Below are 72,089 nucleotides of genomic sequence, written 5' to 3'. Positions count from 1 at the left end.
ACTCTCCTAAATAATTTCATATATTCTTCTCTTAACCTCTAAAATCTCCTTCCCCATCTTCACTATCAGCTGATGACTTTGGTTCCTACGTCACTAAGAGGAAAAACAATTAGAGAGGAACTTTCATGTGTCCCATCACCATATTGCCAACTTCTTGCATCTTTTCTTCTACCTTCCTGTTCTACATGTCAACACTCTGCCTTTCTATCTAGACTTAGGCTTACCCATCTCCATTAGAGCTCATGCCTCTCTTCTACCCAAGAATATCTCCCTAGCAGTTGCCTCTCTTCCGTATAATCCATCAATTATTCCTTCTCTACTGGGTCGTTCATAACAGATACTGTCATAATATCTATCTGAAGTGAAAAATGATCTCTTGATCCAGCCTACCTTTCCAGATATAGCTTCATTTCTATGCTGCCAAATTACTTCAGAACTCATTAAAGGTTCCGTCAATTTGTGTGTCAGCAGTTCTCAATACATGTCTGTTTAATGAGGGGGGGGGAACCTCCTTAAGAGTTGTCTGTACTTACTGTCTCCTAGTCCTTGAAATAATTCTTGAAATAACTCCACCAAAATTATTAGCAGAGGTCACCAATGCCCTCAACATAATTAAATTCAATGGTTAATTCTGTGTCTTTGTATTATTTGGCACTGTTGCACTTTATTTTTAAAGTCTCCTTGTACTCCATTGTTCTCACTTCTCTTCTTCTCTTGCTTATTTTCAGCTTCCTTTTCTGACTTCTTCTCTCCTTCTCAACTTCTTATCACTGATGTATACTTTCCTTGTAACCTTGTCCATTTACACTTACCCCCTAGGTGATCTTACCTAGCCTCATACCATTATGTACCATGTTCTAAATTTAGATCTCCAATCTGGATCTCCCACTGAACACTGGATTCATATGTCCAATTGAACTTAGTTGTATAACAGACATTTCAAAGATAGCATATGCAAATTACACTTCCAGCATCCCCCACCCACAAAATCTGATCCATGGTTATCCTTCATCCTAGTGAAAGGTAGCTCTCTATCTCACCTGGTCCTCAAGCTGAAGCCCTTGTAGTCGCCCTAAACTCCTTTCTCTCTCTAACAATCCACTCCATCAGTGAAATCCTGGTTTTTTTTTTTTTTCTATTCTTCAAACTATTTCCAGAATCCTACCACTTCTCACCACATCCAACAGAAATTACCTTTCCCAACCTACCACAAAGATTTTACCTGGATTATTTCCATACTCTCCTTAAGTGTTCTCTGTTATTCCCCTTGTGCTACTGGAGTGTATGTTCCATCCTCCAGGCAGAATGATTCTGTTAACATTTGAGTTAAAATTTTTCACTTCTCTGGTCAGATCTTTCAATGGCTTCTGATTTCACTCAGAGTAAAAGTTAAATCCTTATAATGACTATTATTTGGGCGACCATATAATTTATCATTCAAACTAAGACACTCTTCATAGAAAAAAAGGGGATGCTGTTGATGAGCACGCCAAGAAAACATGAATAGGCACAGTCTCAGACTGTTTGGCAATATCTTTGCAATATATTTGACCTCATCTCTGCAATATAGTTTATCTCATCCCCTTCATCCATACCTCTTGCTTGCATGCTGCCTTCCCTGTACTTCCCAGAAACGACAAAGGATTCCCCTGCATCAGGAGATCTGCTCCTGCAGATCTCTTTGATTGTACTATACTTCCTGCAGATATCTCCAGAGTTCACTCTCTAATTTCCTTTTGTTTCTACCCATTAGAATGTAAGTTAGACAAGTGCAAGGACTTTTTCTATTTTGCTCTCTATCCTGTTACCAGCCTAGAACAGTTCCTGCCACAGAGAAGTTGCTCAGTTATACTGTCAAATAAAGGAATAGAGAAAAAGTCTGCTTCATACTATATTGATTGTGATATCCTAGCTTGTCTGGCACTGACAAACCATAGAAATCAGTTCATAACTCTCAAATTCATGTACTTCTCATTCATGTAAAGAAAGCCAATTTAATTTCATTATATGGAAGATTTTCTTTTTTCCCTTTGTTGAATGATATGTATGGATATAGAATGGGAATATGGTCATATATATGTGTGTGTATGTGTGTGTGCATGTTTGTATTCTCCAAAATGTTTTTTTTTTTTGTATTATAGCTAGTTTACAAAGGACTATATTGTACATAGCATTAATTTACATTTTTGTACTGATTTCAAATATCACACAATATCAAATGTTCACTTCCCATTTCTCACTCTATTATTTGTCAATTCTGTGTCCAAAATTTTTCTTTGATTAACTGATTGAACATACTCATATTACACACTTGCTTCCCAGTAAGGAAAATCAATTTTAGTTCAGAAAGATTGTTTCATGAATGTGGAATTACAGTAAGTGAACTGAATAGTTTCCATGGGTTAAGGGAGAGAAACAGTCTAATTTCAAACTTAGATAAAACCTATTTCATTTCATTTCCCACCACATGGCTTCAAAGGAATACTTTTGTCAGCCCATTAAGGAAATCTACTTTCATGATCATCCTATATTCTAGTTGACTCTTTATCTTGATATAATCTGGAAACCATCTTTGTAACTTCCATTGTTTCATCATCATTCCTGACTACACATTAAATTGAAACTCACTTCATATTTCTTTCTAAAGTATTTCATTGGTTCTGCCTTTACCTTACATAATTGATTTCCCATTCATGATATATTGTTCAATTTTGTCCAGTTCAGTCCAGTTTTGATTAGTTCTTTGTGAAACAATCTGTTACTATAAATCCATTAATATTTAGCATTATCAAAAGCATATTTTAATGAATATATATCTTAATCCCATATCTCATAAACATTAATAAGCATGTTATTAGGAAACTTCCGAACTTTAATTTAAATTTGGAGCATTAGAATAGTTTTTTAAAATACTATAATTTCCAGTTAGTTCACCTTCTTTAATCTGGCCCAAGATAAACTATTCCATCTTAATATGGGAATAAATTGTTGCTCATTGTAAAATTTGTTTTATCTGAGGAGCAATTAGTTTGCCAGGCATTGCACACCCTACAGCATAGTATTAAACCAAGTAGATAAATTAGGCAAGAGAATTAGCAAGAATATTTAGGTACAAATATTATCAATACTAATATAGCAATATGTTGAATTTCCACTAAATTATTTTTGTTTAAGTTTTTTTTAATTGATGAAAATGATGTTTGCACACAATATCAAACAATCTGTTTATTTAATAAAATGGAAAAAATCTCAAAGGACAGATAAAATCACATTAAGACGTAAGATTTTGTCCAATTTTAATTTTCTATTTGTAACCTTTAAATTGTCTGAATTATTTTGCAACGAGAATGTCATTTTATAATTAGCCTTTTTTTAATCTCCTTCAGCGTCAAAACAATAAAAAAACAAACAAATGGCTCAGTCATCCTGGTGATAAATTCTACTTCTGAAATATCTGTTGATGTTGTAGTTTAGTCATTACGATTTCTTTTCTGTATTACAACATCCTAACATGTCTCTCCATCTTCAGTCATGACTATCTCCAATCTAACCTCCCCACTATAGAAAGATGTCTTTCTATAACACAAAACAAATTGTTACTACTTGACTTAAAATCCTTCTTACAATCGGCCTCCAGGTGACTTCAAGACAGAAGTTAAATTCCTTAGCAAATTGTCTATGCATCATGAATCCCTGGTCTCTGTCTCCCCTACAGGTAGTAAAAGTTCGAGGCATACTGAAACACCTAAAGTTCAATAAATGTACCCTTCTCTTCCGGCTCTTCATACGTTGCCCAGGAATACCTTTCTCCTACTTACTTGCCCATCCAACATTGTTGTTCTTTAGATATCAGCTCAGTTTTCTCTATCTTTTTACTCTATTATCTCTTTTAACCTTTCTGAGTTGTGACCTACTCCAGACCTATCATATGCTCATAACATATCTCTAACAATGTGTGATTACCCTTGGTTTTCTATTCTAGCTACACACATTATGCGCAGAGCTGTTTGAAGTCTGGTGCAGCGTCATCAATCTCTGTATCAACCGTTTATTTAATGGTTGGACACAAAGAAAATGCTCAATAAATAATGAGGAATAAATGTTGTATGAATTAGTGTCCATTGTTATACTGTTGGGATAAATTTGCAAACATAAATTATTGTACAGGAAATAATCCAGAAAAAACACAGGCTCCAGAAAATAGATATCAAATATGTACCTAATAGGTACAGAGTGTATTAAAGATATGTGAACTCATGTTAGGAAAATATAAAATCGCTCCTCATAATTTATTCAGATGGACAAAATAGTGTGGTGTTATTATATTTAAGAGTGTAACAATTATATGCTTTTCCTTTACAGTCTCAGAGCACTTTGCAAAATTTGAATTTTACTCTGTAACAGTACTGTCAAACTCAATATTTTAATTTATATGATCACTTCTCTCCATTGCTATTATCCTATCCTTAAGTGTAAGCATATCCATATTGTATGAATATCTGGAATATCTGGAAAACAAGCATTATCAAATTAATGTATTATATGGCTAGCAAATTATTTCTCTGTTGGGGTATGAATAAAGTGCATCATACAAACAACTTTGAAATCTTTATTAATTATATGAAAACATTTCTTATCTCGGGAAATAAATCAGCTATTTTAAAATCCACATTGAGTTAGAATAAATGTATTTTTGTTCTTAATTTAATTTTGTTGTTGGCTTTGGTTTGGCAATTTTCCATGATTTCCATATTATTCCATGTATATGGCTTTCTTTTAGAAAGACTGATTATCAATTTTCACTTCCTAAAGGGTGTGGCCCAAAAGCATGGAGTAGCTGCCATAAATCACTGGCCACACCCCTGATAGGGGCAATTTTTTTTAATCCTAAAGTGAAATAAGCTTCAATTTGGTCTAGGTTTTTCCTTTTATTTATTTATTTTCTGAGACAGAGTTTCTGGTTACATCTGACTCACTGATGGCCCAACACTTTAAAAGAAACCGTTGTATTTACGGATATCAAAGGTGTCTGCACTGGCCCCATATACTGCTGGGATCACCTGGAAAGCTCTATCTCCAAAGCAATGAGACAAGATATATTTAGAGAAGATGAGCGACAGGCATGCAGTGAATGCAGGCAAGGCTGTAGAGCTTATATGCATAGCAGATATTATAGGAAACAATTTATGCAGTCTCAGTCATATTGTTGACAGATTACTTCTGTTCAACTTGAGACACCATGAACTATATAGTACACACTGACATAGCTCTGAAAAGAAAATTGCATACTGTTTCTGAAAGGTTTGTGATACCAAGCTAGTAAACAGAAGTCCTTATTACCACAATGTCTAATATTTCCTTTTAGAAGTAGTGAAATCCCAGGGGACAGGTAGTTTGAGGAATATGAACCCCACAAAGCATGCTATAAGCCATAAAGCTCTTATCTGTCAATATCATGCATGGTAAAAGTGTTAAAAAAGAGCATAATGGTGTGCTATTGTTATTGCTGAGACATCAGTCTTCTTTATGTTTGCATTAGGGACTTGTTAAGGTGCAGAATGTTTTGCCCACTAAATGTCTATATGAGACAAGACTGTCAACTCAGCTGTAAACAGAGGGCACTCTTCCTAGAAAAATCTCTGAAATTGGCTTTATAAATGTAAACGGCAGAAAGGTTTCTCAATTCATATTTTTGTTGATAATTGTTGAAGGTTTGAAAGCAAATGCAAATTTAAATGTGGTTTGAAAGCCCTTGGAAGGCTTACCTTAACATTTCATTGTTTTCTTCCAATTTTTTACTAAAGACCGAATCTAAGCAAAGAAATGACCGTAAAACAATAAGTAATCTCCTTTGCTGAGTGCATTCACCATACATAAGGCATACTTTGAGATGACTCTAAAATATTGAATGTTTGGTGGAGTTTTTCTGGGATTAAGAAGGAGTCTCTTATTCCAATTTAGAATGGAAAAGTTGTTTTCTACAGTTCCTGTGTAACTTTTCCATCTATAGAACTCAAATAAGACTATGGAATTTCTTTCCTAGTTTTGAGGGGAAACATATAGGATAAGTAATTGAGTAGCCAGCTGCCCATGGGGAGATGGTAAATAAGGAAAGAAAAAGAATCCCAATGACATCAGATATCTGTGTGTCAACTCAAACACTCCCTCCCCAGTCCCCAACACATCCTTGCCATCTTGGGTACTGAAAGACTTGGCCATAGAAAACACTGACTATGCTCCTTATTTTTTATTGCCAGTTAACTCTTTGAAATAAGCATAGCTAAACAGACTTAGTGACTAGCCATAAGTGACAATTGATAATTTATCCTTAAATATGGCTCAAAAAAAAAAGAGAAAATGTTGACTTTAAGACATTTCCACAACCAGAGCCCCAGCAATTGGATATTATTTAAGATAAAATAAAAGTAGTAGAACTATTCACAAGCAGTATTATTCTTTGTGTGACTATGAGCTCTAAATTGTACATTAAGTGTAGAAATGTTGATATTCTTGGACAGATTAAAATGAAAACTTTTATAACTCTTTCTCTTGAAAGTGACTTTGAAAACAATACTCTTCATAACTTATCACACTGAACAAATCTTTAGAAAAATAGGAATTTAGATTTAAATATCACATCAGTTAAATATTACTAGTCCAATTTGACAAGATTAATTTTTTCCCTTAGAAATAATGTAGACCCCTCATGTAAGTCACCATGCCATTTATCTGATATTGTTTGCCAAATAAGTGTCCTTTAATAATAAACCTGTGATTAATCTTCAAAGAAAAGAACCATAAGAAATTCCTTTTTTCAGACATTTTTTTTGCTGGTAAATATGTACACGCCCAATCAGAAATCTAATCTTTCTCTTTTTGCTCAATTGGCCCAGAGTCTCAGTGCTGAATGATCTTGTTACAGGACCAAAAAATGTTATAGATTTCCCTTATTCCTTTTTTGTGCATGAGAACAGTTTTCCTAATTCATGCATGTTATGATTTAATACTTTTTTGTGATTTGACTTATTCAAAATATTTTTGTTTTTATTCTAAAGAGGTCTAGCACCTTTAAGATGCCATATTGTCAAAGAGTCAACCAGCAGAAGGTGGAACTAGACCGAGACAGAGCAAAGGCCACTACCAGGGTCATCTAAAGATTTCTACCACCCTCATTTCCTCTGTAAGCTCTCAACATTATATGATGTGATCTTTGAGAAGAAATGTGGAGGAGAGTTATCTCAATCCTAGACCAAAGGTACCTTCTTGTCTCCCACCGTTAAGTGGAACTGTAGGAGGAGGGCATCAAAGATCAAACCCAAATTCTTCCTTGACTTTGGATCACTTGATCTTCAGGTTAAGGCTTGGCTACCTAGTGAAGGGGATGGAATTAAACTCAAGTTGAGACTAAGTCTTTAAACTAGACTGATTATGATAATTATGAGTAACAGGGAAGTTATAGAATCTGCCCAAGAGCTCCTGTTAAAAATGAATCCCAAGAACCATCAACCAGTTACATTTACATTTCTTTATCAAAATGAAAATTTCATATAAAATGGGAAATTCCTCTGGTAGTCCAAGTGCCTATTGATGAAACAGAGCTATAATCTACTAGAGCTGAAAAGAAGCTCAACATCATCAAACCCAGCGCTTAATTTTGGAGTTGAAAAAATTGAGAAAGGTTGAACAATTTACCAAAGTAGAAAAAAAATTAACTTAGAGCTGATTCTAGAAGCCAGATAATCCAACTCAAAGTTCAAGCCTGTTTTTCCATAACAGGTTTTTTAGTTAGTCAAAGCTGCCAGAATGTGATATACCAGAAACAGAGTGCTTTTAAAAAAGGGGAATTTACTAAGTTGCAAGTTTACAGTTCTAAGGCCATGAAAATGTCCAAATTAAGCCATCTGGGGAATGATACCTTGACTCAAGAAGGTTGATGATAGTTGGGGTTTCTCTCTCAGCTGGAAAGGCACATGGCAGTGTCTGCTAGCTTTCTCTCCTGGCTTCTTCAACAGTTTCCTCAGGGGTGTTTTCTTTCTGCATCTCCAAAGGTCTCTGGCTGTGTGGGCTCTGTTGGTTCCTGTGGCTCTAAAGCTTTTACCAAAAGGATTCCTTCTTAAAGGGCTCCAGTAAGCAACCCCACCTTGAATGGGTAGAGACACATTTCCATGGAAACCATCTAATCAAAAGTCACTGCCCACAATTGGGTGGGTCATACCTCCATGAAAACGATCCAAAAGATTCAACCCAGAAATATTGAATGAGCATTAAAGGACATGGCTTTTCTGGGGGTACATAATAGCTTCAAACCGGCACACTGATCTTGGAAAAGATTCTTTTGAATCTAGAAAGAGGGAAGTGAAACATCAGTAAATATACACTTGATCTCCTTCAAAATTTGACCTAATGAATCAGACTCTTCTAAAACCTATCCTTCCAAGCTCACAGGGACTCTCAAATGATGAAAGGTAATTTTACACTAAGGATTAATCTGTGATTAATTCCTGATAATACATTTCAGGGTAAAAAGAGGAGATGAACTTTGTTATCAATTATATGAATGGAGTCCAGAGTATCTAAATCTCTAGCCACCAAACAGGAAGAATAGCTGACTGATAGTATAGTATCCACTGTGCTGGTAATTGCAACAAACTGTACTATTTTTTATGCACTTCTCTGCCACGTGCTACTAAATTTGTTAAATGAATAGTTGTAAACTACTTATGAGGCAAGTAGCAATGATTCCCCCAATTTAAAGATGACAGAACTGAGCCTTAGGATATATAATTTGCTTAACATCACCAAAATATGTAAATAGGACTCACAGCTAAGCCATCTGATTCCAGATGCCTCCAGCATAACCATACCCAACCCATCACTGCCACGCATTGAAGAATTCCTTGAGTTTTCTTAGTAATCTACTTATTAAAAGGATTTAAAAAAAAAAAAAGAATTTTCAGCTATGAAATATAGCCTTTTAGAAGTATCTTCCCCATTGTTTCTTTTCTTGGTCTTTCTGTTTATTAAGAGAAAATGAACTTCCTATACAACCCCCTTGAAACTAGGAGGTCTTGAGGAAATCAATGCAATTCCTGCATTAGGAACTTGAGTTAAACAGAAGAAAGAATTACATATAATGAAAATAGTAAGGAATGTTATAGAAATAAGGGAGCATTGGCAAAAGAAATTTTGCATGTAAGAATAATTAGGAGTTGTCTTTGCGGTGGGTAATGCAGACAGCCATCTTCACAGGCCCTTCTAGACCACGGTTTCTGTCTCTCACACAGCTTGTTCTTTAACAGTGTTGTTGCAGGATATTTATTATGAGGAACACAAGCAGCATTTGACTTAGAGCCATAATGGAAACCGAAATTTGGCACAGTATATTCAGACGTCACTTTAAACTTCAAAAATTACGACTTTAATTAAAGATTCAGCATAAAGCCAGCCAGATAATAAATCTGAAATTGATTCTTTGGTTTGGGTTACATTCCTCTCAACTCAACTGGTCACATCCTCTCTCTCTGCTGCTGTTCCTACCCTCGTGGACTTCCGAAGATCCTCCACCCTAACCCTTCACCTCCAGTAGTTTTCCCCTTTTCCCTCCCCTGGTCTCATGTTGTTAAATAGCTCAAAATCTTAGAATCAATGACACATGAAATCTAAGCTATAAAAAAGGTTGATTTCTATGATGGTATTAGGAAATATATATATATATATATATATACTTTCTCAGATTAAAGTGAAAGAAAAAGACTGAATCACAACTGAAAGTAGATTTACTTTTATTATTATAATATCCCTTAAAAATATTCTGTGTAAACTAGAAATTTTGTCTTTTGGCTCGATAACCTCATTTGAAGCCGAAATAAAGCTCAAATAGAAACAAGGAAGGAGGGCATTTTAATTATGTACTTTAAACAATGTTTACAACTCAGGTTTTGAATTTCCATATTTATATGTAGCTTTCTTATATATTGTAGTAACCAGTGACTCCCTCTCCCACTAATAGCTACCAAAACACCTATGTATTTATTTTCCCATTTCATAACTTTCTAGCTCTTTTCCCTATTACAGCAATATGCTTTCTGTAAGGGAAAAAAGAAATAAGACTTAAAGATGTGGTGAATGAACTTGTAGAGATTTGGGGGAATAGAAATCAGGTAGATGGAAATGATGCGTTGGTTTTTCTGTGTTAACTTATATATCAATATTTGAGGAAGTTAATAAAAAGGGAGCTGAGCTAAACAGTAAAACTTAAAAATGAAAGTTTAGTGAGTTTGTCTTTAAAGCTGAGGCTGTCATTCTTTAAAATATTGCAACTTGGTCCAACTGAGATCTCTGAACAGTGGGTGCTGCTTCATTTACAATCCATGCTTCAGTACACCGGTGTGACAGAATGACTGCAGGGCAGAGAGGCTGCCATATTCATTTCTGTTCAAAAAGAAAACCTCCCAAATGTCAATCTTAACTCTTATTCTGAGAAAATTCTCTGTGCTTCCCATACCATTTTAAACACAAAGCCAACCAATTTAAACTGATATCCCAAAATCAAAATAGCATGTCTTATATGTGCACTTCAAAAAAAAAAAGTGGCTCTATTTAGCTGAAATCTTGGGCTTGAGATCTCATATCAATATAAGTGGTTTTGTGCATTTTTCCTGCAGTAATATTGAGCATGGGAAGTAAAGTCTGAATCACATCCCTGTGTGCAATACTGGGTACATTTATAAAATGGCCTTGAGAGACCAAAGGTAATTAAAATTGGAGTAGAAGAATTATTTGATACTCACCTATAAAAGAAAATCATTGTGATAGTCTCTACTTTGAAATGAAGTGTCAATGAATGTGTGTCACTTTCTAGAAAACACTCAGATGGGTATCTAAGTACCCATCTGAGTACTTAGAAGTTCATTCACCACATCTTTAAGTCTTATTTCTTTTTTCCCTTACAGAAAGCATATTGCTGTAATAGGGAGTCACTGGTTACTACAATATATAAGAAATCCACATATAAAAATGGAATTAGTAAAATTTAACATTTTACTAATGTTAAAGCACCTTAAAACACAGTAATTGAAAGCTATTTCATCACTAAAATTGTTTCTCAAGTTGAAATATTGCCACTTAATCCAACATTTTGTTTCATTGACTTATATCAAGTGTAAACTCAAAACACATTTTCTTTTCCCTGAAGTCACCGTGTCCTGTGCAGCTCATCATTTCCATCATTTGTTATATAGGAAATGTGTCACAAGTTTACATTATGGGGAAAATAATGCATATAACTTCATTATAATTTATTTTTGACTCCTACACTTAGTGTTGAAATTTGCCTATGGCAATTTCAGAATACATTTAAAGGTTAAACCTTATTGGTAGGAAGCATTTTGTGTATCTTCACATCCCCTTGAGAATATTAGATTGATGACTCCAGGGCCTTGGGTCTGCCATCACCACAATCAGTTTATGCTTTAAACCCGAAGAGCTCAAGTCTTCCATTATGGAAAGTGACTATACAACAGCATTTAATCAAATGTTTCTTAAAAAAAGGAACTTAAATTCATTATTTTATCTTAGATAGTGATTGTAAGTTGTTTCAGCCCCAATGACAAATTCTATACAAAGCTGGAATTCTCCCATCATGCTTACTTGAATGTATTCAATACACTTATATTACATTGAAGATACTAAAAGAATACATAGACAAAAGATGCATTGTGCCCACTAATGCTGTCATTTTAAATGAATTTTGAATATTAGCAAATGATATATCATTTAATAACCAGTCTAAATCATATGGTTTTTATTGTCCTGCACATTTTAATGGGAAAGAAAGAAACAAGGTACTAGTGCAGTTAATGAACAATATTTTTATATTCATTTTTAGATACTCTAATAAATTCCTTCTTCATGAAAAATAGACAGGAAGTGTGTCTCTTCAAGAGCTAAAATGTTAGTAGTTTTAAAGAACTTATTTGAATTTCTTTAAGGAATTGTCGAAGTAGAATTGACACAAGAATATATGGACTTAATTACTTAAAAGATATCCATTTGTCCTTTTGTGATCCAGTCGAATAAAACATTACTAATAACTTCACTTTTTTAATTGACTGTGATAGCAGCATGTTTAAAAGTTAAACACATTGAGCAAAAGCACCAAACAGTAGAGAGATACATTTCTTCACCAAATCACTGAACTGTTCACTGGCCTCAGATTGAAAACATAGCAAACGAAATTTGCCACACCCATGCCCAGAGATGATAAATTTTATCATATTAGAACTCTGCCCACCCAGAAGTTTGGGGTACAATCATGACTCCCACTAACAAGGGGGATTCTTCTTTAGACCTCTTTTGAGAACACGGGGTTCTTTGCCTTGTCACTCACTTCCTGTGTCCTCCTGCTGCTGTCCTAGGCTTCAAGCAACTCTTTTGTCATTTGTGCCAATTAGGAATGATTTAGCTGCAAGTAATGGGGAGCAAAAAAGAAGTACACACAACTAAGTGGCTTAAACACTTAGGGCTTAATTTTCCTACAGAATTTTGCTGAAGGTAATTAATAGCATTTCATCTTCTTAGAATATCATATGTCTCCAGGCTCTTTCTAATAGCCATCGTTAGTTGTTGGCTCTTCATTCCCATGTGTGGTACCTTGTTATTATATGATAGCTGCATCTCCAGGCATCATTACCACATTTGAGAGCAGAAAGTGATGGTTGGAGGACAGTGGCAGTTAGCAAAAGGGAGGCTAGACAGCTTTTCTCAAAGGTACTCTCTTCTTTGAATAATGAAGAAAAATCTTCTAGAAATCCTCCATTTTGCTTTCTCTTAAGTCTCACTGAAGAGAACTGGGTCACGTGGTTACCTAAATTGTGAGGAAGGCTAGCAAAGGTATCTCCTTTTTCCTATATCTGGAATAGGAGGGAGGCAGTCGTGAGATAAAAATGCTGGGATTGGCTTATGAACTTGCCAACCAAGAGTATCTACCACTGCAGTCCAAATTAACCTCCTCATTGTTGCCTAAACTTTTATTTCACCCTTCATTGTTCCATGTTGTCTTTTCTTCATGAGACATGCTGGATGGACCATTGCTATGCTTTATGGACTGCATTATTAGATTATCCATGGACTGGATGCCAGTAGATGAGTAAGCAGATAGTGTTAGATTTTGAGATCTACCTATAAGTTACAGAAAATTCACTGACATGAAGATGTTCCTAAAGCAGAATCCAACTCTAAGCTTAGAAACTGGGGCAAGTGTGGATTTAGATGGTATATCTGTAATGATGGAGGGAAACCAGTCACTACATTGTGGAGTCTCTCTTCTGTTGTGAAAAAAAGATCCTCAGATTGACAGTTTCCTTTTGCTTCTGTCCTACTGGTGGATAAGTCCTCTAGCCATCTCCTGAGAGTTCCATGTCTGTCTTGAATCCTCTAAAATCTTCATGAGATTGGAGAGAAAATCTCACTTTTTTTACATAATGCCTCTGAAAATTCCATTCATTGCATAGTCAAACTTGTTTCATAAAGTTTCCACTTTTTGAAACTTTGGCTTTTTATAGCATTTTGTATATTCAATACCCTATTGTCTGCTGACCTTCAAAACATGCTTCCATCTTGCTCAGGAACATGTGTCATTGCTTTCTGCTGCTTATGAATTAAAACAGAGGACTCACATGAAATCAAGAGTCTTCCATGGTCTTTAACATCAAATCCTGCCATCTCCACTGTTCTCCAGTCACCCACTGGAGAATTCCAATGTTCTACCCGTTGACCTCATTCCATTCACACCTGCACCACCTTCAAGGCCTCAAATTTAGAACCCCATGTGACAGGCAAAACTCTGTATATTCTTCTTCCACAATATATTTAGTCCTCCTGAATATAAATACTTATTTCCTTTGTCTTTCTTCATTATCCGCCAAACTAACTTTCATCCTTGATTCATTGGCACCCTCTATTCGCTCTTCTTGATTCTCACCTCACATTGTTAGAACATACTAGTGCTAGAGAAGGAAAGTGGATTTGTGTATGTTGCAGGTTTGCTTTGAAGGGCACACTGCTGGGAACTTTACATGCATTATTTTATTTAATATTTAGAATTTGGGGTATTCCTTAAAATCTTCTTCTCAGTGTCCTTCTCTAGTTAAATGTTCTTTTCAGAACTCAGGTACCTCCAGGGATTCAGCTTTCCCCTTTACATGACTTGGTTCTACAGTTCTTGCTCATCTTCTCATCTCTCTCTCTGTCAAGATGAAGTTTTGGAATTCCAAATGTCAGCTTCACAATTTAATATGAAAATTGAAACTTTTTGCTTCTTTCTACAAATGAGATTTACTTGTTTACTTCCATATTTTAAATTATGATACCATACTACATAGCTATCAAGACTGAAAATATCTTACCCTTATTATCCTTATTCTCCTTCACAATTCAATCAGCTAACCAGTAAATTGATTTTATCTCAGCAGTTCTCCTACATCCATTCCTTCCTTTCAATTCTGACAGTGAACATCCTTGTCTAGAATATTGCAATAGCCACTTCTTGGAATATTCTCCTACAGCTTTTTTTCCCTCTTGTCTTTCAAAATATATCTCCCAGTTATTCCAAATCCCACTTACCTAGCATACTCATTTTAATCTCTCTCTGCTGGCAATTATGGTTTTCTTCAAGTAAACCCCATCTCTGTTTCCAGCCTCATCTTTCTCACTCATACATGTATATTCTACACTTCTGGCTATCTAAACCATTCCTTCTCCATTGCATTCTCCTACTTACAGTTCCTTTGTGTTTGCCCTTCCTCTGTTGAAAATGACAATGCCATCACTATACACCTGCTTCAATCTGTTATTTATTTAAGACATGGATTGGATTCAACTTGTTTACTTCCTTTTACCCTTACTTAATGCACTGAATACCTCTGCTTTGTCCTCTCTATAATTTATGCCACATATATGGCGCCTAACAAATATTCCTTGGAAGCATGTCTTTGGAAATATTTGTTTGTGTATACGTAGTTGTATTCTGTTTAAATCCAGTTGAGGGTAATAAAATTGTGGGGTACACTTTTCAAAGTTGCATGTGGTTTCTGATCAATACATACTTGTTGAACAAATGTTTAGCATTAAAAAAGTTGTAGGTTGAAAAACCATCTTCACTTAGTTAAGTTAATCATATGTGAGTTCAAAGTTAACCTTGGTACCTTTAAGGAAAGTTACAAAGTTACCCAAATTAAAATATCAACAGCAAGATGAGATTAAAACCACAAGAACTGTAGTAATCAACAATTTAACATATAATAATGTTCAGTAGAAAATCTTGTCTCTCAGTCATTAGAAATTTCCTCTCAAATCCTTTACCAGTTGCCAACTGAGTTTTAGAAGTTACCCTCAAAAGAAAATCTACTGCCTTTCCTGGTGAGTGACTCAAATACTTAATAGCATTAAAATTGCTATGAAATTGCAAAAGAGAATAGGGTTGAATGGAGGCCAGCTGTAAAGCATGTTCATTAACACAACAATAAACCTCAAGAAATGGCATTTGTTTTCAGATATACAATTTTTTATTTGTATCAGTGATTTTTGAAGTTCTTGGCAATCATCATCAAAAGTATTGAAGAGTTAGAAATAATCCCATTCACCCTCACCATCTACTAAGAAGTTAAAACAGCCCCACCCACCGCAGAAACTACTGAGGGGAGACCTAGAATCCTGTGCTTTGATTAAAGCTTTAAAACTATCGACTTACATAACTGCTGCAGTGTCCTCTGCTTGTTTATAAATTTACCTTAAAATTATAGATCATAATATATAGTCAGGACATATTTAAGAAAAAAAAAAAATCCATTCATCTTTCCAGAGGAAGTAACTAAGTTTTCACTAAAGAAATGTGTTGGTAATGGCTGATTTGAATGAAAATATTGAAATTGAAATAATGTGTTTATCCAATTGATAAAGGTGTATTCATTCAATACCTCTTCTGCCAGGTTCCATTTATTTGCTAGATGCCCTGTTCATACCTGTAGCCTCCTTAGTGCACTGCTGGAGGCCAGAGATTATGACAGCTCTGCTACCCACTGGGCATAGTAAATATGTAGGTGCTTGATATTAGTATAATGCATAGTTTCTAGGCATTACATGTGAATAAAACAAATGCGTTTCCTTCCCCATGAAGCTCACATTCAAGTCAGAAAGATAAGAGTATAAAAAAGTAAGCATCAACACTTGTTACTGTGAAAAGGACACACTGGAACCCCAAAAGAGAATGAAAGAACAGGAAGCTGCTTAGTAGATGGATGGTCAGAGAAGGCATCTGTGAGGAGGTGACATTTAAGCTGAGACCTAAAAAGTGAGGAACAATCCGTGGGGAGAAGATCTGAAGGAAGACTTTCCCTGGAAGAGGGAAGGGAAGAAGCAAAGGCATTGAATGGGGGCCAAGTTGGCTTTGGTATGGGTACTGCCTGTGTGTCTGTGCTTCATTAGTGTGTGCAGGTGGCAGACACGAGTGATGTTGGCTAGTTAGTGCAGGATCAGGAGATACAACCCTTTCTAGGCCAAGACACAAAGTCATCTGAAAAAAAAAAAGGTCCCTGTTTTAATGCCAAGTGTCTCTACAAAGCAAGTTGTGACTATTCTTAAAAGAGCAGTTAAGAGCAAAAGGGCAAAATCTGACTAATGGATGCTGAATTTCTGTCACTGAAGGAAGCAGCTTTGAGCCAGGTTTCATATTATCATCCTTCGTGTCTCAACATTGGTCAATATATGCCTGGTTGAAAGCTCATCAACCCAGTCTCCCAGCTTTCCTCGTAACCATCCAGAGAAGTTTAACGTTGTGGGCACGAGAGTTCAGAATGGCAACTTTTACAGTCTGGCCCTCAAGATTGAGTAGTGGAAAGAGGTGCCTGAAAAGTGACTAGAAGACTGTGAGTGAAAACAGAAGGCGTTATTCCTCCCACCTCCCAAATCTTGGAAAGGCCATTGGATCCCTTTAGAAGAAGTTCTGGTTCATGATAATTAAATACCTGTAGAATCTAAACATAGAACACCTTTGCCAATGATTCCTTTAGCTCTTAACATATTCCTGCACATGATGCTAGATTATTAAATAGTTTCTTGAACTTTAAAAGAAGACATGGGGACAAGATTTTCCAGAAGACTTGTATAGTAACTTTATAATGTTAGTGTTATTTTAAATGTCCTAGTTGCTTTTCTTTTAAGCATTGAATAAAATTATTCTCTTGGAACATCTCACACAAATAAAACCATCATAATGGTGGTCTATAAATAATTTTTTATTCCTTCAGTTTTCTGCTTAAAATCTTTTTGTAAGTTTGTGATTTCATCCCTGTCAACACCATCAATCACAAGCAGTAAGATGCCTCATTTCACTGTGTCAAAGCATTCCCAGAGCTCCTACAATCAGGGAAGGGATCGTCTCATTCTATTTGTTATATAATTAAACGATAAAAGTTTAAGTCTGCACATTTACATACAGCTCCTTAGTACTAGCTTCTTTTATAAAAATGTTATATTCCTATGTTTTTTAAATGCTCCTTTTTAGAAAGCATAAGTCTTTTTAATTATGCTCTTATCTGCTTTTAAAAAACTATTTTTCTGTTTTCAATAATACTGTCAGGATTGCCCCCCCCTTTGTTTTCCTTAAAAGAATTATTTTTTTTTGCATGGGCAGGCACCGGGAATTGAAACCAGGTCTTCGGCATGGCAGGCGAGAACTCTGCCTGCTGAGCCACTGTGGCCTGCCCTTGAATGTATTAATTTTATACTTTGCAGGCCGCATTTTGAGGGGTTAGATAGTTTTTGAAAATGAAGATAATTCAAGTTTATGCATTTTGAGATCTTATTTTTTTAGTTTATTTTTTCCAGTGAGATGAGATAGTGATCTAAAAATGTGTATTTTTTATGATTTTGTTCTTTAGCATTTTCATACCTGAATCTTTCTTAGAGGTTTTCAGAAGTTAGGCAGTCACATATTTACCAGTGAGGAAAGACAAGAGACAGTGACTATTTCAGGACTTTGAGTTGTTTTTGATGGGCTTTTTAAGGAAATTAAAATAGTTAGCTTTGTCGGTAATGTTTACCATGAATCGATCCATAAAAGCTAAATGGTGCACAATTAAAGTAATAACCCTGATAAAAGAAGCATTGCTTAAAAAAATACTCTGTATTGTTTGAATGAGATAAACAATAATACACCCTAGTTTTGCCACACATATTCACTTCCTTTGGAAATGAAATTTCAAATACATAAAAATTCGACATGATATTCATTATAAAGATATCATACACTATACCTCAGACCTCAAATATGTAATTTGATTTTACCCATTAAATATCCATATTTTAACCATCAGTGTAAAACAAAATGTAAATCAGCAACATGAAAAGCCAGAGGTAAAAATTTATTATTGCCCGCTGCTGCTTAGTTATATAAATATTTTTTACTATAACGCACCTTTAAATAATTTTTTTAATGTGTGAGAAGGCATATAAATTCTAAAGAAATGGATTTTCCTAAATATCAGGCTAATTAGTCATTTTAATATAAGTTGAATTGTGCAAATATGATATCTATTGAATGGATGGTCATTACCTCTGGTAATGGAGATAAAATAATGGCCTGATATGCATTCACATATTGTATAAAAGTGTTTTCTGATATAACACTATATTAAAATCGATTCCAAATGACTAATGATGAGCTCTGCACATAGTTGGTTTGCTTTACTCATCTAATTCTTTTCTGTTCAGTAATTTCATTTTCAGTTACAGGGTAAATATTTAACAACGACAGAGAAAATTAACATTTCAAGTTTTAAACACTAGGAAAATGGATTTGCTCCAAATTACACAGAGTATTCACTCTTCTATTTATTTTCACCCCATACTCATTTTTTAAAAATCCCCTCATCTGCTTGCGCTTTATATACTCACCTAACCAAACTAAAAAATGAGACAGGGGAAATCAGTGGAAAAACTCTAAGTAGGATGAAAGCCGGCTAATCCAAAAATTAATGTTTGAACCAGAGAGGATTATTTCCTAAAGATAACAACAACTAAAATTTTCCTTTAAACAAAAGATAACTTTTCTCTGATTGGAATGCTTTATATTAGCATGGCTTTCTAGTAAATTATTGCTATTTTAAAACCACATTTCAGTTATATGCATAGCATTGTATTCTAATGACAAGATATTTCATTACTATCTTACTGTTTTATTGCTTTCTTTACATTAATCAGGCAAGCAACTTTCAGGTCTGTGAATTCCCAGTGACAGGTGTGGTAATTTTGCTCCGCCAAACATTAAGTGTTTTCTGTTTTATGTCTATAAATGCTGGATTTTTTACATGATGGGTCCTGACTTTGGAAGTAAGATGCAGAAATTGACTCCCTTTCTGCAGTATAATGAGACCAATGCAGTAAGAGTCCATCATGGGCCATTTAGCCAGGTCAAATGCCCCTTATCACCTCGACACATCCTGCATTCACCACACCCACCATTCTGTGGTCTGCCCCATTAGTTAACTATTCCCTGAACAACATACTCTCATAAATTAAAGGCTTATTTCATTCAGCAATCCCTTTTCCCTGTTTCCTGTCTGTCAATCTCCAACTTATCCAGGTTCAGAAGTCTCTGTATTATATAGATACTTCGGTAGAATCAGCCCAGATTATTTCTCTACCATCAGGGATCACAAAATCTCTCATCTTCTCAGAAAAGGTTTTCTTGTTCTGAGAAACCCCAGACATGCACATTCACTAAACCCACTACAAATTTATTCATACATCCTCCTTTGACTTTCCTCAATTCACCAGCTTGACAAGGAAGCTTGCCTATATTTCCTGGTCTGGATTTTCTGGAAAAGAGCTAGATTAAAGAGTAGACTTTCTATAACTTAAATCACATTTTACTTGGTACTTTATATGATCAGCATTAACCAGGGTGCTGTTTTCAGAAAAACATCATTATTTGTCAGGACTTTAATGAAATGGTTTATATTTTCCTTTTGCTTCAACCTCCTGACATAATAAGCAAAAAGCTTTCTCTCTCCCCTACAGAAATTATCTTATTTCCCCTTTTATCCTTTTTTCTGATTTTATTTCTCTTTTTAATATTAATGTTTCAGATGACATTTTTGACAGCCAACTGTGCCCTGAGAACCGTGTTGGGTGATTTGTATGTGTTACCAATTTAATTCTCGCAGAATCCCTAGAAGTAAGAATTGTTATTTTCACTTTGTAAGTGCACAAACAGAAGCTCAGAGAAACTGAACAATCTGCCAAAGTTACTGTAGCTTATAAGCGGTGAAGTAAAGAGATATATTAAGCTGAATCTCAGCAAAAGCCCATGTTGTTTCTACACAACATTGTGTACCTTCAGTTAATTTAAAAATGATCACATAGTTTATTATATTCAAATATTAAAAAACATACTTTCTGAGTTTTAGAAAGGTTCTAGAACTACTTTTATGAACATGTGTCAACTTCTCAAACTTGCATTTATGAACAAATACTTAGATAGGCAAGTTTTTTCTTTTTTTTCACATTTTTGTTTCTATCCCACCCCCAACATATTACCTATGTCAAAATGCCCTGATTTTGAAAACTCTCTTCTTCTTTACAAATCATCATATTTTCTTTAGCTGAAATATCAGTGCTAATTTCTCGGTCTTAGGAAACTGAACACATGACATCCTGGCCTTTGTCAGTACCAACATTAACACTGACTCAAGTCACTTCTGTTTTCACTTAAAATTTTAAGAAAATCCATCTGTAAAGGAGCAAAAAAGGTTGAGCGTGACATTCGTTAGAATGCCATTGACATTTTTGCTGAAAACAAAACTTTCTAAAAGATATCTCAGCAATTTTCTGAGCAGAGTGCATACAAAGGCTTGAAGCATTTATATTGTTAGTTTAAAATAAGAGGGATTATGCTATTTGTGACTCTTTAGGAAACCCTGATCCTGATATCCCCATCAGATTGTCAATGTAACAGCATAATCTGGTCCCCAAATCTCTAACTGGAAGGGAACTGCTTATTTAGGGGAGAGAGTCTGCATTAGCATTACTTCTCCCAATATTACCTAGAAGTCAGTTTTCTACAATAAGGTTTATAATGTATTTCCCTTACATTATCCAATAAATAGAATTTTAAAGGGTATAATTACAGTACCTTTACACATCACAGGTTAGATTTAAATGAAAATACAAAATAGCACTTTGTTAATCTCAGATGCTTTACATCATTTCATTTGTATGCTATAAATATTGCCTCATGAAAAGTGGTTTTAGAGCTGGCTGCCTTACTTCCTCAGTTTTTATATCTTTTATAGTTGCAAGCCCCATACATACACATTAACCTGTCTTAAGAATCAGCTTAAAATATCTTTCCTCATTTGAGCTGGTATAACATGGATCAAAGTAGAGGCATTTAAAGCATTGACTTAATATTGAAATTTTGCTAGAGTGCTTTCCAAGTCAGTAATTGCAACCTCTCCCTGAAGTATATGGTATTATATTGATCCGAGATTCATCACTCACAGCTAGTCAACCACTTGACTCTATTGGAATGTACAGCAGTTAGGAAGCATTGCAGTACTTATGGTTTCCCTCTGGTTTCACACTTTGTATTTTCTAATCTGATATTGTGAATTGCTGCTGAAATCAGGAATATGGGATAGGGATAGCAGTTGGGAAGATGGTGGTATGTAGAGTTTTCTATGAAAGGATTTTTGTTTTTGAATTTTTGGTGGTCACCTCAACTGTATTAAACTAAATATTTCAATTTATTTAATTTGTCTTTATACATGTTAGATGATGAAAGTTATTTTTCTACTTGCATATTTGGTTATCATTCGGAGAGTAAGAGTCAAGAAAAATTATAGTGAAGAAATACTGGAAAAAATCTTAAATATGATTGTGTGTCGTGCCTCTTCTCACCCTCTTTTCCCATTTCTGTCCTCTCTCAGTCTAAACTTTGAGTAATTCTATGCTGTTCTAAATTATATGCCCTTTGTTTTGCTAAGTACCTCTGCAAAGCTCTGTGCCAGCTTTCTTGTTTAAAATCTAGGCCAAGCCCTTTGGATCTAACCTCTGTGACTCATAAGTAAAATTTAGGTCCCATTCTCTACTGTTGGTCACCAAAGACAACTATTTCAATGGGAAGCTTGTTAAGAATAACAGGGTATTTTGTAGTGCTCATTTGTTCATTTATTCAATAGGCTTTGGGGGTGACTGTGCTTGTGCTTGCCCTGAAGCACAATTGGGGTTACAAAGAGGAGTAACGTGGACTTGCCACACTCAAGGCGCTCACAGTCTAACTGAAGGAATGAATACGACACAGACAATAAGAGTGTCATAGGGTAGTCACCAGGAAAATATATATATACAAAATATTAGAACATAAAAGATAAAGCAACTCATCTGGGAATTGGGGAGTTGCTTCTTTGATGACCGTTATTGCCGACAGGAATCCCTTCTCAAACTATGCAGAACTACAGCTTGTTGTGCTGTTATCTGCCTAAGCAGAGACATAACTAGTCAAGGGGAACTTCTTAAAAGCTGACAAGCACCATGCAAAGGGCAACGTTATTGAAAGTACCTTTGGAGAATTAGAGAAATTGGAAGTGGGCTGTACGGCAGAGCACATTTCAGTGGAATGTATATCCTTTTTAACCTAGGTGGTATTAATTCATAAGGCTTCTAGATTATCTGCATGATTATCCTCCTACCACACCAAATAGGAAATGAAACATCCTCCTTATGCTGATAATAATGATCTTAGCTATTCTTTTTCAGCACTGACTTTGACATTCAAAGTAAATTCTTTGCCAGTTTCTCTCAGAAAAGAAAGGGCTAAATATAAATTATGCCAAAGCTTAAATCATTATTTTTGGCACCGTGCACCCTCCAGATGGGTAACAGTAAGGGACTGTGTTCAACTGGTTTTCTGATTCAGTTGGCTCGGGGTACCGATTGCAGATGATTTATCCTGGCAAACCCACTGGGAGGTCGTCTGCTGAAGATCTCATTTTCCCCAAGAGTCATATTAAAGTCGTCTACTATTAGAAACAGATGAATGACAACTCGGCCTAAGACCCTGGCAGGACAGGAAACCTTAATTTTCTCTTTGTTTCACCCCACCCCCCTCCCCTTTTTTTTTTTTTTTTCCTGATGATGGTTTAGAATTCAAGCACTAAGACCCAAGCTGTTTTGCTTAATCCAGTCTTATCCCACGTGTTGAACATCTTGCAATTCGCCTTCTATTAACGTTTTAAGTGGCTTTGGAGTAAGGTGGACTTGGGTTCAATGATAGGCTTTGACTTTTACTAACCAGGACAATGTTTGCCGGCTCTTTAACCTCATTGAGACTGTTTTTAATCTGGAAAAGGGAGACTAATTTTTATCTCATAGGGCATTTGTGGAATTTAAGTAAGATGATAACTAAATTGCCTTACACTATATGTGGCCCATAGGAGATATGTCATTAATTTTATAAACTTTCTTTTTTCTTTTTGTTGTAAAATGTCTTGCTTCATTTATTAGACGACTAGAGCTACGTAACCTGTCATGTAGCCTTTACACTCTGACCGTCAGGAAGAATGGTTTGTGTTTCACTGCTCTTAGGTTTCCTGAATTATAGTTAAGGTTATAATTGTCACATTTCTTTATGTATTTCTTCATTTCCTAGATTTAATTATTTTGTTTTCTGCCTTTTTGGGGGAATATTGAGAATTTTTGATATAAAGAATAAATAAGAATAACTTCTTCGGGGTTCAATTTTCAGAAATATTTTTAATGTGTTAATTAATACACCTTTGAGCTCTAAATATCTATGGTTCTAGTTTAAAACATGCTAATTGAATTTGAATGTGATTATTATCATATTTGGGGCACTACAATGCATCTTTCTCTCTCTCATGATGGCTGAATAGTCAAGATGATTGAATTATATCCTGTGATCCCAAAGTTATTTAAGGCCTGATATTTTCAAGGAATTGCCATATAGTTCTTAGAGAAGACATACACAGATAGGAAATTAAACAAAGTAAGGGGTATGGAGTATGACAGTGGGAATACTCATAAGTATGCACTAAATGAGTGTAACAGGCGCACATCACTAGGCATGACGGTGGAGAAATCATCAGGGGCAGTGCCAGAGATCAGGGGAGTTTTGAGGTGAGTCATGAAGGATATGTTGAATTTTAATTAAGAGAAAGAGTAGGAATACTCTAGGTATGGAAATAATGGGAGCAAAGGTATAGAAGTGAAAATGCCTAGATAATAGTCGGGGAATAGTTACTCTAGCAATCGGGAGCACTGTATTTTGCAGAACATCCCCCCCAATCAGCGTTCCACAAAGAACTGTGCTCCCACGAGGCACACTATGAAAAAATGATTTTCTGTGAGCACATAAGTGAGAGTAACGTTTGGTAGCAGTGCACACCTGCAGAACTGCAGAACTTTTCAGAGCCTTTATTCTCCAAGGAGTGCTCCATATCTATGTGGTTCTGGAAACTGCCTTTAAGGAGGACTAATATCAACATCTCTTGAAATGAGTTTGGGAAATGCTGATACAGAGGATAATGGAAAATAGGACCAGAAAGATAATGTGGAGACAAACTAGGGAGGGCCATGATTGCCAGACTAAGGAGTCTGGGCATAAACCTGTGAGGGTCTCTGCAATCGGCTGCTCAGGCTCAACCAAGCCGTATCGCTTCCCAGCCGGCTGATATCAGACTATTCACTTAACCAATCCCTGTTTTAGAATCCTCTCGGGTACCACATAAATAACATATAGTAGTATGTTCTTTGCAAAATTGTTTGAAGAGTTAAATGAGTTAATATCTGCAAACTGCTTGGGTAAGAGTCTAAAACTGAGTAAAGAGCCTAAAAGTTATTAGTGGACATTAATGGCAAGTGATTAAACAATTTTAGGCAAAGAAATAACACTATAGAAGATATTTTTTAAAGCATGGGTTAATCTTTTATCAAAGAAGAAAATCTTTAACATGAACCCTGACCGTGGAAGCAAGAAGAAGACAAAACAATGAGATTTCGCATTGTGAAGATGCTGCTGGCAACATCATAATAAATGGCAACAGTAGCTGCAGGCCTGGCATTTAAATCTCTTTTGAAAATACTGGTTTGGAACTGCTTTAAAGAGGGAATTTTCAGTTGATTAAATGGTACTATGTAAATATTTTCCCAGATTGTCTCATATCTTATATATGCATTGCACTAGTGTAATTGTGTGTGTGTGTGTGTGTTACATGTAATTTTGCAGGATGCAGGGTTTTTTTCACAGCTTTTCTCAACTCTGCCTCTTCTCTTCGATGCTTTTATTTTGGCTCTTCACCCTGTTACTTCTATGACATTCCTAATACATTTTGATTTAATTGAAAATTGGAACTGGCTTTTTTAATCAAAGAAGTTTTCCAATAAGAGGATATTTTGAAAAAGTTAATTTTTCTAATCCTTGGCATATAAGTGCTATTTCTCATTTCCAGTATGTTGCATTGCTTGGAATATATTAAGACAGACTGAAGTTTATAAAATAAACTACATAAATAAAATCCAATAGAATTTTAGTTTAGGAAAACAACCATTAACAACAGTTATTAAAATTAATCATTTTTATTGTGTTAAAGGAAAATTTTGTTGTTTTCAACACATTTATATTCTGTCATCTTTTAATAAGAGGAATCTGAGAAAAAGGAAAATAGATTTAAAAATACTACAAAAGAGAAATTATTGCCTAAAATTATTATTAGTGTTATAGATAATAAACTTTAAGCTATACAATACAATTAGGTTCTGTTTAAAGATTGTGCTACAATTAATTTCTCTTCACTTAAGAATCTGCATCTTTTGGTAAACCTGAAGGCAATCTTAGTTGAGTCATAATTTTATTATAAGGATACTGAATAAATATTTGTAAAATTTCTCTTTCAGAAAATAGTGATATGAAACTGATATTTGAATAATAAACAGTAAATATGACAATCATATTTACTTCATTATATTTATTCAAACTATCATTTATAGTATAGTTGGAATGATTGTGTTTTTAGGTCATTTTCAAATTTTAATCTATTTCTAGAGTGAACCTGTATGAATCAGATCTTGAACAATACTCAGGCTTTTACTAGAACTAATTCTGCATCATTATACCTCTCAAGATGAACTGCCTTCTTTGATCCGATGATTGGCATTTCAGTTAAGGCTGTGTGTAATAGAATAAAATAGAACACAATTAGTCATTCCTATTCAGCAACAGGTACCTTGATTAAACAGCTTAACCTTAAATGTAGGCAGTTAAAAGAAACAAAAACATGTCTTTAGTGAACAAATACTACCGACTAAAGCTGATTGGGTATGTTCACTTAGCAGTTCCTTATAGTAAGCAAACAATATAGAAAAAATAAAATGCCAGGTTTTATAAGCAGTTCTTCTTATCAAAAGGAATGAAAGATCATTTTTAATTTACACAATCCTTCCTATGAAAAATGCAAACTACATTAAACCTCTATCTTTGTGATACATCTTAATGATAGAAACGTGCCTTTATTTTATGATTTATCCCAGGTAACTGAAAGATTTGATATGCTTGCTTTCTTTGTGAACTGTTTATTATATATCAATAATATATAATGACAGTTCTAATTTTTAATCACAGAAACAGACAACTTAATCAAGGAGCTCTAGGTTCAGCATATTTCTTATTTCAAACCAAATGCTGTTTCGGGCAGCTGATAATTTCAGAAGCAGCATAGTATCTCTATTTAGATATCGTTCACTGGAATTCCAAAATTTAAAGAACTCATGGGAGCGATGAGTTCCAAAGGAACTACTTTTCCATTCTGATTTAAGCTGGGAGGGGAAGAGAAGAAAACAGTGTAGTTTCCAAAATGCCCGGGTACTTAAATTTAAAGTTTACTCAGAAGCTCCAAAGAGCATGCCTAAATTTTAAGTCCCTTTACTCTCCTTAGGAGATAAATTTAAAGTCAGTTGACCAAATTTTCTAATGCGTATCCTGTCAGACAAGTATTTTAGATATGATCCTTCCTGTAGTTGTTTTTATTTCCCATAAAAGCAAGTTGCATTTCTTAGCTCTCCACATGTTATTAATGAAGAGTGTGTGCTGGACGTGCACCTTAGCATATCTGAATAATAAATTTACTGCTAGATAGTGACCTCAGGTTTACCATTCATGCAGGCAAAGTGTATTTCTTCTACTTGGATTCTTCAGCCTTTGTGGTTATAAAAATTGCCTCATTAGCACTTCACAGGAGCACTAAAACATTTATAAACTAGGAAATAAATGCTAATTCTTTCAAATATCATGAATTTATGTAATAATATTTCCATTTCTCTAGTATATTCTTGACCTCAAATAATTAGCAGATAAATATAGCATGCGTTTTTAAAAATGTTTCATGTTTCAATATAAAAATAAACAATCATATTGCATTTTTTGTGTGTGTAGATCACTTTGAGTGTCAGGTACTGTCTCTGGTGACTTTGAACTATCTGATTATTACTTTTAATCCTATGGCATCCATTACAACTGGACCTTTCTGTATGATGCCACATCAGTTGAAAGTATTTGATTTTATATATTAAATGCCATATAGCTTACAATAGTTGCCTAACAAGTGGCCCTGCCTTTTTGGACTATTAAGGCCATTATGTTCTCTTCCAGGCCTCAGAAAATTTCCCCAGTTTCACTCAGCTGAATGGTCTAAAGAGCCTTTTCCAATCAATCAGCGTGTTAGTTCTTTTAATGAGAAAATAAGTCATCTTAGTATTCTCCAGCCTATCCTGTGTGCTTTATAAAGATGCAGCACATGCATGGGTGGGGCGGGATTTTAAACTCATTATCAAGTTCTCTATCATTTTTCAACCTCCCGTTAAATCAGTTCACTTGATGGGAAAGTTGCAAGATACTACATTAGGCAAGGGCATCCTTGAAGCGTTGCCCCAACGGCTTGATGTGGCTATACCTTGGCTCCAAGTGCTCAGATGTAGAGCTTGACATGACATTTATTTTCCTGTCAATTGCTTCTAGTTGCACAGACAGCGACTGAGGATGCTGTTCTAGAACAAGACTGCTGGGGTCCAAATCCATTTACCATTTGTCCAGTTGACCTTTACAAATCATCTCTGTGTTTGTTTCATCATCCATAAGAAGGTTGTTGTGGAGACTAAGTGACCTACGACAAACGCAGCGTTGTAAACAACTCTTCGCATAGAGTAAGCCCTCAATTAAAGCTAGACCACTGTTCTCGTTCTTACTGTGGTAAGCCCATGGTCATGTCAGGGCATGCTGTGGCACTAAGGCGGCACTTCTGCCTTGGAAAAACTTCTGCCAAAAAAAAAAAAAAAGGAAAAAACAATCTTCTCTTCTGGTTAATGGCAATAGCTGGTAAGCCAGAGACGCAAGTCGAGGATTGCTGTCATCTCTGGAAGCGCACCATAAATACCAGCTCCCTCTTCCCCATGCCTCTTCCAAACAATTTGAGAAATGAAACGAAGTGTGAAAGATGAAGGCCAAAACATGTCCCTTGTTATTGGTAAGGAAGAGCCTGCAGGGAGATTGCCCACAATAGCAAAAGTTAGGCTCAGAGGAACTCACACAGTCATACAGTTCATTCTTCCCAAATTCAGCAATCTGACAGTTCCTCATGCTCCCTCAGCTTGGAGTAAAAGGGCAAGAGGAAGTTATGGATGCTCTGAAAATGTATATGTCTGTACCTGAAAGAAAACATCAATCAGGTGAGGAAAAAAATTCCCACCTCTGCCATGACATATGCAATGGGAGAACGATGCCTAATTTTCTGCCATAAAAATTTTAATCTAGCTACAATATATCAACAGAAACAGGTTTTCATTTAGGTGGACACTGACAAACTTGTTCGACATTTTGTCCATATGAAGTGTTCTAGTTTGCTAGTTGCTGAAATGCAATATACCAGAAATGGAATGGCTTTTAAAGAGGGGCATTTATTAAGTTGCTAATTTACAGTTCTGAGGCCATGAAAATGCCCAAATTAAGGCATTAACAAGAGGTTGCCTTCACTCAAGAAAGGCCGATGAAGTTTAGGGTTTTTCTGTAAATTGGAAAGGCATATGGCAAACATAGCAATGGCTGCTGGCTTTCTCTTCTAGGTTTCTTGTTTCATGACACTCCCCCAGGAGTGTTTTCCTTCATCTCCAAAAGTCTCTGGCTGCATGGGCTCTTGGCCTCAGTGGCTCTCTCGCTGTTCTCCTACTTTCTGCGAAATCTTCGTCTTTTAAAGGATTCCAGTAAACCTATTGAGACCCACCTGGAATGGGGTTGAGTCACATCTCAGTCTAATCCAAGGTTAATACCCACAATTGGGTGAGTCACCGCTCAGTAGAGATGATCTAATGAAGCTTCCAGCATATAGTACTGAATAGGGCTTAAGAGAAATGGCTCCTTTAGAAGATTGGATTAGTATTAAACCATGGCTTTTGTGGGGTATTTAATCCTTTCAAACCAAGCACACTGAGCATAAGCTCATAAGCATGGCAGAGCCCCAGTTCCCACAAAGATCTACGCATAAATATGTGGCTCTTTCAACTATTATTTATGATGCGTGATTTCAGGGCATTCTGCAAAGTTTTATCTATCCTGCATAAATTTGAAAGGCTCTTTCTGATTTTTTTTTACATATGTTAATCATTACAAAACAGGGGGGCCATCTAATACTACTTTATTATTTTGCTATTCTTAAGTCTTTTCAGGGTGCATATTCTTATCCCTTCACCTTAAGAACTCTGAAGACTGTCTTTTCTCCCTTTAAAAGTACTATTTTTTTAAAGCAAGTTCATCTTAGCAGTGTGCATCCCTATGTGAAATTAGAGTTCAAACATTTGTTTTGTGGTACCAGGTTTTAAAGGAAGAGGAAAATGTCCCATGTTACATTCTTCCTCTGGTAATCATTCTCTCCCAAATCAACGTTAAGTCAATACCCTTGAAAGGTGGCTTGGTATTTGTGCTACTAACTTGAATTCTTTTTATTTTTTTCTTCATAAATGAAGCAATCTAGACAAAGATGACTGAGCCACATCTGTCCACCAAGCTCCAGTTGACGATATGGCTAGCGCATTTCTAAGCTCTCCTGTATTTCTCTAGACATGATGAATCTATATCACCAGTGATTGTAAGATAAGAAAAACATAGACAACAAGAAATTGCTGTGAACAAAGGAGAAATCCTCCAGCAACATTTTAAAGCTGTGATAACTAGGCAGATTCTATAGATAAACTATGACGTGGTCAAGTAAAGCAAGGTGGGTTATTGGTTACAGCCCTAATAATACCATAAAGAAACAGTGTTAAAATTTGAAACTGCCACCAGGCATGTTTGAGGGTCAAGCTGTAAATATTGAGAATATTACTTCTATCAAGTTCTTAATACACTGGCCTCACCTCCTGATTATTTGCATGCTGATACTGTGTGAATTTAACTTCTTCACAGAATAGAAATTCTGGAGTTCAGGATATGTCCTTCATGCTTTGGTTTCCCTAGTGATATCTCAGTTGCTTGATGAGTGTTCATTTATGTTTATGATATCTTGGGAAAAGATTGAAAGCAAAAATAATTATAGGGTATTATCATATTATGGCAATTGCTAAAATACAATGAGTTATCATAATTTTCCAGGTTCTGGGCAATGTTCTTTGCAGGCATTACTAATTTAATCTCCATTACTACTCTGGGGTATACTAAGCTGAGAAATCTGATGTTCAGTGTCTGAATAAGCTATATAACATGTAAGGAAAGTGCTGTTACTCATTTTCAGGAATTTTGACCATACTGTTCCTGATACCTGTCCCCCCCAGATATCCGTTTGGCTTATCCCTTACCCCATTAAGAGCTGGTCTCAAATATTACCATCTTGATAAGGTCTGTCTCATTAACCCTGTTTTATGCCATGACCCCTTCCCCACTCTATTTCACTTTCCACTTTGGTTTATCTTTGTTGTGTTCATCACGATTTCATATTCTATACATTTTATTTTATTTTGTTTACTGTTTTTCTCCTAGTCATAGAATATATTGGAGTTTTATTTTTCCACTGATGAAAACTCACATTCCTTGGACGTTGTTGAGAAAATAGTTAGCACGTAAAAATTTTTGAATAAATGAATGAATTTAGCCTACATGGGCTGTCATTAAAACCATGCTGGAGTTTTAAAAATGTTTAGTATATGGCTCAGAGCACATTGTCTGAGTAATTAGTTGGACAATGAAATCTTATATCAGGTCCTATCCAATAAAATTTTGTATTCAAACAGTTTTTTTTCCCCCTTACTCTGAATGGGCCTATCAGATTGTTGAATTGTAGAAATATCTGGAGAATGTATTCAGATGTAGTGGTATATTCGTAAGAAAATAATGAAACCCTCCAAGGCTTGGGAATTTTGTGAATTTTGTACTGACTTCTCAGTAGTTCAAATGAATGTGGAGAAAGCTTGACTGCATGTAAGTTAACATATTTAAACTGTTTTGTATTCTGACTTCCAAAGTAGACTGGTAACAAGTTAGTGATTTGTGTTCCAAACACTGTAGGAAGTTGGTTCCCACAACATCTGCACAGGCTCATTGCCTTGGGGAAGACATAAACAGAAACCATGTTGTTAAATCCTCATTGCAAACAATATTAGAGGCTTCCCCATCCCTTTTTAGTAGTATCATCTTTTATGGGCTACACATTTACAGGAGTAGGGGAGAGCAATAGAAGAGTGGGTCATATCAGGGGGAAATAAACTTTCCCCCTGAGCATAACTTTAAATAAAATTTTTCCTGCTTCTCACATTATGTGTACATGACAATATAGAATCTAAATCGTTTTAACCAGTTAAAATGTTTCCCATATATGTGCCCATAGCTAGAAAAAGTTCTATACAATGTAAGAAATATTTTCAAACATTTACTTTTTCTAAAATAAAACTTCCCTAAAGGTATGATGCTAGCAGATGTATAAACAGTTACATAAGAGAGAAACAATAAAAATATGTTGTTATCCTACATTGAGAAAAACTCTCCAGTGTTTTTTTTTTTTTATTAGAGAAGTTGTTAGTTTATGAGACAATCATGTGTAAAATATAGGATTCCCTCACAGCCCTGTATTAGTTTGTTAAATGCTGCCAGAATGCAATATGCTGGAAATAGGTTAGCTTTTAAAAAGGGAATTTATTAAGTTACAAGTTTACGGTTCTAAAGCCATAACTAAGGCATCCAGAGAGAGATTCCTTGACTCAAGAAAGGCCAATGGTGTCAAAACACCTCGTTCAGCTGGGAAGGCATGTGGCTGGCATCCCCTTAGTCCTTTGGGTTCTGGTTTCAAATAGCTTCCTGGGGAGCATTTTCTTTCTGCATCTCCAAAGGTCTCTGTGTCAGCTCTGAAGCTACTGTTCTTCAAGCATCTAAGCTTCCTCCAAAATATTCCCCTTTTAAAGGACCCCCATAATCTAATCAAGATCCACCTTGAATGGTGGGGTCACATCTCTTTCTAATCAAAAGTCCCACCAACAACTGGGTGTGTCACATTTCCATGGAAGCAGTCCAATCAAAGTTTCTACCCCAGACAATAGGTCTCCCACCGCAAGATTTGATTAGGAAAGAAGACATGGCTTTTCAGAGGTACATAACAATTTAAAACCAGCACAACCCTTCTACCACCCACATATCGCATTGGTGTAGAGCATTTGCTACTATTGATGATAGCACTGTTTTTATAATTATTATTTTTAAAAAGTAGTTACCTCTTCCAATTAATGAAAGATTATTAAAATAGTTCTATCTGTATTCCATTGTTTATATGAGGTGTATTTTTCTCATGTACCACACTATTATCACCACCTTGTCACACATTTGTTATAACCCATGAAAGAACATTCTTAAACGTGTGCTATGAACTGTAGTCTATCATCTACAATAGGGTTCACTGTGCTGTGCAGTCCTATGTTTTATCTTTAAAATTTTTATTCTTGTAATATGTGTGTGTGTGTGTGTGTGTATACACACACACACATATATATATACATACACCAAAGTTTCCTCTTTTACCCACTGTGCTGGTTTGAAAGGATGTATGTATCTTAGAAAAGCCATGTTTTAATCCTAATCCCATTTTTTAAAGGCAGCCATTTCTTCTAATCCCTATTCAGTACTGTATGTTTGAATCTGTAATTAGATCATCTTCCTGGAGATGTGACTCAATCAAGAGAGGTTATTAAACGGGATTAGGTGGAGACGTGTCTCCACCCATTTGGGTGGGTCTTGATTAATTTACTGGAATCCTATAAAAGAGGAAACATTCTGGAGAAAGCTGGAAATTTCTGAGAGAATGGCATAGCCTTGAGAAGCAGAGCCCACCAGCCGGCGACCTTTGGAAATGAAGAAGAAAAATGCCTCCCAGGAAGCTTCATGAAAGGAAGCCAGGAGAGAAGGCTAGCAGATGATGCCATGTTCACCACATGTCTTTCCAGATGAGAAATAATGAACCTGTTTAGCATGTCCCTTCTCACTTGAGAGAGAAACCGTGAACTTCACTGGCCTTCTTGAACCAAGGTGTCTTTTCCTGGATGCCTTAGATTGGACATTTCTATAGACTTGTTTTAACTGGGACATTTTCTCAGCCTTAGAACTATAAACTAGCAACTTATTAAATTCCCCTTTTTAAAAGCCAATTTGTTTCTGGTATACTGCATTTAGACAGCTAACAAACTAGGATACCCACAGTTACTATGTAGTTCAGTGCTAATACTCAGTAATGTACAACTATCACCACCATCCATTGCCAAATCTTTACCATCATCCAAAATTGAAATTCTGAACAAGTTAAGCATCAACTCCCCATTCTATAACCCCAATCTATTGCTTAATAATGTGTACTCTAGCTTGCTCTTTATTATTCCTTCATAACAGTGAGTTCATACAATATTTGTCCTTTATGTCTCTCTTATTTCACTCAACATAATGCCCTCAAGTTTCATTCACGTTGTTCACTTGCATTAGGGTCTCCTTACTTTTTACAGTTTAATAATATTCCATGTATATGTACATGGCTTTTCTAGGGTACATATTCCATTTCAAACCAGCACAATCATCATGAATGATTTATTTTTATATACTGATGGTTTTTATTTGCAGCTATTTTGTGGAATGAAGATTTTTTTGTCATCTATATACATCAGAAAAATTGGTCTGTAATTTTCTTTTCCTGTAGTATCTGTAGCTGGCTTTTGTATTTGGGTGATGTTGGGCTCATGAATGCGTTATGTGGTGTGACCTCCTCTTCAAATTTTTGGAAGAGTTTTAGCAGGATTGGTATTAATTGTTTTAGAAATCATAATTGAATTCACCCATAAAATCAGCTGATCCTGGGCTTTTATTTGTTGGGAGATCTTTGATGAATGATTCAAATGCTTTACTTATAATTGGTCTGTTGAGGTCTTCCATTTTTTCTAGAGTCTGTGTAATTTGATCATGTGTTTCTAGGAATTTGTCCATTTCATGTAAGTTGTTTAATTTTTTTGCATATAGTTGTTCATAATATCCCTTATGATAGTTTTTACTACCATGGGGTCAATTGTAAAGACCCCCTCCAGTATGATTTTATTTTTTGAACTTCTCTATTTTTTCCTTTCTGAGTATAGCTAAGGGTTTGTTGATATTATTGATCTGCTCAAATAACCAGCTTTTGTTTTTTTAATTCTCTCCATTGTTTATTTTTATTCTCAATTTCATTTATTTCTGCTCTAATTGTTGCTATTTGCTTACTTCTGCTTGCTTTGGGATTAGTTTTTCTAGTTCCTCCAGTTGTACAATTAAGTATTTTATTTTAGTTCTTTCTTCTTTTTTAATGTAGCGATTATATGAAAAAAAAAAAAAGAGGGGGAAAGAGCAGAAAAAATATTTGAAGAGATAATGGCCAAAAAATTCCCAACTGTTTTGAAAAGACATAAATATGCATGCCCAAGAAACACAACTTACTCCAAATTGAATAAATCCTAATAGATCTACTCCAAGACACCTAATTAGAAGGTCAAATGCCAAACATAAAGAAATCATAAAGCAGCAAGAGAAAGGCAACTGGTCACATCAAAAGAACTGTTTTAAGACTAAGTTCTGATTTATCATCAGAAACCTTGAAGGCAAATAGGAAGTGATATAATATATTTAAGGTATGAAAGAGAAAAAGTGCAAGCTCAAAATTCTATATCCAGAAAAACTGTCCTTAAAAATTCTTTATCCAGAAACACTCCTTAAATTGAGGGAGAGTGTAAAATGTCCAATAAAACAGAAAACAAGAGCGTTCATCAATGAAAGACTGGACTTTTAAAGAATACTAAAGGGAGTAGTATAAAAGGAAAAGAAAAGACAGGAGAGAGAAGTTTGGAGAAGAGTACAGAAATGAAGATTATCACTATGCTGACTAAAAGGACAGAAAGACAAAAAAGAAAAGAAATGACACGTAAAATTGAAAGGTTAAAATGGTTAAATTAAATACCACCTGTACAGTAATAATGTTCAGTGTTATATAGATTAAACTCCCCATTCAAAAGCTATGAATTGGCAGAATGGATTTAAAAAGGTATGATCCAATTATATGCTCTCTACAAGAGATTCGCCTTATACCCAAAGACATACATAGGTTCAAAGTGAAAGGTTGAAAAAATGTATCCCATGAAAGAGTAACCAAACATATTTAGGGTAACTGTGGGAATATCAGACTGTTATAACACAAAGAAGAACACTATGTAATGTGGCAATTCAGTGAGAAGAAATAACAACCATAAATATTTACATACCTAACCACAGCACCCCAAAAATGCATGATGCAAACACTGACAAGGCTGAAGATAGAAACAGACGTCTCTACATTAACAGCTAGAGACTTTAATACGTCATCCTCATCAATTGATAGAACAACTAGACAAAGGAAACAGAGTTTGAATAATATAATAAATGAACTAGACCTCACAGACACACACAGAATAATGTACTCCAAAACAGCAGGATATATATATCCTTATCGAGTGCTCATGGATTGTTCTCCAGGATAAACCAAATGTTGGATAACAGAATAAGTCTCAATAATTTAATAATTTGATTTTGTTCTTTCTCCTTCTGTTTTGCCTCTATAGTTGTTTAATACTCCTTTCACTGCCTCTAGCTGTTTTTGCCTCAAGGGTAAATTCTGGGAGACCAGTTACCCCAGAAAGGACTTTCCCAATTCATTTTTTAATAGCCAAAACAGGGCAGTGACTCATGAAGGGGGCACAGACTGGTTCCAAAGTGTGCTCGGGTAGGAGCAGGAAAAATGCCAAATGCACTTTGGCAAGTGCCTAAAATTGTGTTTTACTGGCCTTCCCAGCAGGTGGCACTCTTAAGCAAAGTTTTCCCTGCAGGCCTAAGAAGGCAGTGAGTCAATAAATCTCCATCACACCCCCCCCCCCTCATTTTTTATAGGGGTGAGGAGTGGGGGTGAGAGGGTGGTAAGGAGATTGAAACAATGGCTGCCACTGCCTTGCCCTTGTCTGTGGCGGGCTGAGAGCAGTAGCTCAGGGCAGGGACCCAGATCACTGTGCGGCCATGCCCCATCCTATTCTTGCAAAGAGTTTTTTATTGTCCCTTTTTGACAGCGGCAGCTAGCCAGGGACTGGGTCCTGATGTGTCCTGCCAAGTGAGTGAGGAATGAGCCCTGGCAGGAGTCACACCGAGGGAGCTAGTCACAGTCCCTTGCCACGGTTTATCAGCCTCTTCCTTCTGCTCTTCCCTGGATGCTGTGCAGGGTTCTTTTGGGCTCTGGAGCGGCAAAACTGTTGTTTCCGACAGTTCCTGCCTGTGTCCTGGCGGTTTGGGACCAAGGAGTGAATTTGGGAGCTCCCTGTTCTGCTGTCTTCCCCAGAAGTCTCTCCGAGTGGATTTTTGATATGGGAAAATCTTATTGTAGTTTAACAGTCAGAAATTTAAAATTGTGTAAGTACCATAGCAGTTGAGAGTATTTTCAAAGACAATGAAAGCACTATGTTTTAAATTTTATTGACTACTGCTTTCAATTTAAAAGCCATTTTTGTGTTGTTTTGGAGAATTGTACTTTCTGAAACATTGAATTGCTGTAAACCTTTTTAAAAAGACTTTCTTTACTGAAGTAGTATTTTATTTGCCTTGAGGTTTATAAAGCCACTGGTTAATTAATATTTCTTTGATAATAATTATTGGTTACTAACATTGAACATTTATTATATTAATAAATTCTTGTTTAAAAAACCTATGAACATAAACTGATAGGAATAATTACTAACCTTCAGAAATAGAGAGATCTGATCAATATGTATAATGCTTTCACACCAACAATTAATGCTTGATCAGTTTTTATACTTAGTTTTCTGCGGATGAATTCACTTAATAGTCAAGGACTGATTTTTTTTTTTTAAGTAACAGGAGAAACACTGTATAACATATTTAAATTAGGATTTCTAATACAGAGTGTCTAAAGTTGTTGTTTTTTTCTCTCTTGTTGGTCATCCATTGTTTTCTGTGTTAAATTCTCATAGCTACTTATATGTGTTTCCCAAACTATTTATTTGATTGTTCACCTCCTTAATCCTTTAACACACATCCAGTACATTCACGGGAGACTGTCAGCTACATACATTAGGTATTGTAATTCTAGGTAACTGGACATATTTTATAGATTTGTGTTTCAGTCTGTGACAATAAATAATAACTGCGTTACTGGAATAAGCAAATATCGACAGAAAGCATTTAGCAATGTGAGATAGATTAATAGACTCTTATAGAAAAAACAACCTGTTTAGGTGATCTTCTTGTGTAGTCACTGTCAGATTTGATTTGCTGGTGTCCCACTAATTTCTGATAAAATCAAATTTTAAGAAGTCCATAAATATTCCCTAAAATCCACATGTGGGTATAGAATATCTCTGGTTTGGAGGAGACCAATAATGAAGTCGTTGCTATGCATGTAATATCTTAGGGGTTATCCTATTAAATAAAATGTATTAATAAAAAGTACATTAAGTCAGAATGGAGACAAAAGAATTCAAACCACGGCAGGGTGCAGCAGATGAAGAGTCACTATAGAGACCCGAGTGCTCTATGGTGAAATGTAAGCTTTCTAAGTAAAATGGAGACTTTTATAAGAGAAGTCTGAGAATAAACAACTGAGTCAGAATGGCTTCCTTGAGAGGAGAAGGGCTGCTGAACTAATTAGGGTACTAGAAATTTATTAAAAACAGGAGCAGATGGGATAGCTGGATCACAGACGCCAATGGCTGAACATGGATGAAATGCAAAGAATAGAGGAAAAAAACAGTTCAGTGAGTTTTCAAGGAACAATCAAAGGGTCCTCTTGTAATGGAGGCTCAGGTAACTTCAGGGACAGCAGTTTCAACTTAAAGTCCAGAGAGAAAATATATTTTTGGTCATAGACCCAGGCAGTTCCTGTGAAAGAACTTGGGCTGTAGGAAGAGGACAGGGTGAAAGAGCAATCCAGGAGAAGGAGTAGAGACAATAGCTACAAAGACACTATGCATTCTTCATATGCAGGCAGATGAATTTAGAAATCTTAGCTTGTGCAAGAGTATCTAATCAGCATATTTGTATTTTTATCAATGGAGGTGGAAGAGTGGGTCTAGGAAGATTAAAGAAAAAGTGTAAGTCTTCCTTTTCCTGTGCCACTTACCTGTCCAAGTAACGACAGTGACCCTACAATACTGTGTGATTTCTAAGATTTCCAAAAGACTGTCAGTGTAGGAATCCCACTTGACCCTACAGATTCACCTATTACTCCCATTACAGATGACATGCTTTCACGTCTTTCATATGCTATGACGTGTGTCTAAATGGAGCTGTTAAACTCCCTGCCTCCCTTCCCTCTACTGGTCTAAAACCTTTATGTATATGTATTTGCATGTATGAATATTTATATACTTATTATTAGAGAAATTGTAGGTTTACAGAAAAGCCATGCAGAAAATACAGGGTCCCCATTTACCTCCATATCACACAGTTTTACATAGCCTTAACAGTTTGCACTAATGTGCCAGAGTTGTAACAGTTGAAGACAGGTTAGTGTTATGATTGTATACTTAACTATAGTCCAAATCCATTTTGAAGCCTTGCTCAGACTCCGCCTCTTCTATGGAACTTTGTCATCTCCAAATAAGCTCTCTTATCCTGTCATGCTACTTCCAATTTATGCTGCCTATTATCGTTATATGATTCAAATGTGAATTTTGTCTCGCTACCAAGACGGTAAAATTTTGATGGAAGGGACTGTCTTTTAGCAATTTCACACCCTCCTCTCCATGCCTAGCATATCATAGGCAGAAAACCTATGCTGAGGATTCCAATTCAAATTCTTATACTTTCCACATCTCAGTCTGATGAAAAAGTTAAGACACTAAGATGAACGGTTAATTGTCCAATTTGCCTATACTTTCCCTTGATCTTAATATGTTCTCTACTTTTAAATAATGGAAATACTAAGAGGCAGCCTGCCCTTTGGCTTAGTTTTGTGATCCTCAGGCAGTCACTTAAAACTCTCTGAAACTCAGCTCCATCACCTGTAATATGGGAAAGTTGACCTCACCTTCGGTGTTTCTGCCTCGGTAATTTATGCCTAATTTGGTGCAAAGAGGAGCTGAGCTGTGGTGAATATCTTGTAAAGCCATTCTTCAATCATCTCTTTATTAAAAAAAAAAAATTGAGTGTCTCCCATATTCCATACACTGTGCTAGATAACTAGGAATAGAGGCTGGCTCCTGAAAGATGCCACATCCTAACCCCATAAGGAATATTGGCAGGTGAGTGAGAGATGCTGCTTGCAGCTTGGTGTGGCATGATGCACTGCAAAGTGTGCTACCTGGACTAGCAGCAGCAGCCCAGCCTGGAAATATGTTAGCACTGTCAATTCCTGGACCCCAGAGCTACTGAATCAGAAGCCTGAGAGAGACTTACAGCGGTCTATGCTTTTGACATGCCCTTCAACTGGCTCTATTCCACACTAGGCTTTGAGAGCCACCAGTGTGGAGGGGCTGAAAAAAATACATTGAACTTTATGTCAGACAAACCTCTCATTCTTTTTTAACCGGTACTAGAACCTCAGAGAAGATACTTAAACCTTCTGAGTTTTGTTTTCCCTTTTTTTCTCAAATAAGCATACTTTTTTTTCCTTTGGCAAATAGGATTTTTACAAAGCATTTGACACAATACCTGGCAAATAGTAAATGCAGTTAAATGAAGAAACTGATTTTATTACTCAGTAGCTTTTCAGATGCCACAAATAGTTTTCCTTTTTAAAAAAATTTGAAATAAATCTGAACTCTATGAGACCAGAACTTTATTTCAGGAATAAAACTGGTTTATGACTACAAATTTCTTTAAAAATACAAGTGGACTACTCACTGATTTTATTAATTGTCATTACATTGTTCTGGTTATTCTGAGCAGGTTGATACTGTTTATTTCAAACAAAATATACAATGTAAATGTTACTGTGTACGATAGAGGTATAAAGTAACGTCCTCTGATTGTCTCAAATCAGTTTTAAGTAAACAATTATGAAATAAAAGATGTACACAAATAATTGTGAAGTTTAAATAATTTTTGCAAACCAAACTCATCGATGGCTAAGCATTTCAATTAAAAAATAAACAGAAGCATTACCAGCATATAGGGGCTCTTCCCATTTACTCTACCTTCCTCTCCCTCCATCTCACCTCAGGAATAACCACAGTCCTGAATTCTAATGCCATAGACAAGTTTGGCCAGTTTTTAAACTTGATACAAAAGTAATCATACAATTAGTACTTTTTTGTGTTCATTCAATATTGCATTTTTAAGAGTTATCCATACTTTTTGCATGCAGTGGCAGGTAATTAATTCTTATTGCTCTGTTTTCAAATAACTTTAATTAGGAAGTTATAGGTTTACAGAAAGACAATGAAGAAATTACAGATGTCTCATAAACCCGCCACCATTTCTCACATCTTGCATTAGTGTGGTAACTGTTACAATTGATGAAAAGATATTATTATAATTGCACTATTAACTATATTCTGTAGTTTACATTAAGATTCACTGTTTGTGCTGGACAGTCCTAAAGTTGCTGTGTGCTTTTCAAAATGTTTAGTCTCATATATGTTGCCATGTAACCATAATAAAAAGAATGTATGTGGGGAGTTTAGTCCTTTAATCTTTCCACAATAGAGAGGTTCAAAGAGGATGTTAGAACATCTGGGAAAGTCCAGGACCCAGATATATTTGAGTTTCTACTTTCAAACATTCCTCTGAATGGAATTTTCTAGTTGATTCTCTGCCAATTTCTCACTATTTCCCCAAGCAGCCAGGATAGTTTCCCTGCTAATTCTTTAGAGTCTATTCTTAAAATCAGTCTCAAGCAAGGAAAGCGCTCAGCAGAAGCTGAGTCATAGGTACAATATGGGTTTTAAGTAAGACCTCATTGAACCACCAAACCCCAAACTCACCCCTGTCCAGTAAATCAGGATCTTTTCGTGAGATAGTTGGAAGTGTTTCACGTTGTTAGAAATAATTAGCATCTTGGCAGCGATAGTAAAAGATTGGTTCTTTCCTTTATTTAACTTGTCCCTTAAATTTCTGAAGTGTAATTAGATGTTTGGAACTATGCTGAGGTGACAGAGAATGGAAATCCTTTCCAAAAAACTGATTCCAGGATCCAGAATTTAAATTTATGCTTCTCACACCCACATAACCATGTGTTCATCTCTCTTTGTGTTTCATTACAAGCCTTATAAATGATCATTACTGAAAAAGGCATCTTGAAGCAAATGGCATAGACATTTGAATACACTTGCCTCCTGTGGAAACAACCCTAGACTCAAATTTTAGTAACACCACTTGACTTTTGGGGTATCTGTAAGGTAAATTTGGATCCTAGTAGCAGTTCCTTTATATTACCATCACTAGATAATGTTATACCATTGCAATTTAAGTTTCATCAGATGCATTCACTTGAGTGCAGTGCCAAATGTTTTTTGTTTGGGTTTTCTGTTGCCATATCAAATGTTAGCTGACATTCTAGTCTTTTCGACAGACAGTTGCCAGGACAGAAGTGTACACAAATCAGCTTTACTGATGAGAAGAATATGTGACTCAATTTTGTATGTATAATCAAAGCATATTCTAAATTATATTATAATGTACCATAAAAATAAAACTTGTCATTTAAAGTATCTGGTACCTGGAGGAAAATTGCATTTTATACCATATAATTAAGCATAGGAGGAATCAGCAGTAAAAATTTTATTCAACCATACCTCAATAGGGTTTATTTATAGTTTTGTATTATGTATCCCCATAGATTTAGAAAGTAATATTTCTACATTTGTATTACTGTACTGTGGTAGAAAATTTAATTATGAATGCATATCTTACTAATACATTTGCATATTTTAATTCTCCAAAATAAACAGCAAGTCATATGTCTCAAATCAGAAAAATTTTACAAACCCCAACAGACAAAACAAAAAGAAATGTATAATGACAGTTTGTTTTCTATGCGATCAAATATAAATGCTCTATTTATATCTGTGGCATAACAATAAACAAATGTGGGTCATCCCACTTTTGACTTGACATCTAGCTATATTCTGAGCTAAGAATGATTACCTTCCAGAAGGTATAATGAAATCTTTTAATGAAGGAACTGCAGTCACATCAAATTTTATCAAAATCATAATAATGAAACTGAAGCCATTATATTTCATTATTAGGGAAATGCAGGACAATCTATTGATTCATAATTTCCAACACCACATTGTAGTAAAAATATGTAATTGGAGTTACCTTGAACATTTATGTGTATATTTTTTCATAATTTTTTAAGTCAAAAAGTTTCTCATTGTTTACAACTAATTTTAGCTGAAAGAATTTAAGCATGATTTAATTTCATTTAGTAATGTAGATACTAATGATGTATCTTGTTAAAACTGTTTTCAAATCTTAATGTGATTGGCAACAGTTTTTAAAGTCGAAGAAATAATTTAGTCATCTCTCATCTGAATTGTCCAGCGTATGTTTTTGGTTATTTCTAGGTGAACATCTGATGAATTTTATAAATGTTGTGAATTTGAGTAATTTATTTCTAAGTTCTTATTTCTAATTTTCTGCTAACTAATTTATTCACCACTCTTGGTTACATTCTATTGTATGCTGCTGTCCTTTTTTCACTCTTAGATTAAGAATATGAAGAAAAATTGGGAAACATAAGAAAAAAAGCAGAGGTTCCATTCAGAGCTTTGTAAAATCACCCAAAATGTTGATATTCTTATTTTCTCAAACAGGGCCACACAATGTAACTCATCCTTGTCTTTTGGTCATGTCTACAGCAATAATTTCAGAGTTAATTAATATGATTAATATGAATAATAACTAGGAATTAAATGTATATTAAATGCCATTTATTTTTCTATGAGTGTACTCGGGATCACACAGCTACTAAATAGCTGAACTAAGATTTAAACCCAACTTTGTCCCTGCTTCTCTTCTTAACCACCATGCAAGGGTGGAAAGGACTGCTATGAATCATTAGATCACTAAAGTTATACTTCAACACAACAAAGATGCTAACTTACCATTTATAAGCATTTTCTAGGAATAAAGAGAGAGACCTCAGACATTGTTGCCACCAGGTATAGTCAAGACAGAGTTGAGCCTGCTGTTTCCTCATTTATTCGCTCAAAAAAGAAAATAGAAAGATAAAGTTTAAAAGCTCTCTGATATTTTGCTCTCCCAATGTCATCTGTTGGTATCTTAGAATGTCTTTTTATTGGGATTATAAGAAGAAAGATTGAATTTTAATATTAGGAAGATCATATAAACAAAGTGAAATCTCCAGTTCCCCTCTCTCTATGCGTGTGCGCACGCTATGCAGTGTTTTGAAGAGTGTTTGAAATACAATGGAAGATATTCTTGAATTCATGAAAAGCTCTGTTGAAAGGTGTCTATGTCTCTAACTATACTAAAACTCCAGAGGATATTCTGTATATTCTGCGTCCTATTAGACATTGAATCACAGAATGCTGGGATTTATGTAATAGCCTGATTCATAATTCTTTTGGTTTATTTTGTTTTCACGTGACTGTTTTCCTATGATGTTTAGCCATTATCATAATAAAGATAAAGATGATTTATATATTATCTTTACATACGTAGATACTTTCAGGTTAATAGTTAACTGATGTCTCACAGGTGGAAGAAGAGACAAGAAAAACGTTTGAATGAAGCAAGTGTATTTGTAGCGGTCCACTTTACATCACGATGATTGGGCAGCACAATAAAAATATTAAATAAGCATGAAGGAAGGCAAAACCCAGCTAATAAAAATGGAAAATGATGTTTTGGATTGTGGTGTCAAACAGTCTGATGTAGACAAAATGGAATTGGATGAATCCCATACAGGCTGGTAAACATGATAGAAACCAGATTTTTATATGACAAAGGTAAAAGAAAAACAGGATTGAGAGATTGTTTTGATGTATGACAGCTGAGAAATTAGTTTCACTATGAGATCTTTGAAAAGGACTTGCAAAAATCGATCCGTTAATTTTTTTAAATACTAATTGCATGTTACATCATAATGTAGAGCTAATATAAAAGATACTTGAGTTTTTGATAGAGCAAAGATTATCTTTGATTTGCTACTTCGCCCCAGTTCAATAAATCTCTGCTACGTTGATGAATTTCTGAGAATATTTGTTCTGCTGCGATATTATCCTCAGGGTCAATGTCATAGGAAAGACCTGTAAGTGAAAAATGGCATATAGCATTTGGGTTTCTTTTTTGGTTTGGTTTTGTTTTGTTTTTAAAGGATTCAATGTCTTTGCTGGAGAGTTACTGTTAAAATCTGAAAACAAAGCATTTTATTCAAGATTTGGGTTATTAATAGTCCAAATGGTAGAGATAAGATTAATTTATTCTACTTAGCAGCTATCGTAGTTCAGTGTGTCACAGCTGTCATCATTATTAATTTTGTTCCAACAAAAACACCAATAACAACAGTGAAAGCTGAATGAGAACTTAGTAGAATAAGTACTGGGTAAGCACTTTCCATAGAGTTCTCATTTAATACTCACAATCAATACATGAAGTAGATTCCTTGAATAACCCCATTTAATATTTCAGGAAAGGAGGCCAGCTAATAAACGGCATTGGCAGGCTTTAAGCCCAGGTCTCAAACATAGGGATTATGCTTGTTTGGGTTTGCTAAAACTTCTGAATGCAATATTCCAAAAATGGAACAGCTTCCAAAAAGGAAAATTTTTATGTTTACATTTTACAGTTCTAATGCCATTAAAATGTCCAAACTAAGGCATCCAGCAAAAGATACCTTGACTTAAGAAAGGCCAATGGGTCCAGAACATCACTGTCAGCTAGAAAGGCACATGGCTGGTGTCTGCTGGGGTCTTTCCAAGACAGCTTCCCAGGGGGTGTCTTCTTTCTGCATTTCCAATCATCTCTGTCTGTGTGGGCTCTGAAGCTTTTTCCAAAATGGTTCCCTCTTCAAGGACCCCAGTAAGCAACCCCACTGTGAATGGGGGCAGACACATCTCCATGGAAATCACCTAATCAAAAGGTCCCACCCACAAGTGGGTAGGTCCCATCTCCATGGAAACAACTTTATCAAAAAGATCTCACCCAGCAATATTGAATGAAGATTAAAGAACATAACAGTTTCAAGCTGGCACAGTGCCCATAAACATGACATGATGCTGCCTCTTAAGAGTACCAGCAGGAAATATTTAAAGGAATATTTTGAAAATGAGACATTGGAAAAGGTAGCAGACAATGGGCCCATAGGATAGTACTTTGAAATATTAGAAGTAGGATAGTAATTTTAAAAACAGCATTAATATTTACATGTGAACCATTCCTTTTGGTTCTAGTGTGAACAACTACTGAATGTTGAAACTCCTTGCTATTTTCACAAAGGAAGTATCCTCTTTTTCCCTTTCATGCTGTCAAATTTGCTTGGCCATGACAATCAACAGAGGATCAGTACATGCTCCATAACATTTCATAAGGGAAAGGGGGACCACTTTCTGGCTTAGAGGTGCTTACAAGGAATTTGGCATATTCCCAAATTGAAGAACCAACCCCATTAAAAAAATATATTTTATGTAAACCATGAAACTTTTCATTGTGATGAATTCTCATTATGCCCCAGCATGCGACAATTCCTTTTGTACTGTGTGAGCAGCAGTGGTCTTATAAATATATGCATAAAATGAATGGGACAGCTATGATAATAGATCGCAAAACTGCAAATGAGTAAAAGTTATGCATGTTTTGGGAGGAGTTATAGTTAAAATTTCCAAGTCAAATGTCTCTTGTGTTTTGCTCTCCGATAAAATGGAATTCATTTTTGCAGTACTTTTAAAGGTACACAAGTGTAGCTATGGCAACATAAGGTTATCACTTTGTTTCCTAAAGCACACCTGCCCCAGTAACTAGGCAGCAGCAAAATCCTTGAGATATGTTGTGCTGGGCCTTTGAAATAAAGAACCCGTATCCAGTCTTAATTTCACTCGCCTTAAATTAGAATCTAACAGTCATATTTTATACGGAAAATTTTGTCAAATTACCATAATGCAGCGAGAGAATCTTCTATATTTGGGTGTCTCTCCTTCCATTTTTTAAAATGCTAAGTGAGTATATACTTGTATCTGTCAATAACTGAGTGTATAAAGTCACTGAACACAGCAAAGTACTGCCGAATTCCAGGTGGGAAGTGCTTGATTATTTTTTCTCAAATTCTGAACATTTTTCATGACCAAAGTTTCACAGTAAATACTGCAAAAAAGCCTTTTTTTTTGTTTACTGCAAAATGCAAACGAAAGAAAGATGAGGAATTTATATACTCAAGGAGGAAAAAGTCTCCAGAGTTGGTGTAGAAAAGCCACAGATCACACTGGCCCTTTCATGTGTTTCTGTCAGAAATAACTAACCTCTTTAGAAGTGGAGATCCATGATTTGCAGTTTAGAGAGACGTGAATGGAACAGGGGCAACCACAGTGTTATTTGATTTTTCCTTCAAACTTAAAGTCAAATTCAGTAACTATAGTTGGGAGATCATTTTCAAGCATGAGGTGGCATTACAGAATTTTGACAGCCATTGATAGTAGGACACAGAAAGTATTCTTTTTTCTTTTCTGTGTCCCAAAGATCCAGTATCTGGAATCCAAGTGCATGTAACCAGGTAATGTTGGTCTCTGGTTGCATGGACTTCTTGTTTGATGATGACTCTTCAATACAGTCTGTTCAGCATGTAATCACTAATGAACCTTGTCTAGTTTCTCATATTCTAAACAAAATGAACCTTTGACTTTAAAATACCAGCATAACTATCAATAGAGTTATAATCTACTGGAATACTATAAGGAGACTTTGTAAGATAAATTATAAAGGTAAATTAGAAAATATAGAAACACAGGTACGAAATGAAGTTGCTTCTCTTCTAATCTTTATTTTTAATTGCGTGTATTCAGCCCCCTCCATTTAATAACTCTTTTCTCAAGGTAAAACCTAAGTTTCCTCATGGTAAAAACTTGGAATATTCAGAAATGTATGGAGAAAAAGATAAATATCACTCATAAACCTACTCTTCATGCCTAGATAATAACTGGCATCAATTTATTATTTTAAGATAATAAATCTAAGACAGGCTTAGCCTTATAAATCTGTTGAAAAGCTACTACTCTGTAACTTCATTTGAAAATAGAAGCTCATGTCAGTTATATTATCAATATCCCATGAAAGTCCCATGTTTTAGTTTGCTGCAGTTTCCAAAATGCAATGCACTAGAAATGGGCTAGCTTTTACAATGGCAACTTACTAATTTACAAGCTTATTGTTCTTAGGTTGTGAAAATGTCCAAACCAAGACATTAGTAGGCAATGCTTTCTCCCTGAACACTGGTGTTTTAGTTTGCTAATGCTACCAGAATGCAAAATACCAGAAATGGATTGGCATTTTTGTTTGTTTGTTTGTTTTTTGCATGGGCAGTCACTGGGAATCGAACCTGGCTCTCCAGTATGGCAGGCAAGAGCTCTTCCTGCTGAGCCACTGTGGCCTGCTCTGGATTGACTTTTATAAGGGGGATTTATTATGGCACAAGTTTATGGTCTGAAGGCCATAACAATGTCGAAAGTAAGACATCCAGTGAAAGATACCTTGATTCTGAAGAAAGGCCAAATGACATCTGAGTTTCCCCTGTCAATGGGAACACATGTGGCCAGCATCTGCTGGTCCTCTCTTAGCTTCTCTGGGGCAATTTTGGATTTCTTCTATGAGCTTCCCTTGGATCTCTCCAGTTTCTGGCTTGATTAGCATCTCACGGAAGGCGCATGGCAATGTCTGCTGGGCTCCGGTTCCTGTCTAGCTTCTGTTGGCTCTCCCAACTCTTGGTGTCTCCAGGCACTCCTGCATTTCCAAATGTCTGTGTCTCCGCTTTCTCTGTGTTGGCTATCCAAGTGTCTTTGTTGGCACTCCAAAATAGTCTGTGTCTATGTTGACTCTGAACTCTTTCTTTCTCCGTGACCTCTTTTAAACACTCCAGTAAACCAATTAAGCATCACCTTAAATAAGTAGAGTCTCATCTCCATTTAATCAAAAGGTCACACCCGCAATTGGCCATGACACCTCTCCAAGGAAATAATCTAATCAAAGTTTCCACTTTAAATGATGGGTCTGCCCCCACAAGACTGCATTAGGAAAAATAGCATGGCTTTTCTGGGGTACATAACAGTTTCAAACCAGCACAACCAGCTATTGGCGATTTTGGATTCCTCTGTCAGATAGCAAGGCACACGACTGTGTCTGCTGGTTCTTCTCTCCCAGGTTTCATTGCTTTCAGCTTCTGGCTTCCGTGTCTGCCTCTCTGTTTCTGGGTGTCCTTTTCTCTTGGCTTCTCTGGCTCTTTCTCTCAGTTTCTCTAGCTTTTCTCTTTGAGCTTCTTGTATTCTTCTCTGAATTTCTTCTCTTATATAGGACTCCAGTAAGAGGATTAAGGTCCGTCCTGGGGTACCCCTCAGCTGAAATAACTGAATTGAATGCTCCCACCCACAACAGGTCCACACCCAAAGGAATGCATTAGCTTTAAGAACATGATCTTTTCTGGGGTGCATACAACTTCAAACCATCACATCCCACTAAGTATCAAGCAAATTCATATTTTAGAATAATTTATAACTGCTTCTCATTCTAGATATTTAAACATTTAAGGTGCTAAAATTCATTTGAACTATTTCAGATTTTATGCTACATAGCATCCCTCTCATTTTTATAACAAATTCATGGGAATCATTTTCTCCTTTCTTTTCAACTCCCCTTGTCCTTCACTTCACACAAACACTTGGAAAGAACCAGTTTGACACTGATGTCCCCTCCACCTTTTAGCCAACATGTAACAGAGTACACTGGCCTTCCTTGGCCATCAGAGAGTTGTTGATAGGTATTTTTTTTTTTTAATTCTAAGGCTTTTTTTGTGATACCCAAAGTTTTCTGTTGCCTCTGTCTTCTCATTGGCTATCATTCAAAGTTTTTGTCTGGTCAACTAACTTATAGACTTATGCCTTCACTGAGAGAAATATTTGTCTTCCAAGACTTATTTAGCTATGATTATTATCACCATTAATTTTAAGAAAGTATAAAGAAACTATTTGGAGTTGGCTAGATGAATAATTATGTAGATAGGAACAAAAATAGGAAAACTTTCTCTATTTGGTTGTCAGCAAGAAGATTAAGACCTACACATACCCAATTCAGATTTCCTTCCAATGAGAGATTTTAATGCTGAATAACATATAATCTACTATTCTACTATTACAAGGTAATGCAAATTATCAGAGTTTATTATTGCAAGATGGGGATAGATGTGAGCCTGAGGTGAGAGTCTACTAGAGCCTTGTTTTCATTGCATTTATACCAAATCAGGCCTAGTGAAATTATCCAGAAATCTAAAGAACAGCCAGATTTTTGCAGCACTGAAAGCGTGTGATGAAATTCTCTTCTACACAGAGTGCAGCTTTGCTGCCGTCTCCTCCTCTGCCTATTTAGTAAGGACTTCATGTTTTCAGTAACCATAATCCTGCCTGCCTTGTATTAGAAATGCTCTGCAATGTAAGAGGATGGAAGATTCATGGTGTTAAACTCCTCTGTGTCTCTCCTACCTAGGCCTTGCTTTTATTATCTAACTGGAATTTCATGCCAAAGTTTTACTCATTTATCCATAAAAGGCAATATCAAACAGAGACTAGGGCTTATGCAACTGAAACGTAAAATTTCATGCAGGTAATATATGTAATCAATCCAAGAAAGGGATTTTGAACCTCAAGATTCACAAATAAATTTGCTGCTGGTAGGAAAATTTGCTCTTGATTTTCAAGGGTTAGAGAATAAAGTTATAGGTATCGATTTAATTACACATTAAGTGCCTATTATTTAATATGCAAAATGCAATGCTAGTTTTGGGGAAGGATTCACACGTCTATATTCATCTTGTGGTCATTATTTTAAGCAAACAATAACTAATTTTTTCTGGTTATTAAAACATTGCTCTGTTTCAACCATGGTATTTATATGCATCATTTCATTTGCTTTAATTCTCGTAATGCTATTTTGTGATAGACAAAAGAGAACAAAGTAAAATACAGGTGCAACAAACGTAATAAACAAAGAAAATGCTTTGGAAGCGCTGATATGGGGCAATGAAGTTGGTCTGAAGAGGAGAGCATGAGGAAAGCTCTAAAGAAATAATTTCAGATTCTGACTTTGAAGTATGCATAACATTGCCATAGCTACAAATGTTCTATTTGGTAGTGATGGTGGTTGAGGACAAGATGGAAAGAGAGAGAAAAGCTCAAAGGACATTGCAGAGATGAACAGGAACAGAATTTATGGGAGTAGAAACATGGCTCTTTCCAGGCATGGTCAGCAGGCAGTGTGGATATTTAGAAAAAGATAGTGGTGAAGAAATTTTGTGCTGAATGGTTTGGCTGGCTGAGCAGCAGAGCCAAGAAGTAGTCTTTGGCAATTCAGTTGTGTGTATTTCAACAATCACTGTACAGACTATCAAAAGTCATATATAACAAAGTACTTGCTTTTGGGAAACTCTATTATCTCTTTTAGGGAATTCCCCGCTGTACAAACAAACACCAAAAAAAAAAAACCCAAAAGACTCGCAGGCAAAGAAGTGAGAGAGTAAGAATTATCAGGAGATGGGCGAGGCTCTAGCATCTGGCACAGGAGTGCAGCATTCCTGATGTTTCAAAATACAGGAAACTTGACAATTATGTGTGACATTATCAAAGAGTAAATTGTTCTCTGTTTTGAATTTTCACCCAGGAATTTCAGTGAAAAACCTCACTATTTCTTACAGATCTGATACAACTAACTCCAATTCCTTCTGTTCCGCATCCCTAAACTATGCCCCACGGTAATGACGGAGGACAGCTTTTGTAATCACACCTGTCATTTAAACCTCTTTTACTTATTCATCATCTATAAACAAAATACAGAGTTCATATTACAATATGGGATAATTCTGTACAATTCATGCCTACTCAAGATAATGTGGACAAAAGTTTGATAAACTTTTGTAGACTGCTAAATTTGCAAAATTGCCAAAACGTATCTTAAATTGCAGTTAATCTTCTTAGTATCCCTTGAGTGATCATCATCATTTATTTTTAGAGTCACTTCTATTGCTGTGTTTTCAACATGTTGGAAAAAGCTAAAAGCCGTGATATGCAAAATAATGAAGATTTGATTTATAGGGCATTATTTGCTACCTGTGAAAATATTCAATTTAAATATAATAATTAGGGTTAAAGTTTTGGATATGAATATTTTAGGTTTCAAGCGATGTTCTTATTAATAAAGCATAAATGCATGAACCATACATTCAAAATCTTTTGCTTGTAAGGCTATTAGAAATACATTTTGATTATATTTTCTTCTTTTGATAATTCTGAGAAATGAAATAAAATGCCTTTAATTTATATATCATGTATTCATGGGTTTTAAAATTGTCCCTAGATGCATAATATGCCAATCTTGGTTTCATTATTAGATTAGGACTCTGGCAGATCTGCCAGTGATAATTTCTATGATTAAAAAAAACTTTTGATCAGAAAGAAAGGTCGTTAATATGTTACTACCATAGGTGTTTTTGATATCCTGTAGAAAGTGATTTTCAGCATCCTATTTTCCTTATGAAAAGTTATTATGAGTCATCTAGTTCATTGAAATGACAAGGAAGGGAGAAGCTAATAGAGGAAAATTAAACAGACACAGATTTAAAATCCTTCTTAAATAGGTTCAAGGAAAGTAACTTCAGAAAATTATTCTTGAAATCTCGTCTCTGCTAATCTTCCTCTCTCAAATCTTATCCCTTCACTCAGTATTTATCAGGCAATCTTATTACATTGCTTGTGGTTTACATGTGAACTGTGGCTCCTTCTGTTAAAGACTTGACAGATGAAATTCCACTTTTTTATTATGCTTTTCCTCCCAAGAGTTCTTAGTGCACATTTCTTACAACTTGTCTCACCAAAACTTGCTCTGTTTAATTAGTTAAATATCCCTCTCTCCCATTCATTTTGAGCCTTCCTGCTGGGTTTCATATATTTGTGTCTCTAATGCCCCCTTTATAATGTCTTGTAGTACTTCAGAGAGGCTGGAGGCTTGTTCGTTTAAAAAAAATAAACAAAACAATATGTGAAGGAATTTATGAATTTTTAGGTCGGTTAATGTTAGAACAATGATATTGGATATCCAAAGGAACATATTTGAGAAACATGCCGAAGTCCCAAGCATGTGTTAGCAGGAAGAAATATTTTTGAATATTTTAAATTTCACCAGGTAGGTGAATGAGCTGTTAGATCAGCTACAGTATTATTTATATATTGGAAGGTAACTGTTGCTGAGATGCCACTTGATTTTTTTAAATCACCTGTCTGAACATTGCAACTAGATAGGTATAGTTTGATGGATTGGTTTATTATGGCTAAATTGAGCATGGGACAATTTAAATTGATCATTGAGGAGAGAAAATCCTGAAACATCCGTGCTCTGGCTGTTTTAGTTCTGTTCCACAGAGAAAGCCAAAATGGGAGGAAAAATATTCTAAGCAGCACTGAACAACATTTTTCAACACATCTTTGTTAGGAAACAGTACATAAAGACATTTTCAATGACCAGATAAAAACTAACTGTGACAACTGACAGCATACATTAGTCTTTAAAACATTTCAGACTATATTACTTTTCCTTTATATTCTGCATTTGTTGTAAATCTGTTGTCAGAGGGAATTTTTAAAAGTTATTTTTATTTTTATGTTAAATATTTCTTGTTATGTGCTATCTCTTTCACTCAGGATTCTTTCTATCTTTAACCTTATCTCTTTCCTTATGAACCTTGTTGATGTTATTTTTGTTTTACAATTCAAGCTCTCATTCTTGGAAATACCTTTTCCTAAGCACTGCCCAGCTTTCTTTACTTAATTCTAGTACTAGGTTATTATTTTTTTTCTTTTTTCACTTAAAGAAGATTAAAAAGATAACATTCAGCTATGTGTAAAGCCTTAATTTCCTATAACAATAATGTGATAACTCAGTTTATTTTTCTGAGAAATAGAGACAATTAAGCCTTGGGAATGGCGCTTTATGATCTTCTATAATCTTATACAGTAATAGAGAGTGTTAGGAATGATATGTGCGGGCCCTCTTTGCATCTTTCAAAATAAAAATAGTCTTTATTGCTTTACGTTATTTCCAGAGTGATGTGAAATGCAGAAATGGAATAAAAAGCCAACCCTACCCTATCACCCAGGCTAACAACTATTTACATTTTAATGAGTCTTCACTTCCACATGAATAAAAATTTTTCTCTGATTTCTTTCAGCTGTTGTGTGTTTATAAAATTGGCTTATTCTATGTTTTAGGTTTTAACCCACTCTTTTTGTTTAAACTATATTGACCCATCTTTTACATCAGTAATTATTATTCTCCATCTTCATTTTAAATGTCTCTATAATATCACCTAATTTGAGTGAACTGTAATTTATTTTACCAATTTTCTATTAGTGAACTTTTATGTTCTAAATTTTTCAATCGTGCCAATAATACTTTAATAATGATAATTCTTGCCATTACATTTGGAACAATTCCATGATTTTCCTCAGAATTTATTAATTTCAGAACAGAAATTCTAAGTGTCTCTATATATTTTCGGATGCAAGAACTGTGGTTATTTTTCCATTTAGATACAGATGTGTCTTGTAAGACTGAAACTATTTTTAAAGATCTTTTGGAAAAATATTACCCAATAAAAGAAGGTATTCAATTCACTAAGTCAGTTTTACTTGTTCTTAGGTGTATTTGAAAATGCTAAGCGGATTACATTCCACTTTAACAGATAAAATTCAAGGTCATGGAAAATTCATATAAAGGAGAAGTTCCTGTTGATTCCCTTTGTGACAATCGTCATAAAATACTAATATAATTAATGTTAGTTATTTATGTATTTATTAAGACTGATAGCCTCAGTACCAGGCTAATTATGATCTGTAGTAGCAGGACATTTTATTTAGAAAACTGGAACAAGTTTTATACCTTAATGAACAAAAAATCACAGTATCCTTCCAGCTACTTTATTTTGTATGGCAAGGAATTGTTTTTACGGAGTGACTATATACATTAACAGTTCTCACTGTCGTAGGATGCTGTGCCCAAGAAACTCGCATGAGCCTATCTTTTCATCCCTCTCGATAAGGCCATTCGGAGTTAAAAAAGGAGTATACTGCTGACGTAAATGACATAATTTTCCTACCATTGTGAAACTGGGACAGTACGTAAGCAAAGATGCATTTGTTTTTGCAAATAGTTGTGTCAAAATATTTAAAAATATATTAAAATTTTGAAATGAGGTGTTCACCAGAGAGAACAATAAACTGTTGCCCTGCCTGGCTCAATGTTATTATGGCCAGAAGGTTTAATTAACTCCTCATAGCAGTGGCCCCAGGATCATTTTAGAGAGGATAAACCTCGCTAAAGAAGGAGCTGAGATTCATTAGCTTTTAAACGATTCTTCAGACCTAATTTCCATTGAATAAGGGCATGTTTATGATAAAGGATAACCAATGTTTACTTATGTTCATATTTAATTATCCTAATGGTTTTTACATCAATATTGTTTATTTCTTATACTTAGGAAAGGAAATGGCAATAGAGCCTTGCTGTTTCTTTATTACCTTAAAACATTTTCACTTCTGAGGAAGCTCATCCCTCCCTGGCAAATGCCCTTGGTGATTGCATTTATTAAATAGCCATTGACAAGGAATGTAATGACTTGCAAGATATTAAAGTAAATTGTAACCTTTAAATGCTATTAATTTGTATACCCATGTATCTTCTTTAAAAATAATCAAGTAGGTTTCCTTACAGCCCCATTATTTTCATTCTTTCTTTTTAAAACAATCATTTTTCTTGAATAAGTTAAATATATATTAGTAGAATTATACTGCATCATAGATTAGTGTGTGTGGTGGTGCTGGGGCAGTGTGTTCACAACACACCCACACACGCGGACACACACATCCCAGCTTGAGGTTTCTTTGCACTTACTGTAGGATTCAAGCATCCCCACATATGCCTGGAAGACAGTTCCTTATGGCAGATGACATGGTGGCTGTCTCTCACCTCAGCCACCATCCCCTCATAATATTCATCAGGAAACAGAACTACACATAAAATGAAAGGAAACAAGTATGGATGCTGTCATTTCACTGATACCCTGCAAGAGTTTTCAGATATAAAAGCTACTGCTTTGGTACCCATTGAACAAATCCACTGCTTTGGTACCCAGAGGAGAATGGGAGAGGAGCATTTTCCTGATGGAAGGTTACTTGGATTCCATATATTGAGGATGCCAGAAAATGCAATTTGACATATCTAGTGGGGGCATTACTCCCTTATTGAAGCTTTGGGAACCACATGCAAAGGTTCCCTTGGCAAGATTGAAGCCATCTGTCATGTCTAAAGAGCAGTAGAGTGCTCTTGGCAAAAACTGATGGGGGGTGGGTAGGCCACGGGGGCTCAGCAGGCAGAGTTCTCGCCTGCAATGCTGGAGACCCAGGTTCGATTCCCAGTGCCTGCCCATGCAAAAAAAAAAAAAAAAAAAAAAAAATTGCCCATGCAAAAAAAAAAAAAAAACTGATGGGGGCAAATGATAGATACATGTAGTAACTGCAAGAAAGCATTTCTTTCTTTTGTTAAAACTTTTTTTTTTAACTTTAAAAGTAGAGTTTGATTAAGATTTGCGGTAGCTAATATGTTATGTTGAACCATATGAAATTTGTTTTTGTAAGGCAAAGAAGCTTTAATATTGGTGATTTGTCATGATTCAACATTATAGCAAGCAGGTAAATAGATCATCGGATAATGAGTTTATGTTATTAATAATGTGACGCCTTTAATGACCTGATGTTGGCATTTTCACATTGCAAAAAAAATTGAGATGTGAGTTATCTGAAGTAAATGGTTGCTTTTTTTTAGCCTGAAAGTAAAATTATGTATATTATTTATGTTTATAATTATGTATATGAGTTCAAGAGATAGAACTTGCTGTTTTTAGATACTTTTAAGGTTTGTAAACAAACAACTATCATGTGTTGATAATAAATGTTTTAAAAATTGATTGTGGTGAGCAATATAATTTTGCCTCCCTGAGTTAGGACCGATGTGAATAAATATACTTTCTACACTGTATTTGTACCTCACAGTAGCCAAGAGTGAAACAAGGTGAGTTGAAAGGATTTAAAATCCCATTTAAGACTGTGAATTAACTTAAAGCCTTTTCAGCGAAGAGGGAGACATCATTCTATTTATTTACCTTCAGGATTTGCATAGTGACTTTTGCTGTTTATATAAACCGAGCAGGACCAAATTTATTTCTGATCCCTCTTCCAATTTTTCAAAGCAATTTATGTTCTAATACTATCTTATAAGGTACTGCCTGGCCCAATTGCTCTCCTCCTGGATTTGCATTGATATTGTTTTGAAATTTGTAATGTCACTCATAGACTTGGCTAGATTTGATTGAATTAATTAATCTGAGATCTCAACACAGTCCTGTTTCTAGCAGCTTAAAATGTTACCACCAAAAATATTTTCATATACTTACCTAGGTTTATTTAGAAAAATTCACTCAAAGAGTCGATGTAGCTACAACCTGTTTTTGAAAAGTACTCCTGTGATACCATTATTTTGTTTCATCAATTTAGTGAACAGGCCCTCATGCAAAATCCATCAAAAAGCAACTGACAAGATGGTAGCTGAGTAGAAGAAGAGTTACCCTGAAATTTAAATTTGATTCTTGATTCTGACTGTGCAGTTTTTTGGAGGCTTGTTTAAAACTTACCAAGAATATGTGACCTAGGAAATAAAGTGAAAACAAACAATAGAGACCTGGTAGGGAAAAAAAAATCATGAATTAAATTTTGCAGCTATTAGAACATGTTATCCTATATGTTAAACCAGCATACAGTTTGAACATAATTTTAGCAAAAAAAAAAAAAAAAAGCCTTAAATTTCTACTGAAAATTGAGACTATCAATTACCATTAAAAGTATAGGTGTTTCCCCAAGGTTTGGGTAACGAAAATAAAACCAGGTTTTGTATAGAGTATTTGGTGATAACCTACTGCTTATGGTTAACTATGCGCATTAAATAAATTTATACTTTTATTTCTCCTTCAGTTATTTATTCTGGCAGCTTGAATTCCATTAGGAAGTGCCTGGAGGCAACATAGGCTCACAGTCATAAATAAAAGAAGCTGTGTAATTCTGACCTCATCAGACTACCTTGGACAAATGCATCTTTAGCCGCAGCTCTTGTTTCTGATCATCTAACACCGCTCTTGGTGCACATTTTTGAAATTTATTAATCAGGGGCAGAACTGTTTTTCTGATGGAAAATTAGACAGTACATAAATTAAAGTTCAACTGAGTTAGAAGTTAATCTGTGCATCTCTTCTGATGCATATGACAAGTGGCATACTTCTGACCTTTTCCCCAGAGCTTTTACCCTTGGTTTAGATTGCAGAGTAAATGGCAATAACCTATGCTTATCTGCTATGTCTTTATAGTTGCGTCTAAAAATTGCTGAAATGTGCACATAACATGGGCATTCATTTCCTCGTGAGAAATCCCAAATCACTAGGGATATTTAATGAGACCCTTGATTTTGAATGAGCATCTTTTGCTCCACTGAGAGGAAGTTTCTCTGAAAACTCTTTGATGAAATTTTCAAAGTAACATAAACAAAAGACAGATTGAAGTGGGAAAATAGAAACTAAATATCTTTCACTCTCTAGGTTAAACAAATCATCACACTTATCAATTGAACAGCAATAAGGGATAATACTTTGCGATATTAAGATGCATATATCAACAAAATGAAAAACAAATGGACTGATAATTTGTTGCTCCAGAAGTACCAACCTATTACTGCCAGGACTGTACTACTTCAGGGGACTGGCTTGCATTAGAGATTTTGAATCAATCTGACAAAAATCTAAGGGGCTGCTGGAGTATACTGTGCTGTATCGGGGTAATTGATTTTCATGAAGAGTTTTTGCTCTGATCTTGCATACAACTGTTTTTCAATAAAAATATAAATACTCTATAAATTACAGGCATGATAGAAATCTTTTAAATAATGAAGAACATTAATAGTCTTTTCTACACATGCCCTTATGTCTATGATGAGAATTTGGATATTTTGTAACATTTTTATTTATTTCCCAGTGGTCACTAAACAGCTATAGAATTAAATAATACTTAACTGTCCAGATTCTCAAGCAGATGTTTTAGGAAGAAGATTTTAATTGAAAAAAAAAAGTATCCTTTTCCTTTTTCTTTTTTTTTTAAAGTAGTGTGAGTACTGTTTTAGTCACATAACTCTATAATAACATCCTTATTGTATGGGAACTTGATTTGAATTCAAATCCTGGGCCTACCCTCTACTAGTTTAGTGACCTTGGGCAGTTCACTTAAGTTATCTAAGTGTTTTGATTCATTTCAAAAAATGAGGGTATCAATAATAACTAACTCAAAGGGCTGCTGAGAGTTGAATGAGATGTGCTGGCAATGCATTTGGCCTAGCATAAAATAGGCATGATAAATGTTACTATTTTGTTTCTAGTAATATATGGCAGACGATTACGTTGCAACATTTCTGTGACGGTCTAGTAACTTGATTGCGGAGACTTTGAAGATGATTTGCTGTATTTTCCTATTTATTAATTATAAATACTTACATATCAATCAGGAAATAAAGGTGATACCTTCAAATAAATTCAATCTCCCATGTCGCTAAATTGTCTTCTATCATTTAGTTACACATAAACACACATTTGAGTAATTGATTGATTGGTTTTAGGAGCAATAGAATGTTTTAGCATGAACTTGAAACTTCTAATATTTTGTGTAAAAATATCAGCAAAGCATTTTGCTTAATAACAAAGATGATGAGTTGCATAAAGGGAGACTTATGGGGGAAACCAACATGTCTTCTGTGAACGTTTGAAAGTAAAATGAATTCTTTGTCAAACTGATGAAACATCTTCCCCTGAATATTTTCTGCCGCTTCCTTTTGTCTCCAGGTTTCAGACCATAATTCAGATATTTATTTTCTCTTTTACATGACAATTTTAACACGTTTCCACCTTTCCACCCCCCGTCTAAGTTTCCCTGGGCTGCTGCAAAAACTTACCACAAACCATGTGCTTAAACAACAGGAATGTATTTCTGTAATCTCGCAGCTGTGGAGACCAGACGTCCAAAATTCAGGTGTCAGCAAGGTCATGCCCAGCCCCTTGGACATGGCAGGGAAATTCCTTCCTTGCCTTTTTTAGCTTCTGGTGTTTGCTGGAAATCCTTGGCTTTCCATGGCAGGGCGCTACATCATTCCTGTCTCCACCTCCAGCATTGCATGACCTTCTCCCTTTATGAATCTGTGTCTCTTCTTCCCTTCACTCAAGGACACCACTTGTATTGGATTAAGCACCCACCCTACTCCAGGATGCATGCATCTTGACTAATTCCATCTACATCTGATCTATATCCATATAAGGTCAAATTCTGAGGTATTGACAGTTAGGCCTTTAATGTGTCTTATTTGGGTGACAAAATTCAACCCACAACATCCCCTTATAAAATTTCATAATGATTCCCCAATGATTGGCATATACATAGCACCTTTTCCTAATTGCTGTGGTTTGATCCAAGTTTTCTTCCATGCCATTTCTCAGACTACCTAAATCCTACCCAGTCTTCATGACCTCACTCAAAGTCAACTGCCTTTCCTTTTCGAGCACTTCTTAATCCTGTAACACTGTATTTCACATGTGCTCGTTTAGAGGGTCTGTCTGAATTTTATCTTGTACTCTTATTTGTATTCTTGTTTGTCCTTTTCTTGTACTTTTCTTATATCTTTACAGACATATCTATCACCCATAGTGCCAGGCACATTTCTCACCTAGTAAGAAAGTAATATATGATTTGCTTGTAGTATGTCATGGGTTAAATGTCCTATTGAAATATCTAAAGCATTTAGAGTATAGGGAATGGAGAAGGGGTGAGGGTGGAGAGAAATTACTCTTTTTTCCTTCAATGCTAATCATTGACTCCGCATTTTCAAAAAGGAAGAAGAAAAATGTTTTATTTATTATATTTTCATAAATCCTCTAGAATTATATCTAGCAATCATTTCTGATTAACACTGTGACAGTTCCTGATGCTCCTTTTAGAATTCAGAAAATGTGTTTCTTATTCTCAGATATTTCTTGAGGATAAAAAGAAAACAAATTTGCCCTCCTATTGTTTGCATTTGCAATTTCACTCAGAAAGACCCGGATTTTACTTCACTGTGTCTTATTTGAAAAAAATTGTTACAATACCATCTGGCTTGGAAAACTGAGAACAATTTAAGTTGTTGATTTTATAGGTTAAAAATATCAGTGTCACCTCCTGAAATATATATATTCACTAAAATGTGATAGTAAACTTAAAGTCAGGAAATTTAAAGTTCGTGACCTAGATTGTTTTATAATTTTACTTCTGAAATTGATAATCCCCAAGGAGAAGAGGGATTGGCTAAACCTATGTCTAGAATAGAGGGCTGGGAGCTTAGACCTTCTCAAACATAGACCCATATAGACTATAACTTTGTGTTACTGTAGCATCACAAATCAACCGGTTTTTCTTCTCAGTTTTCTTCCCCTATTTTACATTTTTTCTTCTTGAGTGGCAGACATTTCTACAAGGTATATTAAATGCTTTTGGAAATTTTGTAGCATAACTAAATGTAGGGGGACATAGAGAAAGAAACAAATAAATGGAGAACAGGCGCCTACAGACAGAAATGCGAATGCCTGCTGCGGTCCGTAAAATGAATGACACAAGTTTGTTCACAAGTCATGTTCAGTCGTGGTGCCTACCCTGAGGTTATGATAGCTGGAGCTGTTGATATAACTTTCCTGGATATACTTTTTTTCAGATCCAATACCATCACCTCAAAATTCTTTAAATATATTAATGGCAACAGCAAAGTAACAGTGCCAAAAGCTTCTACCCTGCTGCAAAGGGTCCTGGATTAAAAACTAGGGGTACCACAAATTATATTCATATAGTATAACAATGAGCTGCTGTATGGCCTTTAAAACCTATTTTGGCAGGGAATGTCAAGACAATAATGTAATCAGGCACTTTTTATTTTTCTAATTTTCTTCTGTCAATACATCCTTGTGTTTTATATGTATATCTATACTTCTATATCTCTATTTATACATATATATATATATATATACACTTAAATAGCTATATCTATCTATCTGTCTGTCTGTCTCTATATCTTTATGTATCTCTCTATCATCTATCATCTATCTAGCTATCTGAAGGAAGATAATCCCGGATGAGAGGCACAAAAGAAGCACAATGTCTAGAATATACTTCAAATTGGAGAAACAGTTTTTGTAAAAGAGCATAGAAACTGTAAGAAATAAGTGCTATCAGACTTCACAGAGTTAAAGTAGTTGCAAAAATATTTTAAAGTATAACATGGAAATTTAATATGTGAAAATGGAAATCTAATACGTTAACTTGTTTTTAACATATTAGAGTTGCCAACCTTGTAAATGGTTGGAGAGATATCTGATGGAACCAAATGATTCAGCAGAAATTGCAGTGACTACAGATCAGTGCTTTCCGGGCTGCTCAATTTCTAGCCTTCTCCTTCATTCCCATTTCCTTTGCTGCACATGGCGAGGGTGTCAATCTAATTTTCACGATCATCCTCTAAAAGACGCTCTCTTGCTCTTTCCTGGCTTATTGGAAGAAGTTCAATGCCTTGCACATCCGTGAAGATGTAATTATTGCTGATGTCCAACTTATGTTTAACTGCTCCCTGCCCATTGTTTAATCCAGCCAGGTTAATACACTTTTATCCACTCCCCTCCCACCCCCAACATACGTGTCACATAATCTCTGGATGCCAGATATCTACGAATGCTCCTTCCTCTCCTGGGAGTTTTCATTTCCACTAAATACTTTCTCTATACCTGGCTGTTAATGCTCATCATTCAAGTGTCAATTGGGTCCTCCTTCCTCCAGAAACTTTCATTTCCTAGGACACTCTATTTCTATTCCCTACACCCTGTAATGAAGGCATTATGGCATTACTTTGAATTCTCTACAAGTCTGTCGATCAGTATGTTTGGCTTTATTCCCAAGAAAGTGCCTTGAACATAGTCTGCACTTAGACAATAGTTGTTGAAGAAATGAAAATCACCAGTTCCCCTGAAAAATCCAAAAGTATACACTTAGACAACTAGGCAAATGTAGGCTCGTATTACATCATTTCATCAATCAGCCACTGGTTCTTTCAATAAGTCCCTGGTGAGGATTTGAACACATGGCCCCTTGATTAATGAAAAGGGAGAATAGTTGGCTCCTGTGATTAGAATGATAAGAAACATCTTAGAAATATTAGGTTGCTTAGAGTTATTATGAAGATTTTATATTATGTGCAACATAAATATGTTTAAATTATGGGTATAAAGTTTTAAATTATTTTATAAGTCAAGTTCAATAACTAGAATATGTAGCATTTCATCCAACAGAATATAAATATGCATGTATATTCAAACATCACCTTTAAAATTTTAGTTTAACTTTTTGCTATTTTTCACATTCCCAAATGCAGCACTGCATTCACCTATTACTCTACAAAATTTGGTGATTTTATATTTATGAAAGAGAAAAGAATCACTTACATAGGTCAGTAAACCTTCAGATCTTCTTTTTAATATTTGAAACCCTCAAAATGCAGAATGGATTATTTGTGTGCATTTTATAGAATTTGCTATTTCAAGGAAATTCATGGACTCTTTCCTTCATTTGCTCTAATTGCTTTAGGAGATCTTTGTCTTAGTTATAGGCAATTTTAGAAATCCATGGGAATGCTGTATAAAAAGCAAAACAGCAATAGGAAAAAATAGTTCCACAGAAACAGGCTATGACCAGAATTGTGGGTTTGGAATAATGCATTAGTTTTGTAATCAATTATGGATGAAATGTCTGGTCCATATTTTTCCACATCATCTACTAGCGCAGCCAAATCTCATGCCAAACTTGATTAGGGAAGTAACACCTCTTCTGTCATAACTGTCTGGACCAAGAAAAATTTGATACCTGAGAACTGCAATTAGCATGAGAAATCAATCGTTTTGAGGCTGTGTTTTCCCAAATTTATCCTCTGTATATATATATATATATATGCTCCCATCAACTCTGGATATGATGTGTGTATGCGGGTGGGGGTGGGTGGGTGCTCAGCACACAAGATGATATTTATTTGTCGTCTGTTGATATGGGAACCTGACATTTTCTGCTTGTGTCTGAAGGTAGAACAAATCAGTCTAGTTAAACCTCAGTAAATAGGAATCTGGCATTGCAGTGACACAGAGGAAAACATTTAGGTTAGGAGTATTTTTCAAGATAAGAATCTATTATCATATATGGATTTATTAGCTGATTACCTTGTTAATACAAACCTATTCTTGTTGTTTTACTGCTGTTCTTTAATTATCATATAGTTTATACTTTAAAGTTTACTTCAATTGTTCTAAATACACTAAAATGTTTTTGGTTAAATGAATCTAAACAAAAAAGTAAAGAATGCATCTTTCCAGAACTGATTTTATATATGAGTATTTTTTGTGCTTACAGAACTAGAGCTAATATTTTCATTAATTTAGTATATAAATAAAAATCTCTAAGAGACTATTCCTAAATAATGTGTGGTTTAGAACTATAAAATAAGAACATTAATATAATTCCTCTGAGTATATAGACAACTCAAAGAGAAAAATGTTGTAGTTTAGATAAGTGAACTATTCAGCGATTCTAGTTTGTGCAATCAGAAACAATTTGCCTATGCCTACTTTGTGAAAAAATTAAGAGGATTTGTTCCTTCTTGATTCTAAGGTTTGCACAAAAAAAGTAAGAGAGTTCAAGAAAATAGTTCTTCCTCATGGTACTAGTACTTTCAACATTTTACAATTATTTTTTTCTTCGGACAAGGCTTAGATACATTTGTGGTAGTATATAATGATAAACATAAGTGATTCACAATGGGCGCTGTATAAATGGACACATGGAAAATATAATCCTGAATATATTTCTAGCTTCTTAACCTGCAGAATATGTAACATTCAGAAGACAAAAGTCCTCTTCTCTTAGAATGAACAACATAGAGAAAGGGAGCTAAGAAATGCTGTATCTCACCACAACTTAAAATACTTTTGTGTTTTAGGAGTCAGGCAAACTCATTATGAGAAAACTTCTGGTTAGAGGGTCAGAGAGAAGTCCATGAAAGCACAGGTTCTTTCATGAATGCTTTTCAGCAATGAGTGTTTCTGCAAATTTCTGCATCACACCTGCTGAATGAGCATTCTTTGGAATAACTTTAATAATTGGTACTTCTAATAAATATTCCATTTCATTGTCTGGGGACTTCCTCTACTATTACTTGAATACCAAGAAAAAAGGACCATGGTTTTATCATCTTTGCCTCCATTAGAGAACCTGGTCTGTCAATACATAACAAATCTGTATTTTGTTTGTATTTGTTTGTTTAAACCTTTAATAATATATGCTTTGGCAAATTCCCTTCACTGCCCCTAAGTGTGTATATCCTATCAGTGCCAACTACCTGCTCTTCAACGTAATTAAGGCAGTGGCCGAGCCTAGCAAAGAATGCTTACCTGTTGGTAATTTGTTTATTGTATTTCTCCAAACTTTAATTTAAAAAATTTTCTTGAAAATACTAATTTGTTGAGGAGAACAAGGAAAAATAATCAAAAAGCACAACTGATTTCTCCACGCGTTGAGGGAGGCTTTAAAGAAAGTACTAGTTTCTGGCTAGTTTCACTCTGTGTTATGGTGAAGTATCTTTTAATCTTCAGTGGCTGTAAGCACAGGCAGAATTCATAAGCACTCCCTTTAAGTATGAATTAAAATGACTATTTTATGTATAATATACCTTTTCACCCCAAACTCTCCTTTAAAGGCATAGGTAATCACTAAGGCATGTGTTAGCCATTGATTAAGTATGAAAAATTACCTCAAGAGCCCTAGATCTAAATTGTCTAGAAGATTTAAGTTATTTTCTCCTATAAATAAGAAGTACCTTGCTATGTTTGCATTGTTTGTAGATGACAATATGAATATTATTCTAATATTTCTAAATAATTTAAATTCATTACATAGTTTTACCACAATTACTTATCCTGATGGTCAAGCTATTTTCCAGGTTTTTAAAGCAATATATAATAAAAAAATTTCATGGCAAATTCCCCATATGTTCCTAAACTAAAGGTAAATTAATGTTGCATACAGCTAAGACGTACTTTCTGTTTACTCTTTTCTTTTTTAGGGGAGTGCATGGTCTGGGAATTGAACCCAGGTCTCCCGCATGAAAAGCAGGCATTTTAACCACTGCACCACCCGTGCAGCCCAGTGCATGTTCTCTTTAAAGATTATTATGAATAAATGTTCAACGTCTTCCTTGAATATTGAAGTCATCAAGGACAGTTTTAAGAATGGTCTTGTTCTGGAAATACAGAAATATTTTAAAGAAAATTGATGACTTTTAAGAAATACTTTGTATTTGCTTTTAACAAGGTATGAAATGTGTTCTACTTGATCTTTTTAATTTTTTTTTTGATGTTTGTCATAGTCATCATTAAATTAGGTATTAATCGCCCAATATGTATTTGGATCCTTTCCGTTTTTCATAAGTAAAGGAATTGTGTTGGCAACTTTTCTGCTTTCTGGGCCTTCCTAGGAGAAAAAATGTGCTCATAAACTGCACATTAAGAGTTCTTCAATTATGTCCCTATTTCTTTTAGCACTTCGGCCTCTTAATAAGCTCTTTCAGGTGTTCTTGGTCTATGTTCATTTAATTCCTTCACATTCTTCATAAGCATTCAACATGATTTAAATGAAATTCCTTTATGAGGTGCACTAAAATTATAACCAAGTGCATTCACTAATTCTGTACAGGAACCTAATCTCCTCATGTTGAAACAAAAAATTACATTAAAAAAACGACTCCTTTTTCCATTTTTAATTCACATTTTCTGATAAACTCTACTGCTTTTCTAACAGAACATAGAATGAACGATATAAAAGTTATAGCCTGAAAGCATGTGAGACACATGTACAGGAGGCACGTTGGCTCTTCCTGATGTTAGAAGGTGACATTTCAGCAAGCTTCTGCTCAAATTGTCCTTGTGACGTGTCTATCAGTTGTCCAGTAGGGTGGCCGCATGTGCCTCCTACAATGTGAGGCCAGGCAGGATGTAGTTCTTAAGCATGTATATCATTATTTATCATTGCTAGATAATACACAGGGGATGGGCATCATTAAAAATACATCAGAAACTGATTATGATTAGGTTCTCATTTCTTGTCTTCAGTATTCATTTCATCCATGTTTGTTGAATTCTGTATTTTGCAGATCTACTCATTTCAAGATCGGAATGTTGATTCTTGACCCTGTCTTCTATCAGTGCTAAAAGTTTCCACCTATTTTCTTATTTATGTTTACCTTCTCCTTCTTGAGGGTTTTTTTCTTTAATTTTATTTTGGTGTTTTTCATGCTTTCTCATGCTTTCTCTCATCCTTTATACTTCCTGGCTTTATATTAGCAAATATGAACTTTCAGCTGAAATTTCAATATTATAGTTTTCTGGTTAGGAAGAAAAACTTTCTTTTTTTTCTTAACAAATTTTCACTAATTCATTGGTGGAAGAATCAGGACTAATAAAATAAAACAGGGTTGATGGTGTAGTGTATTTCACATCAGGCAGAGATGTGGTTTAAATCTCAGGTTTGCCACTTGTTTACCTCGGGAAAGTGACTTAACTTTTTGTCATTTTAATTTTCTCCTCTCTATAGCGGAAACATTAATTTCTACCTTACAAGAATATTGCTAGTATTGGTGATGCAATCCGTAAGAAGGTTTCCCAAAGAGTCCGAATCACATAGGTCCTTAATTCAGAGTGGTTATTATTTTACATTCATTTTGAAAATATATTGGTAAACTTGGTTTAAAAATGCAAAGAAGTCTGAGAATTAAGTAGTAGTCAATGTCTTTGAAACTTCAGTATTTTTTCAAAGAAAATAAACTTCTTTTCAACTTATCTTCATCTTTTTAATTTCCATGTCTTGCTAGTTCTCAGACTCCCCATGATAGAAGATACTAAATTTGTATATGAGAGGTTTGCATTTTCCAAAGCATTTATTACCTGTACTATGCTATTTATTTATTTGTGAGTTTGTTTTGTACCTCTGATCCCCAGAACATAAGTTTGCATGAGGACAGGAATATTGCAGATTTTATTCACCACTATATCCCTAATGCCTAGAACAGTGCCTGTCCCACTGTAGAAGTCCAGTTAATATGTTGAGTGAATAAATGAGCAAATAAACTAGAATGGGCTCTCATGAATATTAGATAATCTACTACAGACATGTTAAGACTAGTTTACAACCTAATTTAGACAGAGGAGATTTCCCAAATCAACTATACTTCTTGCTAATTTATTTTCAATACTTTTTAAATTATTTTCTTGTATCACTTTCTGGCAAAAATATTATGACTTGTATCCATATATATGTAAATAATTTAGCTCAGTTAGTAAATACTCAACACATGTTAACCAATATGAATCACTGAATTGTTTGGTTATGTATATGTTTAAAATATTTCCTGCTATCTATTAAATAAGTTTTTTAAAAATTATTGGCATATCTATCAAGATAAGAATGAGAAAGAAATTACTTTTGTCTTTTATAGTAACATGGTAAGTAGCTAAGAAATGCCTCAAATTCCATGTGTGTCTTTAATTAAGGACAAGGAAAATTTCATTTTAAAAATAGATCAGAAGATATCCCAGCTTTATGATTACTAATACATGTGCTACGTCACTTCTCATTTTGCAAGGTATGGTGTTATTAGGGAATTCTTGAATTCTTATAAAAACAGTCATCAATAATGATGAACTTAGATGCATTGTAAGTTAGTTAATTAAAATGACGGCAGAAATTCACTTACGGTCTTGCAATAAATGAGTGGCAAATATTCACCGTGAACTTGAACATGTTACCTTTTAAAGTGCCCAGTGTACACTACAACAGGAATTAAACTGGAGTAATTAATACTTAAAAAATGTTAAAAGGGGTAGCTGGGATCTGTTCTCACCAGGACTGTTAATGTACATAAAATGCATCTTATTATGAAATAGCAGCAGCTGGGAATACAATAGTTATTTCTTTCACTGTACTTTTTAAAATGAACATGAACTAGACAAAATGGTTTAAATATAACACTAACTAAAACTGAAATCTGTTCAACTGATATATGCACTGGATATAATGAACTATACACAAATTTCTAACTTAATTCTGAATTGTTTTATAGTTTTCGTGTCCATAACAATTCACTTGATGGCTCCAAATGAAATGATCAATAGATTAACCTGTCATCCACTTTTGAAAACAAAAAATTCTTAACTGTGCAATATTTAGGGAAATTACACTAAATTTGAGCTACAAAAATGCTGTGTGCCTCTCAAATGTTCTTTATAATATCTGACGATACTAACTACCGAGTTTCAGATAACTAAAGGTTTGGTTGGTGCTCATGGTTTTGAGAATAGGAAAAGTCCAAAATCAAGGCATGAGTAAGGCTCTACTTTCTCCAAGATGACTGTGCATTCTGAGACACGCTGCCAGCAATTCTCGGTCCGGGGTTTTTCCTTCACAAGCACAGAATGTCTTCCACGTTTTTATTCAGGTTCTGTCCAAAGGACAGAAAAGGACTGTTCTTTTCTGGACCTGCTCTCCATGGCTTCTCCCTCTTTGCCACTTTCACTTAATAAAGGACTCCAGGAAACTCCAATAATCCAGATTAAAGTCCAGCCTGATTTAGTTGGGCCACCCCTTACCTGAAATAGCAGCCTAAGAGATCTTATTTACTATGGATCCACAGTCACTAAAATGCCAAGAACATGCCCAAACTGGGACACACAATTCAGAGCCCATCATGGGCTTTTGCAGTGCATAACAAATGCGTCATTATGATATAATGTAACAATGCCATCAAAAAATGGATTTCCTACCTTAAATTGAAATAGGTTTTTATTTTACAATATGTGAAAAAAGTTATTTTGCATTTCAATATTAACATGATAAAGTGTAAGATTCTTCAGTGACTCAGACGTGATAGAGTGCAAGATTCTTCAATGATGAAAATGTGAACATTATTTTAGATGAAAATATCATTTAATAATTTAAAATATCAAATCTGCTGGCATATTTTAAACCTTCATCATTGAGGAAAAGGTTTATTGTTTCTCTTATGTCATTCTCATTAACTGGGATAAGACATATTTATATAACTTAACTAAATGTAAAAAGGTTCTCAGGTTTTGACAAATGCAATTTACAAAGAATAAGCCAGTGCTCAATATCATACTAAAATGAGTCATCATCACTTCCTTTTCTTGCTTGGCTTTTTGTCTTTTTTTCTTCCTAATGTACTTCTGGATGATGAGCAAGATGAAAAGTTTTTAGTTCTGACAATTATTACAAAATACTGTGATCTGGTCTGTTCCCAGAAAACTAGATTCTGACTGAAGGAAGTGAACAACTTGCGCAGAACTTAAAATTTCCTCCTCAGGCAGAAGTTTGAATATTTGAGTATTTGCTGCTGGTCCCTGGGCAATAATTTCGGTAGGTGGGAAGAGAATAAAGTTCCAGCTATTTAGTGTTCTAGCAAATAATTTTCATATAAACCCCCATTCCCATGACAAAATGCCAGTGTGAAGTAAACAAGGTAAAATATATGAAAAGCTTAGCAATACATGGGGTAGGAAAAGGTACATGTCATTACTAATTCATTCATATTTTACTAATATTTCAATAACTATTGTTAATATTCATTTCATATTATTTGTCTTTTTTACTCCCTTGATCAACTTGCCAGTCATCTTTCTTCAGATAAAGATGCCAAAATTAGAAACTTTGAGTGATGCTTTGAGTGTTATGGGTAATGCTCTATTAGATCCATCTCTGTTCCTTTGTTTGCTTGATTTTATTCACACATTCACTAAGGAATTACTGAGCACCTATTATTTGTCAGATACTCTTCGAGGTGATAAAGATGTCAATATATAAATTGGAAATGATTCTTGCCTGGAATAAGTTTTGAGTTCAATACATGCAATATTCATTACAACCATCTGACAAGGGCTTTAGTATTTGATGTGTGCGTGGCAGAACAGGAGCCCAGGTAGAGAGTGCTTTGCTGCCTGTGAAGGTCATCAAAGTACATTTGAACTCTTTTGAGCATAAGTAGAGGTTCAGCATTTGAATGTAAGGGATAAGATACTCTGAGGTGAGTAAGCAATGTGGGGAAAAAAAGGCTGGATGAGAAAAAAACATGCCATTCAGGCAATCAAATGACTAGAGCAGTCAGTGGCATAGGGAATGTTTCCTTTTCCCTTGCCCTTTTAAAAAATCTTTCCTTTTCAAAGTCCTTTATTGTCATTTCTTCCTGCCTAGGCAATGGGTCTATAATGAACCCTGCCGGGATCGTTTCATGCTCAGGGATGGTTCACACGTTTTCATACTGGGAAGGCTGGAACTTCTGACATTGAGTAGTATTAATGCAGATCTTCGGTTCTCTGTGTTAGTTTTTCCTAAGTGAGTGTTTAGACTGCTCTCAGGGATATAGAAAATATTAAATGATATAAGCCATTTGGTGGTGGGGGGAAGGTTGTGTATATGATTAAAATTATGAAAAAGAGGACTACCTTCTCATCCTCCTTTTATAAGTGACCTTCAGCTATTTAATTTATTCATAGGTTTCCTTGTTGCAGAGTTCATCAAGATAAGCACTAATTTCTAAAGGTGCAATTTATTTAATAAAGTCAAAGATAAAATTAATAATCCCATTAGTGATTTAGAGAGAAAAAATGGATACCTTGAGGCAGGGAGATTGTGCAATTCTCCTGCTGCAAGCAAAAATATTGCCATAATGTACTGGCAGCCGAGAATTTAATTTCTAATTTATTTTCTATATCCTGACTATTTTACTGGCTGTATAGTGACTGAGTGAGTGTCTGAGTTAGTGTGAAACTGATTCTCCTCTGATTTTGTACCCCATGGATTTAATCCAAGGATGCTTTGAAGTCAGTTGGAAATCCGCATGCAGATAACGTCTTTCTGGTATTGATCACATAGCAGAATTGATTCTTACTACCTTAGGAAAAAAATTCTTAAAAGATTCAAGCAGAGGCGTAAGATTTCTTGGTTCATAAAGGTGCTTCAACATACACAGA

Source organism: Tamandua tetradactyla, chromosome 26, assembly GCF_023851605.1.
Source record: "Tamandua tetradactyla isolate mTamTet1 chromosome 26, mTamTet1.pri, whole genome shotgun sequence".
In the NCBI taxonomy this organism is placed as follows: Eukaryota; Metazoa; Chordata; class Mammalia; order Pilosa; family Myrmecophagidae; genus Tamandua; species Tamandua tetradactyla.
Note: the sequence above shows the minus strand (reverse complement) of the source record.